Genomic DNA, 72,089 nt, shown 5'->3' with positions numbered 1-72,089 from the left:
TCCCACCAACGGTGTGCACGTGTTCCCTTTCTCCACATCCTCACCAACACTTGTTTTCTTTTGTCTTTTTTTTTTTTTTCCTTTTTGTCTTTTTTCATGTCCGGCAATGGACCGCAACCCTCAGTGTCGCGCCCATACTGGACTGGGACCGGCAATGGGATCGCAACCCTCGGTGCTGCGCCCACCCCTCGCAGCCAGTGAGCGGGAACCAGTCTGTAGGTGGGATCCGAACCCTCGGCGGGAGCGCCGCCGCACTCCCAAGCGGCGCACTGTAGCAGTGCGCCACCGGGCCGGCCCTTCTTTTGTCTTTTTGATAATAGCTATTCTAACTGGAGTGAGGTGGTATCTCATTGTTGTTTTGATTTGCATTTCCCTGATGACTAGTGATGTTGAGCATTTTTTCATATGCCTGTTGGCCATCTATATGTCTTCTTTTGAAAAATGTCTATTACGATCCTTTGCCGATTTCTCCATTGGGTTATTTGCTTTTTTGCTGTTGAGTTTTTAAGTTCCTTATATATTCTTAATATCAACCTTTTGTCAGATGTATAGTTTGCAAATATTTTCTCCCATTCTGTAGGTTGTCTCTTCACTCTTTAAGTTTCCTTTGCTGTGCAAAAGATTTTTAGTTTGATATAATCCCACTTGTCTATTTTTGCTTTTATTGTTTGTGCTTTTGAAGTCTTATTTGGAAAATCCTTGCCTAGCCCCTTGTCATGGATTGTTTCCCCTACGTTTTCTTCTAGTAGTTTTATAGTTTCAGATTTTACACTTAAATCTTTAATCCATTTTGAGTCGGTTTTTGTATATGGTGAGACAGGGGTCTAGTCCCATTCTTCTGTATATGGATATCCAGTTTTTCCAGCACTATGTATTGAAGAGACTGTCTTTTCCCCAATATGTATTCTTGGCACATTCGTCAAAGATCAGTTGGCTGTAGGTATGTGAATTTATTTCTGGGCTCTCTATTCTGTGCCATTGATTTATGTGTCTGTTTTTATGCCAGTACCATGCAATTTTGGTTACTATAGCTTTGTAGTATACTTTGAAGTCAGGTAGTGTTATGCTTCCAGGTTTGTTCATTTTTCTCAGGATTGTTTTGTCTGTTTGGGGTCTTTTTTGTTGCCACAGAAGTTTAGAAGTTTTTTCTGTATCTAAGAATGTCGTTGATGTTTTGATAGGAATTGCATTAAATCTGTAGATCGCTTTGGGTAGAATAGCCATTTTAACAATTCTAGTTCTTCCAATCCATAAACATGGGATATCTTTCCATTTATTTGCATCCTCTTCAACTTCTTCCTTCAAAGTTTTATAGTCTTTAGGGCTATCTATATATAAGCTTACATCATCGGCAAACAGAATCCCTCCTTTCCAATTTGGATGCCTTTTCTTTCTTTCTCTTGTCTAATTGCTCTGGCTAGGACTTCCAGTACTATGTTGAGTAGAAGTGGTGAAAGTGGGGTTTGTCATAGGTTTGTCATTTATGGCTTTAGCTGTCAAATTTCCCACAGAAAATTATGCTCTCCTGGGTGGAGAACCCTTTAAAGGATACTCTAGGGCTAAGGAATAGTATCCAAGGAAGGAACAAACTTGGGAGGGGACCCCCCTCCCCAAGTCTGGGATTTAGATCTTGCCAGAGCCCACTGGATGGCAGAGAAGTTTGCTGGATTGGCCCGGGTGAGAGCTGGGCCATAGTCACCAGGGAAGCAGGAAACATCCCTTTGGGCTGCAGTTAGACTGAAGCTGGCAAGCAAGGAACCATGGCCAGGACTGGCAAGAAGGAAACACATCATTGGGATACAGATAGGCAAGGCTGGCACACCTCTACATAGTACAAGTGGGCAGGAAACTGGCAAGCACTGGCAAGCAGGAGATGCCACTCCAGGGTATGTGTGAGCAGAGATTGAAGCGCAGGCCCAGAGTCAGGACTTTGGGGGCTACCTGCCAGCCTGCTGGCTGCAAGCTCCTGGAGGGACTGTGTACTCTGGGTCACAGCCAGGGCTGAGCCCCACCGGATGTTCCCCACCACATCACTGACAACTGGATGGTAATAATGAGATACAGCCAACTGAAGCATGCCAGAGCTAAAAAAAAAAAAAAGAAAAGTTTCTCCCTGGACTGACAAAGCTCACCTGTACGAAGCTTGTGCTGGCAATGCTTGCTGCAAAGGAGAAATACTTAGAGGGTCCTGCTTCATTATCAGACTGGGCAATTGTATTAATTTGCTAGGGCTGCTATAAGTACCACAGACTGGGTGGCTTAAAAAAACAGAAAGTTGTCTTACAGTCTTGGAGACTAGAAGTCCAAAATCAAGACACTGGTGGGATGGATTCCTTCTGAGGGCTGTGAGGGAAGGATCTGTTCCAGCCCTCTCTCCTTAGCTTATAGATAACTGTCTTTTTCTCCCTGTGTCTCTTCACATTATCTTCCTTCCATATATGTCTCTGTGTCCAAATTTCCTTATAGAAGGACACGGTCATATTGGATTAGGGCCCACCCTGATGAGTACACTTTAACTTGATTACCTCTGTATAGACCCTATCTGCAAATAAGGTCACATTCTGAGGTATTGGGCATTAGGACTTCAATGTATGAACTGGGGTGAGGGAGACACAGTTCAATCCATAACAGCAATAAAGAGTGGATTCGGAGATGAGACGCAATAAATCAATAACTAGAGCACCCCTTGTTTTCAGTATTGCACCCTCACCGTCAACTGTTCCTGGTGTTTCCCAGTCTAGAGACTTTCCAGAGAATAGACATATAGGCTTACGCTGAGATGCTGGAGAGGCAGCTGCCAAGCTGTGTAGCAAATGGGGGTCAAACTGACTCCTAAATAGACTTGCAGCTATCTGGTTGCTTCTTGGCATTCCTCACTGTTGGCTTAGGATTCCAGTTTCTGGAGTCTGCTAAGTTAGCACTTATCCATTGCTTTCCAGTTTCCACAACGTTATCAGCACCATGCTCTAACCAACTGAGCTAATCAGCCAGCTTCCAGTTTCCAAATGTTAGTGCTGCTGTCTCCTGCTTCCATGGCTTTATGCTTTTATTATTAAACCTTTTATTTTGGAATACCTCTAGATTTACAGAAAAGTTGCAAAGGTAATACAGAGAATTCCATGTACCAGGTACAAAATTCACTTTGGCACATTACTATTAATAGACTTCACCATTTTTTCCACTTTTATTAGTCCAGGATCCAATCCAGTATTCCACATTGCATTGAGCCATGTCTCCTTAGTCTCCTCTGATTTTTGACATTTCTCAGTCTTTCTTTGTTTTTCATGACCTTGACACTTTCAGAGTACTGCTCAGGTATTTTGTAGAATCCCTCAATTTATTTTATCTGATGTTTTCTCATGATTAGACCAGGGTTATGGGTTTGAGGGAAGAATAACAGTGGTGAAGTCCCCTCATCCCATCATATCAGGAGTATCTACACGTATCACTGGTGATGTTAACCTTCATCACTTGGTTAAGGTAAAAAGGTCAGTGGTGGCTCTCTCTGTAAGGCAGGGCTGACGGTAGTTGAGACTGTTAGAGATCTGGATTTGCTGACAGCAATAGGGATGAAAGAAATCCCCCTACCCCGACCATAAAGACCAGGTGGTGATGCCTAACTACCAGAAGACAGGTGTGCACAATTATCATCATGTGCAGCAGGGCTGGAATGGCAGCTACAGGGGACCTAATTCACAGAGTTCTGGTTATGGCTAACAACACAGCATGTCTAGGGACAAACTAGATGGGTGGTTGGCAAGAGTACTTCTCAGCCTTTACCATCAGAATGTCAAGAATGGAAGACAAGGAAGCTGAGGATAGTTGCTCTGATAAAGAGTTGCAACCTCTTGACCAGTTACCTGATCACTTTTCCAACCCAGATCATACTGAATGAAGAGGTTGGGTCCTCAGGAGGAAGAGCCTTGCAAGACAGCATATGCAGACTGTAGAATTCCCCCAGTTCTGCCCCCAGAAGAATGATGGCTATTTACTGAGGTAATGGACATGAGAAAAAGGGGAATACCCACATATATTGAGGGTTGTTGAATACAGGATCTAAGTTGACATTGATACTTAGAGACGTGAAGTATTGTCATAGGGGAGCGTGTGTAAACAATGAGTGCTGGCCAAGTTATAAAAATATGTGTAATATATAAGTGCCCACATTAAAACTGTACATGCTCTGTGCACCCATTTGGTGGTCACTCCCCCGTCTCTGAATGTAACCACGTACAGAGTTGACATACTTAGTGATTTGCATGACCTCCTACATTACATCTTTGGCCTGTGGGATACAGGCTATCCATTAGAGTGACAAAGGCCAAAGAGAAAGAAGCCTCTGAAACGGTTGTGTAACTTCCACCAGCCAAAAGAGCAAATGTGTTTTCAGATAAGAAGAGGACCACTAAAAGTTCATAATCATGTGTAGCAGATAACAACATACACATACAATTTTGCCGCAGGGGTACATCAACTCTCCTGCCCTCTGTCATAATATAGTCTGAAAAGATCCGGGCCTCCCACAGAATGTCACATTGATAACTGTTAAACTTTTTGAGCTGGATGAGCCAGAAGTGACTAGCATGCTGGAGGTCCTGGTAAGACACACATGCTCCAGAGTGTGGGGAATAACCTCATGGAGACTCAGGGGACTACCATATCAATTACATTTTTAGAAACCCAATAGTCAGCATGTGCCAATATATTCTCTCCAAAGTAAAAGACAAATTGTTATATCTTGTTGCTCCTGCCATGAAGCACAATGCCTTCATGGCTTTTCTGGTGACAGCATATTCCATACCTGGCAATACTACTTGGCTTCGATACCAGATGTCAAAAGCTGCCGATTTTAAGTGGGGTCCAGATAGGAAAGAGCTCTGCAGCAAATGCAGGCTGAGGTGCAAGCAGCCCTATCACTTGAGCCAGATGACCAGAAGATACTAAGGTATTAGTGGTGAGAAAAGATGCCAAGTGTGTCTTATGGCAATCCCCAGTGGCAAAATCTTGTGAGCCCCTGAGGATCTGAAGCAAGGACTTGACACTTGCAGTGAATTACATGCCTTTGGAAAAAACAACCTGGTATGATCCTGGGCCCTTGCAGAGATGGGCCACCTGACCACAGAACACAAAGTGACTTGGAACTGCCAAGAGCTGCCACAAGTTCAACCCACCAAGTCACAAGTTCAGGGGTATATCCAGGATCGTCCACACACGCTCCCGTATGACAATACTTCAGGTCTCTAGGTATCAATGTCGACTTAGACCTGTATTCAACAACCCTCAAAGTATGTGGGTATTCTCTTTTCTCATGTCCATTATCTGAGTAAATGGCCATCGTTCTTCTGGGGGCAGAACTGGGGGAATTCTAGTCTGCATGTGCTGTGTTGCAAGGCCTTTCTTCCTGAGCAGCAGCAGAGGGCACAGCAAGCTGCAAGGGCAGGTCACCTATGTCACTCACCACTATTGCAATGGCACCTCTCCCTCATCTCACACCTACGGCCATGTGAGGGATCCCTTGTGATAAGCTAATGGAGGAAAATGCCCAACTTTGTTTTATGGATGGGTTGGCTCAGTATATAGATTCAAGCCAAATATGGACTGTAGCTGCACTGCAGCCTCACTCCAGTGTAGCTTCAAGTAACGGTGGCAAAGGGAGACTTCTGGCTTCCAATCTAAAACATAAGGAGTTTGGAAGTTGTTATTTCCATCCTCACAAGAAAAAAGCCAAATGGTTCAAAATTCATCAGAGAATCGAGGTCAAGGGTAAACCACTGTCCCCTAATTGGAGAAATAGGTTGAATACAGAGAATCACAGCTTACTGGAGCAGAAGCACAGATGCTTTTAAAGCCTATCTGGCCTGCTGCTAGAGACAAGACTGAGTTCCCTTTACCCAATTAATCATGTCCAGCTTTCAACAAAAAAATTACAAGACATATTTGTTTAAAGAGACAGAGCAAGCATCAGAACCAGACTCAGACAGTGGTAGAAGTTTTGGAATTATCAGACCAGGAATTTAAAATAATATGCTGAGGGTTCTAATGGGAAAAGTGGACAACATACAAGAACAGATGGGTAATATAAGCAGAAAAATAGAAATTCAAGAAAGAATCAAAGGAAATGCTAGAAATGAAAAACATGAACAGAACTGAGGAATGCCTTGGATCGGCTCATCAACAGACTGGACAAGACTAAGGAAAGAATCAGTGAATTTGAAGATATGGCAACAGAAAATTCCACAACTGAAATGCAATGAGAAAAAAAGGAATGAAAAAGATAAAACAGAGTATCTAAAAACTGTGAGACTATTACAAAAAGTGTAACCTAAGTGTGATGAGAATACCAGAAGAAAAAAGAAAGGAACAAAAGAAATATTTGAAGCAATAATGACTTAGCATTTCCCAAAATTAATTAAAGATATCAAACCACAGATCCAGGAAGCTCAGATAATACCAAAAATCTATACTTAGGCATATCATATTCAAACTGCAGAAAATTAAAAACAAAAAATCTTGAAAGAAATCAGAGAGCAATAATCACAGTATCTATACAGAAGCAAAAATAAGAATTACATCAGACTTGTCAGAAATCATGCAACTAAGAGTGAAGTGAAATATGTGAAGCATTGAAAGGAAAAAATCCCAACTTAGAATTATCCTTCAAAAGTAAAGGAGAAAAAGGGCCAGCCCCGTGGCGCACTCGGGAGAGCGCGGCGCTGGGAGCGCAGCGACGCTCCCGCCGCGGGTTCGGATCCTATATAGGAATGACCGGTGCGCTCACTGGCTGAGCACGGTGCGGGTGACACCACACCAAGGGTTGCGATCCCCTTACCGGTCATGAAAAAGACAAAAAAAAAAAAAAGTAAAGGAGGAAAAAAAAACTTTCTCAAATACAAATTGAAGGAATTTATTGCCAGTAGACCTGCCTTGCAAAAAATGTTAAAAATAAGTTCTTCAGAGAGAAGGAAATGATATAGGTCAGAAACTTGGATCTACATAAAGGAACAGCATTAAGAGAAGGAATACACTTAAAAAGAAGAAAAAAAAAAAAAAAACAGTGGCAAGGGAAAATGATTCTTGTACAGACTTCAGGTAATGCACCTGGCCATCCACTAACCTTGCCTGTAAGGTTAAGAAAAATATACATAAACAAATATTTTATACACACGCACGTGTATTATGTACATATCTGTGTGTATCCACAGGGAGTGGCAAATGGCCTGGCTGGTCAGTAGCACGGAAGGAAAATGAATACTAGGGACAAGAACGTCTGGGGTGAAAGCATGTGGATGTGCGCACAGGATGTGAAGAACTGTGTACCACACGTTAATACCTACCAGACAGTTATCCACTACGGGAAAGGAATTTAACCAAATAGAATTTAACCGGTGGCTGACATCAGCCAGCCAGTCATCCACCCCTGCCATGATGGTACAATGGACACATGAATGGAGGGGCCACAGTGGGGGAGATAAAATCCATGCATGGTCCAGCAACAATGGTTTCCACTTACCAAGGCTGATCCTATTCCTACTGCTGCTGCCAAATGTCCTTCCTGCCATCAGTGTTAAGCTCAATCTCCCCTCGAAAAAATCAACTAGTAAATTGGTAGTAAGCTGACTACATTGGGCCTTCTATCTTGGAAGGGCCAAAGATTTATTCTAACAGAAGAGTGTGAGTTTGCCTTTCCTGCCTGTGGGACCTCAAGCAGCACTACTGAGAGTTTATGGAGTGTTTAATCTACCAACATGGGATCCCAAATAACATTGTCAGACCAGGAGACTCACTTTATAGAAAGGAGATATGGAAGTGGGCCCATTATTAAGGAATTCATTGATCAAATCACATACCTCACCATCCAGAAGCTACTGGCCTCATAGTGTTAGAATAGTTTCTTAATGGTATAACTGAAGGGCCATTTTAGAGTCAGAAACCTACAAGGATGAGGTGCTATCCTCCAGGACACAGTATGTATCTAACCAAAGTACATTTTTCGGTTCTTAGTCCCTAGTAAGAATATATGGGTCTAGAACCAAGGGGTGGGAGCACAAATGACCCAATTTATCATCCTTTCCAGTGACCACTGAGGGACTCTGTGCTTCCCTGCCTTACAACTTGGAGTCTAGGGGGTTAGAGATCCTGGTCCCAAAGGGATACCTTTATTGCCAGGACACCCAGCTAGAGTCAAATTCAATCCTACCAGTGACCATTTCTTTATATAAATTTCTTACTAACCAATTATATTTGAATAAAAAAGTATAATTATCTCCTTAACCAATGTAAAGAAACTTACTGCCTGGTCCTTGCCCAAAAAATGACGTAAAATTCTCTTGGCTGCAGTTGTAGAATTCTACAGCTAGATAGAGAACTAGACAGTACACGATTCTGATGAATCTAATGACTTGGATTTTTCATTATTTGTGATCATTGCCTCAAAAGTGGTTGAACCCCTAGAAGAATCCTCAATTGCACAGTCACCTGGTTAACAAAAAATGATCAAATTCTCTGGCCATAACAGTTACGATAATGTATTAATATTCATCACCATCCTACTTTGCTTGCCTGTGAGTATATAAATTCTCACTAGTTTCTTCACTTGATAAACTCCATTATTTCCCTTTTCTTCCCATTCTTTAGGTTAGCTGTGATTTTTTCCCCCTTTCTAGTTTGGGAAAAACCCTCTTTCTGTTTCCATTTCAAACCCTCAAGGAAAGGAAAAAATGAACTGAAGGCTCATAGAGCACACTTAAGAGATAGTAATCAAATAATTTAAAAAACAAAGGGAAAATGCACAACAAACTGGTCACCACTGGAAGATGGTAGTGCAACAACTCATTATTTTGAAACTTGCAATAAAGGGTATGAGTCAAGCATTCATCCTGTCTTTCCTATATAAACTACACCACCAGATAACTAAAGATTCTTCTATTGAAGGAATGACAGAATATTGCCATTCTGTAACCCCTGTTAAGTCGATGGACCTAGGCATTGATTATCAATGGTGATAAACCAATAAGACCCAACTAGGCATTGTGTACCATCTAATGGAGGAATACCATCACCTATGAGGTAATACTGTCCCCAGCAAAACAAAATAAATATCTGAATCTGATTAAGTCTGTAGATCCAAAACAAATTTACAGGAAATACAAAGAACAGAAGAATATGTTAAATGATATCAAAGGGATGCAATCAGTAAACTCTGGGAAACTCGACAGGGCAAGTAAGCTATTTTTGTCATAAATTAATTGCAAGAGAAAAAATGAGAAAGAAATAGAAGGGAACTCTGCAATATATGGACTTTAAGTGGATCTTGATCCAAATTGTTTACAAAAACTACAAACTTTTATATATTTGGAGATTACTAATTTTTTGAGTGATAATGGTATTTATTGTGTGTTTTAAGGAGTCCTTATCTTTTAAAAATACATACTGAAATATTTATGAAGAAAGCACATATCATCTGAGATTGCTTCAAAATAATATGGAGTGGAGGCACGAGTGGGGTTATGGATGAAGTAAGAATAGCCATGAGTTGATAATTGTTGAAACTGAGTACTGGTACATGGGGCTTCATTATTTATTCTGTCTGCCTTTATATATAAGTAAAAATTTCCACAATAATTAAAAAAGATATAAACAAAAAAAACCCCAAAACCCTAAAAGAAAACCAATCACCACTTGAATTGAGGAGCAGTCTTTTTTTTCATCTAGACCTGAATGACCATTGAGGAAGTATTTGAAAAACAAATACTACCACTAGTCTTCTACTGGTTAATAAAACAATCAGACTCAGATGAACAATGTAAACTATACTAAAGTAAAATAACATAGATGAGACTCATAATTCACTTCTAGCTCTTAATTATTTGGCCTGCTGGCCAAAAGGTGGCAACACATTAGGAAACAAAACAAATAGGAATATAATGACATATCAGTAACAACTCTGAAAAGGCCACTCAGTCATAAAAAATCAACTTAACAGTCATCGAGTAAGATTTAAGAAAGTCATGACATTTCAAAAAATGTTTCCTCTTTATTTAAACATAAAACACATTTACAGCATGCAGGTTAACTTAAAATTATATGGCGTCTTCCCAAACCAATTATCTTTGAATGTATCTTCAAACACTGAAAACAAATGAACATATTCCACAGGTAGACTCAGACTCTCCTCTGTCACCTCATGTCAACCTCATGTCAAATTGAGAGTTATGTGCAAATTGAGTTATGCACAGTAGTTAGTTTTCTTAAGTTAGGCAAATAATTTAATTGATCATGATGAATAAATATTACTCTTTTATTTCATTGAGTTTCTCTTCTGAACCATTTATCAATATCATTCAGAGGAACATTAATATATCCAGTCAAAAAAGAAAAAAAAAAAAAAAACACGGCAAATTGAAATAAGTGTCCATATTCTAGATGATCAGAAATTTTCACTTATAGGAGTAAATGCTGTGTTTAGTGACCTACAAGAGCAGAAAGAGCAGTTTACTGAAAAAAATTTATGAAATTCTTAGTAAACTTTATGAAAGTTTGAAATTATAAATAGAAAAGAACCATTAAGATATTTTTTTAAAACCTAACATTGTGTATTCTGAACCACACACTAGTTACAATTCATTGTTCGTTACACAGCACCAATACCCATGATATATCTTACAAGAATTAAACTAACATATTCAGACAAAAGAGAAAAAAATCCTGCTTCATGTATGAATATTGCCAAAAAGCAAGTTTTCTTTTGAAAACAAAACATGTCTATGTGAATGCAGCCAAATGTTTCTCCATTTAGAAAACTATCATCATAAAGAGGCTGTAGTACTTTTTTTGTTAACTGTATTACTTATACCTTGCTGCACCAAGGTTTCATCTCAATTTTTGGAGTGTTCCTTTGATCAATCCTAAAAGCAACATAATAATTTTGTAAGGTTGCAGACTACAACAGCAAGGATTTTTGAGTGTTAAAAAAAAAAATAAATAAATTTATCTTTTAAAACAAAATTATTATAAAAGTGGAAATTACAAGAGTTAAGGAAATAGAAAAATAAGCCAATTATGATGAGTCTTCTGACTATGACTCCAAATTTAATAATACAAATATCTGCATATAAAACTTGTTCAAAATGTTAATTCTGCCAGCCAGATCCTAACAAAGAACTTTCCAAGTTTCTCTGACTGAATAACCTTAAATCCCCATTCTGTGAATTTCTGTTAACGCAGTTTTACAGTCACCCACCCAGCACTGATGAAGCAAATATTGAAATCTCTTTCCCTATTACTTTAATTTACTAAAATAAACTGTTAAGTTTAATCATTTGAGGAAGAAGTGGCAAAAAATAGGTACACATTTAGTACTAATTATAAAATTATGGGCTATGGCCAACAAAATAATTTATTTGACGATTATTAGTGACTTTCAAACAATTTACTATTTCTAGACTAAACAAGAAATAAATTATAGTGTATGATTTAGAGAAGCAGGTTAAAAACACCTCAGGAATTTCAGACCAAAATTTACCTACATATTTTAAAATTCACCTTATAGCTGTCCTGTTTCTTCACATTTTTCCTCAATTTCCATAGTCTATTAAATTTATTTTTTTGTTTTGATTTTTTCCTTTTTGTCTTTTTTCGTGTCTGGCAACGGATCGCAACCCTCAGTGTCGCGCCCGTACCGGACCGGGACCGGCAACGGTGATCGCAACCCTCGGTGTTGCGTTCGCACCTCGCTCAGCCAGTGAGCGGGAACCGGTCTGTATGTGGGATCCGAACCCTCAGCGGGAGCGCCACCATGCTCCCAAGCGGCGCACTGTAGCAGTGCGCCACCGGGCCGGCCCCATAGTCTATTAAATTTAGATAAGCCAATAAAATACTAGCAGTATAAAATTATGTTTGATCCTTTAGTATCTTTTCATTTTGCTCTAGAAAAATGAGAAATCATTATCTGTCCAATTCTTTTATTAGCTAGCAGGGTCATCAGAATGAAGCAGGGCATTTTCATTCCATCCAACTGTGTAGAATCAGGAAGAAAAGAATACAATTCTTTTTCCAAACTCTCTCTTACACTGAGATTTGCTTTTCATAGTGTAAAAATAGTTCTATTCAAAGTAACATGGCAACAGGCATTTCATGAGATAAGAATTAAGTAGAGTTGCTTAGTCTCAAATGCCTAGTTAGGCAGTTGTAAGGTTGCAGTGCTCAAATGGTAGTTTTCAGAAGCAAACTTCAGAAATGATAGAAATAATTTTAACCCTGATATCATTTCAAGGGATTTTTAAAATACAGTACTGACCTGATATATTTTGTGGGCATGTAGTGTTGTAAGTGGTAAATTTTAAGACATTTAACATAAATGTTCCATTTTCCCTAAAAAAAGGAAGACATTTTAATAGGAAAAGAAAAACAAGAAGTGGGAGAAGCTAGGAAATTTAAACTGAGATTAAAAAATAAACATACACAAAAAAACAAATACAAAAAGCACAGTCCTATAAGGTACAGTCAGCTTGGCACAGTGAAGACTAAATTTAAGACATGAAAGACAAACTGTGTAATAAATAGGGCCACAGTTGTAGTAAACTGTCACTTTTCCCTCCTATGATGCCAAAATTGCACTCTAGTTGTGTGGGAAGCAGCAGAGTTTACAAGAAGAGTGGGTAGGAAACAGCTGTACAGGCTGGGTATAATTTATACATAAAAAAAAAGTTATAATTCTACAGTCCCAAGGGGGTACAGGTTATAGTCACTGATTGACTGATACTATGTCCTCTTCATACTTCGATTACTTTTCAACACCTGAAAATAGGAGAAAGCATAAGGAGAAAATATTTTCAGTTTTATAAAAACACGTGTTTGAGATAGTAATAGAGATTAAAAAGAAGGAAATAAAATACACCAATAGTTTATAAGCATTCTAGTCAGTAGCTTTGACCACTTTTCCCAAAATTAAAAATATGGCAATATTAAATGATTTGATTTCTTCTTCTTTTATCTACCTTTTAAGTAGAATTGTTTATGAGCAGTAGCACAATGTTTAAAAGCTCAGCCCTTCATTTGTTTTTATTCTCCCCAGTAAAGCTATGGGTGAGCTGATATTTGAATTGTATTTGTTTTAAAAGAAAAAGATGAATCTTTTAACCAGGAGACAGTGGTTACTGACATTCTTAAACCAAGAACCATGAAATAGCAACTAGTAGTTATATACATGGTAGCTGTAAAAAAAAAAAAGAAGGGGGTGGTGGAGAGAAGTAGAAGGATAGGAATAAATAAGAAGTGTATATGGAAGGAAAAGTGAAAATGAAATAAACAATCCCAGTTGTTACCTAGAGCCATCCTTGTATTAGACTGCCTACTTACCTATGCACTTAAAAAATACTCAACCTGTTCAAAGTACTATGCAAGCCAGAAGACCAGTCATGTGAAACTGGGAACTAATGGTATCAGTATTAATACACTGTCACCCTCCCCAAAAACAAACCCAGTGTTTTGGAATGTTTTATTTTTTATGTTTTAACATTTCAGAAATAATTTTAAAAGTTCTCTGCAAAGTATTTAACTTTTCAACAATTTATCTTTTAAGTAGATCATATACTCCTCAATCATGGTTTAAGACTGATGCAAGAGTTTAAAAAATAAGAACTGCTGTCTTTTGGGCCATCAATGAAACAAACCTTTTATATTTTTATATTATATTACAAAGTATTTATAATACTTTTACATTATAATCTTCAATTCTTGAAAACCTAGTGTAGCTGGGTTAGCTATCTCCTGTGCTAAAAACTGCTGTCATTATACTGGGATCTGCTATATTTAATAAAGGTCATGGTCTATCCTCTCTGCAACTGAGATATGACTTCTAAGTTTACATATGAATTTTAACATGAGAACAATATCCAAACAGGATAAACTTTTATCTATATCCATGCTTTGAAAATCCCTTTGCCCAGCTCCCACTTCCAGAAAGGTAGGAAAAGGCAGCTTGCATCTACTGAATACTCCAGGCTAGGTAATGACATCTTAACTCACGTAATTCTCAAGAACTTGCATTTTACTAACAAAAGGGGCTCAAAAAAGTTATTAGTCCAAAGTGGAAAAATGCAGAGGCCATATCTCACTGGCAGGAAAACTAGCTCTTACATGTTTACTGATGTGAAACAATATCAGGCATGTATTACCTACAACACAGTCTTGTCAAAAAATGCTTATGCTGAATCTAATCAACAATGCTTTTGATCTACTTTTCAGTATAAAATAGAGAATAGAGGAGACAGAGAACAAAGCAACTACACATGTAACCAATCAGACACATCCAGAAAGTGGCATACATTCAAGATAACTGGCCTAGTCTCTTCAGTTAGTTAGTGCTTTTTAAAAAGGGGAGTTATACTAGATTAAAAGAGACTTAAGGGTAAAACCAAATGCAAACAGTAGTCCTAGACTGTATCCTGGTTTAGACAAATCAGCCGTACAGGACATTAAAAAAAAAAAAGAAGAAAGAAAGAAATCTGAATGTGCATTAGATTTAAAATAAAAAACATTATTAAAACATAATTATTTAATTTTTAATTACATGCTCTTTTCACACTATCACTCTTCAAATACAATATACTATGTGGACAAAACATTATACGATATTAAATTATTGGAAATATGAATCCTCCAGAATACTGCTTAAATTCTCTACTCAAATTTAGAACCAGAGTTAAGCAAAATGTCAAAGTAAAAACAAACAAGATTAAAATAAACTGGCTTTAGTATTTGTCAGAAATAAACAGTTAGCTATCTCATAATTACCTAATATTTTAAATTTCCAAAGCACTTACACATCTGGGACTTCCTAAAAAGTTAAAATCGGAGTTCCTGCCATATGATGAAACATTAGGCAGCTATTAACTAATCAATCAGGTTGTAAAAGAAAATGTTCACAATATATTGCTAAGTTAAAAAAAGAGATTAAGTAGCATATATAGTAGAACTGGTGTGGTATGTTATTAGAATAGTTAACAACAGTTTAAACTTTTAAGTTAAAAGTTATAATATGTAAAGAAAGCTCTAAAAGATATACACAATATACTGTGTAGTATCTCTGGATATTTATTTTCTAATTTGTGGTATTTTTTATCCCCCTACAAGGAATAGATAGCACTTGTAAAATTAAAAATAAATAAAAATCATTCACAATGAGTAAATGGAAAAAGGACATAGATAACTCATTTAAAAAGAAAATATGAGCCAATAAATATACAAAAAGAAAAAATCCAGCTTCACTAATAAATCAATGAGATGTTATTTTTGGGCTATTCAATTAGAAGCTTAAAAACTATTAATAATCAATGCTGGCAAGAATGCAACAAAATACACAGTATCCTTGGCTAATATGGAATTTGGTATGGTCTTTCTACAAAGCAGTATGTTAATACATATCAAGAGCCTTAAAAATGTTCACACCTTCTTGTAATTCCACTTCTGAGAATCTTCTGGAAATAATCTAAAAGTTGAAGGAGTATAAAAAGGTTTCACACTTCAAATTTCATATGTGGAAATTTCAACTTTGGAAAATTTCAAATACAAATATGAAAAAAATTAACATAATTAAATGTCCAGTAAAAAGTAATAGTTATACACCATGGTATCCATTAAACAGAATACCAAGAGTTATTACAAATGATCCAATGTTAGGCTTAAAAACAATAAGAACACAAATTTGAGTAGACAGTATCATGATAAGTTACTTTTTTTATTTTAAAAGGCTCAAGGGAGATTGTTCTCCTCTTCTGCCACATTAGGATGCAGCAGAAAGTGCTGTTCTATTAACCAGGAAGTAGGCCTTCGCTAAGTTACCTTAATAATCCCATACATTACAAAAAAGTGAGAATCAAAAAGACCCCAGAACATGTTTACCAGCTGGCAGCCAAAACAAAACAAAACAAAACATTTCCACAAATGACTCAAAAGCCAGATATAAACTACAAACCTGTGGGTATGTGTAAGTGTTTACACTTGTTTGCCTCCTCCACCTCGTAATGCTACTGGCTGGCTGTTCTGAACAAATGCACCTCCTCCACGAATTGCACTTGGATGAGTTGGAGAAGCTGCTGGATGTTGCCCGGGACGAATAGGTTTAGCTAATATAAAAAATAAAGACTAACTTTAGAATAAAACTTAGCACATGACTGCAATGACTGTTTAGGTCTCTTCTCTTTATTCACAACAAATTCCCAAATGTATCTTTTTCTTTTTGGTTATATCTTTTTCTCCAGGACCTCTACAATCGTTAGCCTCTTAAAATCTTATTCCTGAACATGATTATTCTGAAATATGTAATAATTGATGACCTATTATCTTGCAATTCTCTCTTTGCCTCAATAATACCATTCTATATAGTTTTTTTCTAACCCTGACCATTCTTGCTTGTTCCTGTATTTCATATTTAACTTCTTGACCTGTTAATATGGTTATTCCTCAATTTTTCTCTTCTTTCCCAATACTCTTTGTTAAATTATAAAACAGAGACAAATACCACCAGGATGACACATTACAAAATTCAGACTATGCTTTCAACTAAATAAAAGCGTTCAAAATGAGCAAGGTTTAAAGGTTTCAATGTGTTCTACTAACCAATCTGTGCAGAATGCCCTCTTCTGGCCATATTCTTTGACCTGACTGCTTCCTTTATGCGATCTACTTCTTGCTGATAGCGTTTGCGATCACGAGATGCATTTTCTTTGGCTTCTTTCAGGGCTGACTCCAAAGCTTTTACTCTCTCGGCTGTAGCTCGAAGTCGCTTTTCCAACTTAGGAAGTTCACAGCGAAGATCTGCATTATCACGTACCAACTAAAAGAAAGAAAACAAGGATTCTAGCTTTAACAAGATGATTTAAGAAAGTATGAGGATTTCACAACTGCTCTTTAGAAAAGAAGCAAAACTACATTTTATATTAAGGTTTTCCACTTAGCTAATTTAATTTAGTCAGCAACATGCAAGAAATACATATATCCATACATATTGTACACACATGTATTTCTCATAAAGATATAATTTCATTTAAATTGGGGGGAGGGGTTGTTCTTTCCTTCTACTAGGCAGGACAATAAATTACAGCACAGTGCTCAGTCTCTTCAGCAAGATAACTAATCTGGTGAAATGAATAACTAATCTGGTGAAAAACATATCTTTTTATGTTTATTTGTGCTCATATTAAGAGCACAAATAAACATAAACTTAGGAAGCCCTTTAAATAATGTCTTTAATCTAACTCTGACGCAAACATCTACTTACAGTAACAAGGATATACAACAATTGAGTACATTAAGAAACTTTTTCTGGGGCCGGCCCGGTGGCGCACTGGATAGTGTGCCGCTTGGGAAGCGCGGCGGCGCTCCCGCCCGAGGGTTCGGATCCCACATACAGACCGGTTCCCACTCACTGGCTGAGCGAGGCGCGGGAGCAACGCCGAGGGTTGCAATCCCGTTGCCGGTCCCCGGTCCGGTACGGGGGCAACACTGAGGGTTGCGATCCGTTGCCGGACACGGAAAAAGACAAAAGACAAAAAAAAAAGAAAGAAACTTTTTCTGTTAATAGCCTAAATCATTCATCAAGCCATAATTTTTAAAAATCAGCAAAAAAAAGTTATTACTTTTTTTTTTTTTTCATGTCCAGCAACGGATCGCAACCCTCAGTGTCGTGCCCGTACTGGACCAGGACCGGCAACGGGATTGCAACCCTCGGTGTTGCACCCGCACCTCGCTCAGCCAGTGAGCAGCCGGTCTGTATGTGGGATCCGAACCCTCGGCGGGAGCTCCACTGCGCTCCCAAGCGGCGCACCGTAGCATTGCACCACCGGGCCGGCCCAAAAGTTATTACTTTTTAAAAAAAATATAAACTGCCTCATTATAGTATATATTTTCACACACAGACATTACATGTACAGGGGGTCTTCCAAAGTTCACAGAAAGATTCATATTGTCTTTCAATTCTACTTTTCCATGAACTTTTTGAACTACCCTTGTGAAAAGACCAAATTTAACTGCAAAGACTTGTCTACCAGAGATTTAAAAATGATCATGAATAAATTAAGAAACCTAACAGAGGAAATAAGAATACATGTTTCTATTAGCCTCTTTTGATAAGAGTTGTTAAAAATATTAACTCCCCTAAAAGTCACTAGTGAATTCACTATATAATTGCTTGATAAAATAATTGAATAGCTCAAAGTATGAAAATTCCTTAGGACTTTGAAAGATTAAAATACTTGTCATTCCTCAACTTTTGATTCTTATGTTGCAGCTGCCACAAAATATACTCTTTATTACCTGTTTGTGTACTTTAGTGAGTTGTTCAAGATTATTTTCAAGAAAGGAGATTTTCTGCTTTTGAGCAGCACTGCCTCCCGTGTCATCAGAATCAATTTCGGCACTCTGAGAAAAGAAAGGGGATGAATACTTTGAAAAAATTTAAAGATCAAAAAATATCTACGCTTAACTTACACAAAAATGGACATGGCAATATAAAATTATTTCACTAGCACAAATACAAAGAATTACACACAGTAAACACCATTATACAAATACCCACCTCAGTATCATTATATTACCTTTTTAACTCTGGTAGCCAGGTCCTGAACAAAGAGCTTGCGCAGGTTGTGTAAAGTCTGAAGTTCTTTTGCCTTGAATTAAGAACAGCAATATTTTGGAATGCAGACTTCCAATTTATGATAATCAGGGAAGAAAAAACCCACAAAATACTCCCCAATCCTATTTATTTTCATGTTTTTCTTACCACAGTCTCTTCCAAACCCTTCAAGTCTTGTCTTGCTTGTTCTCGTCTGTCTTGCATAACTCTAACAGTGGAAGAATATACATATATGTTTTCAACTTTGATTCCATAAAATTCTAGTTTTACTTAGCACAAGAGTTGAATCAAATTTTTTATCTAAAAAGATCAATTTGTAAATTCAAATAAATAAAAAATGCTTATTTTTAAACAGGTTTACCCATGTTGTGTCTTTCATAAACAATTTTATATGCCTTATGATCTCCTAAATCTATAGTTTATTAGGAAAAAACCCTCCTCATGTAGCAATGAAAGAGATGAAATAAAATGTGGCAGAATTCAAAGAATAAAGAATGGGTCTTATTTGTATTTTAAAATATAGTATATACTGCTATTTATCCAAAATAATACTGATTAACTGGGAATCACAGAGATCATAAATTGTTAAAGACTAAAGTATTTTACATTAGAATTATTTTAAATAAAATTATGGCTGCAATTCAGAACCTTTAAAAATCAATTCTGAAGTGGTCCTGACACAGTGCAAACATCTTAATAACAATTCATTTGCAAATTTGTCTCTCATAAATTAAAGGTATATGAAAAATTATAATCATAAGTTTTCTACCTGCTCAGATTCTAGAAAACTGAGTATTGACTCAGTAAATTAGAAAAAGTAAACACTGAAAACCTCTGTTCAAAAAGGCAAGGCTAAAACATTACAGATGGTTCCTGACTTACAATGGTTAGACTTTACAATGGGTTTATTGGGACGTAATTCCATTGTTAGTTGAGGAGCATCTGGAATTACGATGGTTCAATTTATGATTTTTCAACTTTATGATATTTTTTACTTATGATGGATTTTTTTGGATGTAACCCCATCATAACTTGAAAAGCATCCATCTGTAATGTACTATTTTTACCCAAGATCAAATCTGAAAAAAATTCAGTTTTTGTGATAGATCCTGAAATCTTCTAAATTAATGTTATGTTATAGGTTCATTTTAATGTGGATCTTGAAGTAATATGTTAATAGAGAAACAGCAAGCAGGTTGAAAAACAGGAATCTAAATCTAGACCACCACTGAAATATAAGACCTTGCTTTCACTTAAGTACCAGCATATACTGCAAGTTTTAGATATAACTCAAACGAACTTTTAAGAACAATACTCTTTAGCCCATACAAAGTGAAAAATGTATCCACTGGAAATATCCAAAGATAAAATCTGTAATTCTTGAATTTAGTTTTTATTTTTTTGGCAGCTGGGTGGTATGGAGATCCAAACCCTTGACCATGGAATTATTATACCACACTTTAAAGAACTGAGCTAACCAGCTAACCCTCATTTTTATTTCTAAACATTATTAAAACAATTACTTACGTAAGCTCATGTAGTTTTCTGCTCTTTTCCTGATCTGTAGCTTTCAACTTCTCATGTTCTACTCTTAGACGTTCCTGCTCTAACATCATTTTCTGGTTTTGGCTGACAAAAGTACAAAACACGATATCAACATCATAGTTTTCTGAATGTAATCGTTAAAATTTTTCAAACTCTTAAATTCTATAATCTCATTTTTCAAATACCCAAGGCCAATACGAAATACTCTGTTATCCTACCCCTCTCCATAGGGGGAGAACGTGAGGGGACCAAGCTACTTTCAACCATACAATATTTTTCATATTTTGGTTTGAAATCATGATAATCTTTATCCCTAACTTCCATTAGATATTAATAATAAGATCCATGTTCCAAGTTTCATCATTTTATTTTGTTTGGTTACTTTCTTCTGATTCTTATTCAAAGCATGGAAGAGTTCCAATTTGTATAAATTCTATGTATGTGCACATGGTTATGGAAGTAGGAAAATGACTTCTAGATAAACTAAGATGATAACTTCTATTTACAAAAAACCAAAAAACACACTTTGACATTTTTTTTGGCAGCTGGCCAGTACAGGGATCCTAACCCTTGACTTTGATGTTAGAACACCACGCTCTAACCAACTGAGCTAACTGGCCAGCCTAAAAAACACACTTTAAAACCCCACAATTCCCAATAAAGCTTTTTGGTCAGTTAGGAATTTTTTCAAAAAAGGAAGCTAAATAAATGATTTGGAGGAGACTGTGATATCTATTTGCAATAATGAGTTTAATTTTTTTTTTTTTTTTTTTTTTCTTTTTACTCAATATTTAGGTCAAGAAACCTAAAAAAATTTCTCAAGAATTTGACCTTAAACTTAGGAGTTTTACTCATAAGGGAGAGAATTCTTTAAGTCAAAAATTATACTTCCAATGAAAACTGCAGGTTTCTAATAAGAACATAGTGTCTGCCAGTAACCTATTATTTCCTCCTGTCTAAACAGTCAATTTTTCTGAGTAAGTTTCTAATATCTAACAGAAAAGTATAATACTTACTCTTGAAGATCAGTAATAAGTTTTTCTTTTGCCTCAACTTCATCTCTCAAACTACTGATCTGTTTTTGATGAGTTTCTCTGTGGCTTTGGATCTGTTGTTCAACAGCTTGCTAAAAATTTTTTTGCGGGGAGGAGGGAGATGTTACAATCAGACTAATCAAAATTAATAATGATGGATTAAAGCCAGTAGAATCCAATGTAACATTAAACTTGCCTTAACTTCATTTGCAGTCTGAACCTTATTTAAGTGCTCCTTTTCCATTTCATGGACTTTCTCTGTTTGGGTAGAGAGAAAAGAAAACAGCAAAATAAGTCATAAGGTTCTTTATATAAACCAAGTAGCAAATGGGTTTTATGAGAAGAATGTTCCTTAGCAGTATTCGACTTTAAATTACAGAAATGACACAAAGTAAATGACATGTTGACTCGTACATTTAGTTATATCCAACCTTAATGACATGTTGACTAGTACACTTAAGTTATATCTGTGGTGCTGATATTATAGATTCTTTCATTTTCTTTGCCTAATCCCAGAAAAGATGGGTTAAGGGCATGGTTGGGAAATGAAATAGCTTCTAAGTCCCTTATGTTAAGATTTATACACACATGCATGCACACACACACACACATGCACACACACACGAAACTTCAGAACTTTGTGGGAAATTCCCAGATTGACCATTTCCACATTCAAACACAATTTTTAAAAATATCTCTCAAAGCCACATTAAAATGTATGATTTGTTTACAATTCCAAGTTATCCATATTCCTACTATTCTCTATCAGTGTGAATTTAGGTTTACTACAATTACACTAAAGTAAGAAAGAATTAATATAGATATAACTCATAAATAATTGGAAGCTAATACCTTGTGCTCGAAGCTGGACTAGTTCTTCACTGAGGGAATCAACAGATTCCTCCAGCTGTCTTTTCTTTTGCTCCACATTTTGAAGGTATTCAGTCAGTGACTTGATTTTAGCTTCATGCTTTTGGAAAAAATATAATGACTGAGGTGGAAGAAATATCTCACACGCACATTTTAAGAAAATTTAAAAGCAAGTAAGTTTCATCAATATCTAAATATATGATAAACTTGAAATATTTAAACTTCAAATGTTCAGGGACCAGATTTTAAATGTTTAAAAAGTAAATAGTCGTCTGTATAGTTTATATCACTCACAAACTAAGCCACTGAAGGCTGAAATATGAGAAAATATTTTTTTGAGATAATATTCTTATAGTAATCTCCATCTTCACCCCTCCTTCCCTCCTTGTATAATTCCTATGTTGGTGAAATATAACCCAGTTAAGTCATTCGTTTCTATACTGTAGCTAGATTAGGAAAAGCAATTGACTAAATGGACCTTTTTGTTACTCAAAATAACCTGTAGAGGCTCATGACTCTGGAAACTTTTATAAGAAATAAAATTTATATGTGGCTGTTCATAAACAAAGAAACTATTCTGTTGCACATACTTGAGAGATACGAAGCTGGCATGCTGCTAACTCCTTTTCATTTTCTTCCATTTTTTTGTTGCTCTCAGTTTGTGTGCTTTCTAACTGTTTGCAGCGTTTCACCATTGTTTTTACTTCTGACTTCATTTTGCTAATGTAGAGCCTTGCAACAGTGAACTCTTCATCTATCATGCCTGTTCCCTCAGGTTGCTGTGAGAAAAAAAGTAAAATAAAAAATGAAAGTCACAGATGTTTGGTTCAATTAGACCTTAAAATCTTATAACAAAATAAAACATATTTTAGTATCATTCTACAATTCATAGTCTGGAATTTATTTTTTCTTTTATTACTGTTTTCAATAAAGGGTATACAGAGCTTACTTTTTTCCTTCTCTACTTTTTAAAATTTAAAATATTGTTAATACATGCCTACAGGGGGAAAAAAATAGATGTAAACTGAAAAAAAAAACAAAAGCAAGCTGATGAATTCTGCCACTTTCAATTTTCAGATTTCCTCTCCACAGGATGTCTTCAGTAAATTCATAGTTAATCATGTGCAAATTCAATTTAAAACTTAACAAGAGGATGTTTGGGTGGCAGAGAAAGGATAACTTTTAAGCTCAACAAGGAGGAACTGTTGTCACTATACATTATTTAACTTTCATGGGTTTCATTAGAAAAATCCTGTATAATATTTAGTGTAAAAATTAGTGGAGCTTGAGGAAAAAAACCAAAACTTTGTGTTTGCAAATGATGTAATTGCTTAAAAAAAGAAAAAACTTCCTGGAAATAACAAGCCATTATAGTAAGGGTGTAGGATACAAGGTTAATAAACAAAAGTCAATCACTTCCTATATACCAACAATGAACAATTGTAATCTGAAATTAAAAACACAGTGTTACTTATATTAACACAAAAAGGAAGTTAGGGAGAGAAGGAGGAAGGAAAGAGACTCAGGTATAAATCTAACATGGGATGTACAAGATCTATAAGAGGAGACTCCAAAACACTGATGAAAGAATGTAAAATTACAGCAAGCTATTTTGCAAACATCAACAGACTGATTCTAAAGTTTATACGAAGAATCTAAAGACAATGAATAGCCAACACAATACTTAAGAACAACAAAGTTGGAGGACTGACCCTACACAACTTTAAGACTTACTATAAAACTACAATAATCAAGATAGTATAGCATTGGCAAAATAATAGACAAATAGGTCAATGGAATATTCTATTCTTGAGAACCCAGGAAGACACCACATAAATGGAGTCAATTGATCTCTGACAAAGGGGCAAAGGCAATTCTATGGAGAAAGGATAGTCTTTTCAACAAATAATGCTGTAACAACTGGACGTCCACATGCACAACAATGAATTTTAACATAGATCTTACACTTTTCAGAAATATTAATTCCAAATGGATCACAGACCTAATGTAAATGCAAACTAAAAACTTTTAGAAGATAACATAGGAAATCTAGTTGACCTTGGCTTTGGTGATTTTTTTTTTTTTTTTTTTTTTTTTTAAAGATGACCGGTAAGGGGATCTTAACCCTTGACTTGGTGTTGTCAGCACCACGCTCAGCCAGTGAGCAAACCGGCCATCCCTACATGGGATCCGAACCGGGGCCTTGGTGTTATCAGCACTGCACTCTACTGAGTGAGCCACGGGCCGGCCCCAAAATTCTCACCTTGGGTTCTATAGCTGGGTTATTGGGCAGGGCCACCTTTCTGTATCAGATTGTTATTTTTTTTTTTCCTTTTTGTCTTTTTTCATGACCAGTAACGGGATCGCAACCCTTGGTGTCGCGCCCGCACCGCGCTCAGCCAGTGAGCGGACCGGTCTCTATACGGGATCCGAACCCTCGGCGGGAGCGCCACCGCACTCCCAAGCGCCGCACTCTACCGGTGATGAATTTTTAAATACAATAACAAAACACAATCCATTAAAGAAAAAATTCATAAGTTGGACTTCGTTAAAATTAAAAGCTTCTGTTTTACAAAGGACACTGTTAAGGGCTGGCTGGTTAGCTCAGCTGGTTAGAGTACAGCCTTGTAACACCAAGGTCAAGTGTATGGATCTCCACACTGGCCAGCCTCCAAAACAAAACAAAAAAACAAACAAACAAAAGACACTGTTAAGAAAATGGAAAGAAATATTGCAAAAAACTATCTGATAAAGGAGCTGCATCCAAAATATACAAAGAACTCTTAAAACTCAACAATAAGAAAACAACCCAATTGCAAATTAAAACGTGAGATAACACTACACATTAGTAGAATGGCTAAAATCCAAAAGACTAACGATACCAAATGTGGATGAGGATGTGGAGCAACAGAACTCTAATTCACTGCTGGTAAGAATGCAAAACGGTACAGTCACTTTCAGAGATAGCTTGTGAGTTTCTCACAAAGCTAACACAGTCTTAACATAAAACCTAGCAATTACACTTCTAGGTATTTTTACCCAACTGAATTGAAAACTTATGTCCACAGAAAAATTTGCACGTTAGAGCAGCATTATTCATAATCGCCAAAACCCGGAAATAACAAAGTAGGTGAATGGTGAAAATGAGCTTTCAAGCCACGAAAAGACATTGCAGAACTTTAAATGCATATTGTTAATTAAGTGAAAGAAGCAGTGTGAAACGGCATATGATTCCAAATATATAACATTTTGGAAATGGCAAAACTTATAGAGATAGTAAAAACATCAGCAGTTTCCAGGGGTTCCGGGGGTAGAGATGAATAGGTAAAGTACAAAGGATTTGTTAGTATGGTAAGACTATTCTATACGATACTGTAATGGTGGGTTTATAATATTATGCATTTGTTAAAATCCAGACAACTGGAAAACACAAAGAGTGAACCCTAATGTTTAAAAAAAAAAAAAAGGGTGAAGCCAATAATGATAACAGAAAAAGAATTGTGTGTAAATGATGAAAATACTGAGGATTCTTCGTGTTTTTAAAGTGAAGCTCATAATAACAGGAAAAGAATTACGTATAAATGACAAACATACTCAGTTTTCAAGTACCTATTTGCAAGGCTCATTACTTTCAAAATGCTATAATAGTATAGTGAAAAAAACAGTCTAGGAGTCAGGGAACTTGTATTCTAAACATTAAGCCATTTCCACTCTATTTTGTATCTTTACCACCTTTCCACTTAAATAGATTATTTGAACTTGAAATGGAAGATTTTTCTAAAAAGAAGCTGTGACTCTACAAAGCAAAATCTGAACGCCACCTTTCTAGTGTTCAGTGATATGAAGTAAACCTACTTTTCTATCCCAGATGATTCCCTCTTAACTCTACAATTCACATTGCTTCACTGTAAACAGGATAGAGCAGAAATGTTCAGAATAATGGTGAAGACTGCAAGTCAAGTCTGATAATTTAGCAAGAACACTTTTCCTTTGCTTCAATGAGGTGAATCAACATAAAGGAATAACATGATAAGAAGAGAAAGGTCACAGAACCCTTGCCTCCATCAATAAATGGAAATTTAAACAATACAATGGATAGAAGGAATGTGTGCTCTCTATTGAAAACTTTTATTTCATTTCCAACTCTTGTTAAACTGGGCTCCTTAGAAGGCTCTAACTATAAATCCAAATATAAGTTTGTTCTCTCTGTTACTGTAATTAGGCTTTAATCAAAAAGGTAAAGTCCAGGGCTGACTGGTTAACTAAACTGGTTAAAGCATAGTATGAGTTCAGATCCAGTACCAGCCAGCCACCAAAACAACAGCAACAACAACAAAAATTGGTAAAGTCCAAACAAATAGCTACTGCAACTTACAAATCTTTCATGTTATATGCATGTTTTTGCAGTTAAGTTTGTTTTGGTCTAAGTTTTTAAATCTACCAGGTCACTAAAATTTTTTGCCATGTGCCTAATGCTGACACATCCTTAAAAAGATTATTAGAAAAAAGACATAGAAAAAATAAGTGTGGCAAAATTTTGATAACCGATAATTCTGTAGTTCACTGTAGTATTCTCCACAGTACTATATGTTTGAAATTTTTCATACTAAGATTAAAAAAAAAAAAGAAAGAAAGAAAATTAAGCAGTGCTCATCTTTTACCTTTATTTAAACATTTAAAGCAAGCACAGGCCAATTCATTTATGAATTTATTCCCTGAACTAATTTTCTAAGTGTAAAATCTTTACATTGTAGAAAAAAGAACTAAACATGGGGTCCAATAAATGCTACTTACTGAATATATCTATCTGGGTGTCCCTTATTCTCTCCCTTTCCTCATCTGTTTAAACGGAGTTAATACCAACTATCACACATGGCTGTTGTGAGGACAGGATAATGGGTATGAAAAGAACTTTGTAAAAAAATTGTAAACAAAAAGTACAAGTTGTAAACTGATAACTATACTTAATATTTAGTTACTGTATTTACCTTTACATCATTATTTCCCACAGCAATTCCTATTTCTGCAAGGTCTTTTAGTAAAGATGCCATCATCTCAGCTGCTCGTTTTTTCTGGTGGTTGGTCATCTCCTTCAGTTTCTGAAGCTCAGCATCTATACTTGCTAAAGTTGCCTAATAGAACCAAAAGCAGAAAGTACAGTTAAATCTATTAAAGGGAAACTCAACTCAATATTCACAGGTATTTCAAGTTTTCCACCCAGCTCTTACAAAAACATGTATTTTCTGCTTCCATTTTCTTGAACTATCTACTAAGTTCTGGGTTAGCTTCCAGCTCAAACTTCCATCAAAAAGCAGGTAGTTTGTATTATTTCATTAAGTTTTTGAGATTGGATAATGTTTTCTGCCTAGAAATGGGAAACTTCAAAATTAACTAGATTTGATTATCATTTATTACTATATTATAGCCTAACTTTGGAAATTGACTCTGAGCAAATTAATGTGAGAAAGGAACTAACAGTTTTCTAGATCCACTTGATGATAATTATTACTACTTTTAATATAAGCAATTATGAAAGAACTAGTGATTAATATTCTGAGTTTAATTATAATATTTATAAGTTTAAAATAATAGCTAGTTTACCAGCTACAAAGTCACCAAATTTTGAAAAGTCCAACCCAATCTGGCCCACTTATTACTTTACTTTTTATTTCTGCTGGCTGGTAGAGGGATCAGTCCCCCAGACCTTGGTGTTACCAGCACCACACTCTAACCAACTGAGCTAACCAGCCAGCTTTGGCCCACTTTAAAACTATTCATTAATCACAGATCAGATATTGCATTTCAGTGCTACTTATGATTTATAGTCAACATCTTTTACTAAAGATGCCATCATTTCAACTGCTTGTTTCTTCTGGTGACTGGTCATTTAATTAAGTTTCTAAATATCAGAAGAGTGTATGTTCATCCAGTTTAATCTTCAATATGATCTCGGTTATCTTGCAAGCCTCAATGTAGCATGCTTCTACCATAAATGTTTAAATTACCAGACATTTTCTCTAACTGAACAGCAATACTGTTTAAGTATATAAAAAGACACTAAGCACTAGGGGTTTCTAATTCTTATTACTAGTGCTGATAGATATAAGTTCCACAACTGGAACACAAATACAATCTTAAAGACTGAAATCAAAGACCAAGAAACAACTTATAGAGTTTTAAGAAACTCCTATTATTCTGAACAGCAATTAGGTTTGCTAATAATGCAACTCAGTAAGAAATATAATGGCACCTTGGAGATCCATGGTATATTAAATTTTAACTTTAAGCTAACTGTAACTTTGGAGATTAAAAAGGGAAAATGAACAATTAAAATCATCAGGGGCAAGAAACTTTTTTTTTTTTTGGCAGCTGGTTAGTACAGGGATAGAACCCTGGACCCTGGTGTTATCTGCACCACGCTCTACCCAACTGAGCTAATTGGCCAGCCCAGGAAACCATGTAAAAGTGTTGATTGCTTTCCTTTAGTCAAGTGAATACAGACAGGGAAATAAGTGGTGGGCACTGATCCTGAATGCAACTCTACATGCTGATTTCTAATAAGCTGGCATTAACAAATCCAGAAGAAGACAAGTCACCCATGGTGATGTTGAAACAATCACAGCTATAATATTATTGGCATCACTATTGGAGGTTGTCCTCTAACAATAATAACAAGTAAAAATCCCCATCTATTGGGGAACTACAAGGAAGATCCTACTACACTGTGCTAAGGCAGGCACTGTTCCAGGTGGTGGGAATGTAACAGTGAACAAAATATAAATTATATGAAGTTATATATCCATACAACTACAGTACTCCAAATAATTCGCTTACCTGATTAAAAAGCAATTTCTTTATTTTTATGTGCATACTTCTTAATTTGTAGTTTTAACAATCACCTAATAGCTTTACTGAGCAACCAGAAGTTAACTTTTAATTTTTTTTCCCCTTTAACATTAGGAATAGCCAACATATTTTAAAATACCATTTAAATTACATATAAATAGACCTTTAGGAACTAAAAAGATAACTCTCTTCCTCTACCTCTAAGACTTCATATATAGGAGGAATTGAAGTTGAGACCAGAGTCCCTTGAGAATTAATGCTATTAATCCTGATCTTACATAGAAATAAGTTAAAGTAATTTTCAATTAAGAATATCTGTACTAAAGAAGTAAGAAAGCAAAACTATATCTACCGATTTCTGATTTAGTTCATCACTAAGCAATTCATATTCCTTAGTTTTGTCTTCAACTTCCTGAGACTTCTGATCGTAATTGACAGCAAGTTCCTCTAAGGCCTGTAAAACTTCTTTTACTTCTTCTTTAGAGGCATCATTTTCTGCTTGAAGGCGATTCAGCTCAGCTTGCATATTGTCTTGATCTCTTCTGGTAGATGCAAGAAGCTATAGGAAAAGAAGATATGTATTTTCATCAAAAGTATACAGGTTTTTTAAAGAAATCTATTTACTTCATTTGGTAAACACAAAGGACATGAAATGTGGATACTACACTAAATGTGGCAACACTTATTTGTTCAACAGATTTGCTGAATGTCTACTATGTGCAGGCACTGTGCTAGATACTGAGGGAACCAGGAATGAAGCCAAAAGACTTTGCCTTTGAGGAACAAAGTAGAAGAGAAGACAGGTATGTAAATAAGTGAAATGTAGGAGCCAAAGGAGAGGGACAGGACAGATAAAATGCTTGGTGGTATAGGAAAGGAGGACATTTCTGGAGGCTATTCACGAAGAAGTTGGCTAGGATAGGTAAATTTTAGTCTTGTGTGAATTAATGAAATGGAAGAAAAAGGCATTCTAGGCCCATGAAGAGTGTGCATAGAAACAAAAAATTAGATGTTTAGAAGAGTTGCTTAAAAGTTTAGATTAGCTTTGGCAAAAAGGAATGGCACTGTGCTATGCCTCAGAAAAATTTGGTATTAGCATATAAAATTTGAATGGGAGGGAAGCCAAGAGACTAATTAGGGGAATACTGCAATCACCCAGGTCAGTGGCTTTTTGGGAGGGACATTTAGAAATGTGTGAGAGTATTAATAATGGGGCAGAATGCTAATGGCATTTAGGAATAGGGGCCAGGGATGTAAATGTCCTATAATACACAGGACAGAACAACATAAAGAATTATTCAACCCTAAATGTCAATAGTGCCCCTTTGAGAAACAATGCTATAGTTGAAATACTTAAAAAGATGATCTGACCAGGATTAACTTCACTGATGATGGATATCTCTTTCTTACTGAAGCTGTACAGTCTATGTCTTCTCTTCCTCCCTCCCCCAAACCAAGAAAACCTTAAACGAAGGACTGTTTTTCAAGATGAAATGAGGGTCCGAACTAGGTAACAGAAGGCAAGGGAAAAGTGAAAGAACTAAGATGAAAGTAAAGACGGCAGATACGAACAGACTGGATGTGGGTAGACATGGTGAAGGAATAAAAAATGATTTTATTCATGTCACATTTTCATTCCCACAAAACAAGTCATACTCAAAATTAGACAATTATTAAAAACAATTCAAAACCAGTATTTTTTTTTCTTTAGACCTGTATCTTATGTTTAGGTGAATAAATAAATATATATTTCTTCCCTCATGTTTGTGTGTACTTTTCACTGGCAGAGGTTACTCCAGCCCACTACTGTCTTCCCCACAGATCAATAAGAAATGTTTAGGAGAGAATAAGGTGATAAATGGCATTGTACTTCAAAGCAAGTAAAAAAGAAGATAGTTAAAAGCCATGTAGATGTATGCTAAGGAACAAATATTTTTTAAAAGTTTCCTCTCCCCTCCAGGTTAGAGAGAACTCAAACTTAAAAACAAAAACGCCATAAGAGGAAGTCAATTTTTGCTTCAATTTTTATGATGTATCAGTCTTGCAGGATATTCACAATGCAGCATGAATATATTAAAAAAAATTAAAAATATAAACTTTAGTATATTCTGAGCTCTGTAGATTCCTTCATTTTTACGTTTAAATGACATCGATAAACTATAAAGCTTTTCTGGAAGCAATATGAAAGGTATTCAACTCACCTCTTCCTGATCCAACATCTGTGTCTTCAGTTTCTCTACCAGTTGGCTCTGTTGGTTAATTTCTTCATCCTAGAATTTTTAAAGTACCTAGTTAACAAAGTAGCTCATAACCTGGTTCTGTCTCCCAATACAAATTGTAAGATTATTACTTCCCCCCAAATATTTCAAAACCATTTCTCCAAGTGCAACAAAGCTTAATCTCTTAAGAAAATTTTGAGATTTTAGAATCAAGATGGCAGAATAGATGGTCCCCAGCATCACTCTCTCCCACAATCAACCAACTTACAACTATTAAAAGCAATGAATGCCAAGCTGGAGCCACTAAAGCGCAAGGGAAGAGGAGGAGAGATCAATTGAGTTCATGAAGGCAGGAGAAGTCATGATGAGAGAAGGAAAGAACCACTCTGACCGTTTCAAGCCCTGACCACTTCAAGGCTGGCCCTGGTGAGCACACGGAGCAAGAGCTGGCAAATGCCACTGGTGTGCCTTTCGTATGAAGTTGCTTGGAGGCTACAGGGGAGAGAGGAGGGCCTTGATGGCTCCCCAGGCCAGTAAGACCACTAACAGGGTTCCTGTGGACCAACATAGGAACAAGGGGCCATAGACAACTGATATAAGGAGCCTCTCACAGGATGGTGAGTCATTGCAAGGGAATGGCACACAACATGTCCCACAGGAAGTGTTTGGAGTTTGGGGGTGGCTGGGGGAGACAGGCCCACCGAGGGAACACTGGGGCACAGCATGGACAGCTGATCTGTCCTCCAGTCAGCACAGGCCCACACAGTGGGGACTGGTCAGGAGCACAGAACTGCAAGGGGTGCAGTTTGCTGAAAAGACTCAGGCCTAGACAGTTTCCACAAAACCCAGGTATATTGGTCCTCGCAAGACCTGGAAGTGCTTACAAGGTCAACAATTAAAACCTGAGCTGCACAAAAAGCCTTCCCCAGGGAACAAGAAGCAAAGCAGCAATTTAGCTCAACCACAGGGCTCAAGTGCTGGTTCCCACAGGAAATTCCCCCATTTCAGAAGTAAGCAAAGGACAACAAATTAGTTCCAGTGCAGAGTTTAAGTGGTGGGGGCAGTTAATAATCCACCACAGAACTGAAAGAAAATACAAAACACCCATAGATCATAGATGGTAAAGGTCTAACACCACCAAAGAACACCTACAAAAGCTAGAAGGACTAGAAATCCCCCAGGCTCCCAAGCTGGGATGGAAGGAGGGCCAAGGGCCTCAGCCACACCCTGCACCCCCCACATCCACATCCAGCCCAGCAACAACCACCAAGCCACCATTAGAAGTACCCTGGGCTCCCGAGCCTGGGCAGTGGGGGGGCCAGGGACCTCAGCTACACCCCCCCGCCCCCACCAACATCCACATCGAGCCCAGTGTCGACACAGAGCTACTGCTGGAAGCATCAAGGGCTCCCCTGACAGAATGAAGGGAGTGCCATGGGCCTCGACCATGCCCCCGCTTCTTTCTCCTCCCACCCTATGCCCCTCCCCTTTCCCTTTCACCCCCAATTGTTCCACATCTTAGAATGTAAAAAATAATAAATTTAAAAAAATAAATAAAAAAGAAATATTGAAACAGGAATTTCTTTCAATTATCAATAATTATATTTATCATGCAACAAGAATAAAGGCTTATGTTTATGACAGCCATTCATCAATAATTTAAAGGCTAAAAAATAAGATATTTAAAGCTATTATTAAATCTGCTATCTCTGCTTAAAATACAAAAATACCAACTTAGAAAAATTTTCTTCTATTCTCCGCACCGCTCTTATACTTGTTCAGAATTTGTTATTTTTCACACTACTGACATTACTGACATAAGCAAAGCAGGAAGATACTATTTCCACTTTATTCTGTTCCCTTTAATTACTTGCATCATCTTTTTTATTAGGGTCCTGAGGTCCCCGTTCTAAAAGGTCATTTTATTAACGCTCTCCAATAACCCAATGCCAAATTTTCTTTAGAAAGTTCTTTTTGCTTAAAAAAAGGAGTTGGGGGCTGGAAGAGACATGTCCACATACATAGTTATCACACAAAAACTGAAACTGTGATTTTATAGTTTCTGCTAATACAATGATTTTTAAAAGGTAAACAGAAATCAAAGATGATGTATGTGGGGCCGGCCCGGTGGCGCACTGCTACAGTGCGCCGCTTGGGAAGTGCGGCGGCGCCCCCACCGAGGGTTTGGATCCCACATACTGACCGGCCGCTCACTGGCTGAGCGAGGAGCGGGGGCAACACGGAGGGTTGCGATCCCGTTGCCGGTCCCGGTCCGGTACGGGCGCGACACTGAGGGTTGCGATCCGTTGCCGGTCACGAAAAAAGACAAAAAGACAAAAAAAAAAAAAAAAAAAAGATGATGTATGTATATGGATCATAAGGACTCATAATACTGAAATTAGAAAAATTAGAAAATAAAAATATCTGCTAATAATATTCTAAAACAAAACAGATCTAAAACAAACAATACCTACCTTGTCATCAAGTTGTTTGTATAATTTAGCAATTTCTTCTTCACACTTTCTTCTTTCAGCATCAGTAAAATTTCCAGTAACTCCAATTGTGGCTGCTGGTTTATCATTGGTAATAGTAATATCCTTATCCACTGTGAAAGCTTCCAAGTTGGCTTTCTCTTTGTCAAACTGTTCATCAATAGGCACTGTCTCCCCTAAAATAAGACAATAGAATGGTTAATAAAAATCTACATGTTTAAAACTAATTTCAATTTTATTCAATTTCATGTTTTTCTCCTCTGTGTCTTTTCAAATAACCTGTCTTCAAGTTCAGATTCTTTATTCTGCTTGATCAATTCTGCTGCTGATGCTCTATACTTCATTTTTCATTTCATCCACTGAATTTTTCAGCTCCAGGATCTCTGCTTGATTTTTTTAAATTATGGAGTAATGGATAAAATTTTAAATCTGTTAAATTTATTGTTCTGATCACATTGTTTTCCTCATTTCATTGAACTGTTTCTCTGTTTTTTCTTCAAGTTCGCTGAGCTTCCTTAGATCCATTAGCTTGAATTCTTTATCAGTCTGTTTGTACACCTCCATTTCCTTCAGATCAGTCACTAGCACTTCCTCCTTTTGCTCATGTCATGTTGCCCTGATTTTAACTGATCCTTGTGGCTATGCCTTGATGTCTGCAAATCTGAAGAACTAAGAACTTATTCCAGTCTTTGCAAACTGGCTTTGTATGGGAAAGCCTTCAACAATGAGCCCATCCAGAGATTGTGGGCAGGCTGTCTGGCAGGGTTCCAAAGCTTGGGGCCACTGAAATCAGAGATCAAGTACACCTTGTAGGCCTGAAGCCTGGGGCTACAGGGTCCTACCTGGCACCAAGATGAGTGTGAAAACACTGCGGGTACAGGCCTTGGGTGGGGGCCTGCCCAGTACTGGTGTGTACTGTGGCAGGCCCAGTGTTGAGGTCCAAGGCAAAAGTTCTGTACTCATTTCCGCCCTTCCCCCAGTAGATGACCTCTCTCTCTATGAGCTTTGCTGCATGGGATTGAAGGAGGAGTGATGCGGAAAATGTAAAATTGTTCTTCCTACCCTCTTCTTTTCTTATCATTGTGCTACAGCCAGTCATTGTGATCTCTCACCTTGTTTCCTTAGCTCTTGTGAAGGTATTTTTGTGCATGAATAGTTGTTCAAATTGATGTTTCTGCAGGGGGCAATCACTGCAGAGTCCTTTCTGCCTTATTCAATTTTAGCAGCTCTTACCAACTTTCCTATCTGCTCAATCCCTGGGATTTGAATAGTTGGAATTACCTTTCACCATCCTCCATTCTTCTACATCTTGTCATTTTATTGCTTCCACCCTAGTCACCTTGCCACCTTGTGACTTCCTAACTGGTCTCTGTAACTTATTATTTCTGTAAGATCAATATTTAATATAAAAGATTGTATTCATTTTTATTTGATGATTCCTAAATACGCTTTGTTATTCTCACTTACCTTCATTTCAAAATCCCCAATTTATAAAATAGCTCTGAATCTATCTGTATTCAACAAACCTAAGATGACAAATTCGTAAGTTATTACCATTACGCCATCGGTTGAGTTCATTTTCAAGCCACTGAATGGTGTTCCGTAGGGTCTTATTTTTTTCTTTTTCTCTTTCATACTTCTTTTTCCACTGTTCTGCAGTTAACTCTACATTGACACAAACTGTATTCTTAATTGTTTTAGCCCTAAGAGACGTAATTGGAGGAAAAAGAATGTGAATAAAATTATTTTAATATCTCTATGTAATATATGTATATATGGCTAAGTAATTTAATATCTTGTCCAGTTATCTCTTAGACTAAATACTAAAAGCTATAATGTAGTGTTTATTTACAACCCAACTAAATTTGAGTCAGCCTCAAAATCTGTGAATAGTTTAAAAAAAAAAATCAACAACCCACTGAAGATAAAAAACAAGGGCTTATATTTTTCTAATTCATTTGCAAGGCTGAGTTTAAGAAATTACTGTTGAAAGTCAAAGATAAAGTCATCATTTTGATTTTCCTAGACTAACCACCTCATGTAGATTATTTGAACCTGTCATGTATGTCAACAGGATTATAATTTTCAGATTTTTACTTTATCTGATTCAAATGCTTATTTTCTTTAATGCTGAATTACAGCCTCTCACTTCACTTCATTTTATTTATTTTTTTTGGAGCTGGCCAGTATAGGGATCTAAACTCTTGACCTTGATGTTATCAACACCAAGTGGGCTAACTAGCCAGCCCTCATTTGACTTTAATATGTACCAAAACTCGACTCAAACCCATGCAGCCTAAAAAATGGACCTAGCTTGCATTATCTGTCTCAATTAAAAAGTGTCTAGCACACTAACAATATATACACTGATTTGAATAATAGCTACCTGACATTTTCCTAGATTTAATAAACAAAAGGCCCATCTACATTTAGGCTTTGTATTTTCTTAACAACAAACCTTTGGCCAAATAGGAGCGTAGATTTTGTTTCAGACTCATTGTATGATGATGGAGAGCAGCAAATTACAATAGTGGTTCTACAGTTACCACCTAATGAATCTTGAAGGATTCTTGTCATTTTACTATCTCGATATGGAACATACGTCTACATACAAAAACAAAGAACAGAAGACCAATGGTTTTCTATATAATAAAATTTGTTATATAAATACTTTAAATAAATTACAAAGTTGCTTCAATTATTGTAGTTGCTTGATATTCAGATGGGAACTAGGATATACACTAATACTATAAAATATGTTCCTAAAAGACAACTAATTTAGGCATACTGATTCAAACACAGTGAATCTTTCTCTAACTCCCTCTCACACAAAAACATACACACTCATGCATGCATATATCTATATTTAAATAAGTCCCCATAAGACAAGAGGGATGTATACTCACACTACCCTCAGCCAAAGCAGAAATGACATTTCCAAGAGCCGAAAGTGACTTGTTGATGTTCTTAGCTTCATCCAGCACAGCACCTTCTGCTCCAGTTTTACTAACCTATATATAAGATTTCAAAAGATTGAAACAAAATTACAAGTTTAAGATGATTTCCTTTGAATTTTCTAAAAAGTTGATAGGTCATCAATAACCAGCACTATTTCTTGAGTACTACACTCTCTGAGAACTTGGTCAAGCAAGCTACATGACAAAAATGTGATCAGAGATGTCAAATTTAATTTTTAGTTTGTGCTTTTGAAAATAACTGATTTATATTTATACTTCATTAATTTGTTAGTCCCCTTTGCTACATTAGAAAAGAGGTAAAATTTGCTAAGGCATATTGTTAATGTTGTAACTATTAGAAAACCAAAACTGAATTTAAACACATATAAGCAACCTTGCTCCTTTTAAAAATAATATAAAATGTCTGCATATCTATGTTAAAGATAGGCTTTCATACTAAGTTAGCAATGTTGGCTAAAGAAACGACTTCTCAGAATTTGTAAGTTAAGAGTCTTTGAGAGACGTGTATAAGCCTTTTCAGTAGAAGAGAATAGGTATGTCATTCTAAGTAGAAGAAACAAAATTAGCTGAACAGCAAAAACGGTCACAGAGGTCCACATCAAAACATTCGAACTTATTCGGATTGTGACATAAACTGGAATCAGATTGTCTAGGACTGTAATAATGAAATAATTATACAAAGGAAAGAAATAAGTGCAACCAAATCAGAAAGAATGGAGTTTTAATAGCGAGCCCACTGTCAACATGGATAAAAAAAGATATAAAAAATTAGAAAAGGGATACATAATAAAATGTATAATAACATATGCTGAACAAGTTCTCAATAAAAAGACACATCTTAAGTCAAAGGTAGCACCTATTGGTTGAACTGGACCAAACAACAGTAATTTGACACTGATTTTTCAGTTTATGTAATAATAAAGCATTAGCATCAACAGTTTAAAATTCTCAGATTACCAAATCCTGTTTGATAAGTTTTCAAGATGCAACAATGAATACTGCCTAACTCCCAATTCAAGTTAAAGGTTATAAAAATGCTTAAATAGCTATCAGAATATATAAAAACTTTACCTTTTCGCTACCAGCTAAATCAACCAGATAAAGTTTTCCACTCAGCTTTTGTTCTGTTTGTGTGTTCTCTTGTTTTACATTAATCAGAAATATACTGTGACTCCTAGAGCTATGTTCATTCATATCTGCAATGAAATTACACAATTATAAACAAACATGGCTTTCTTTTACTAATAATTTCTCTACAGCATTATTTTACATAAGAAAAATCTTCAAATTAATCTATTGGATAATGATTATTTTAAGGCCCTTTTATGCCCTAAACAAAGTTAATAAATACTCCACTTACTTGTAACTGCTACATGTCTGTTGGATTTTCCTTCATCTATGGTATCCATGACTTCATCTGGACTACATACAAAACGCTCTGTGCACCCCTGTGAAATAATTTTTTCAACTATGTCAATATCCTTTTAAAAATTTATTACAATCTGTTATTCAGTTTATGTATTTGTTATCTGAACAAATGTACGTATCCTTGTTATATATATATATTTTTTTTTCCTTTTTGTCTTTTTTTACTGACTGGTAACGGGATCGCAACCCTCGGTGTCGCGCCCGTACTGGGGACCGGCAATGGGATCGCAACCCTCAGTGTTGCACCCGCACCGCGCTCAGCCAGTGAGCGGGAACCGGTCTCCACATGGGATCTGAACCCTCGGCGGGAGCGCCGCCGCGCTCCCAAGCGGCGCACTCTCCAGTGCGCCACCAGGCCGGCCCTCCTTGTTATATTTTTAAAAAATAAAATTCATTTGGAAAAATTAAAAATACAATAAAAATAAAAAATAAAAATTTTTTACAGGGCTTTTCTAAATAATCATTCTGTATTAGTTTATTAAGTACCTTTACATAGGGAACTCGATTTTTGTCTTCATGAACTGAAAGGTTGGTCTTTGAAACTGAAAAAGAATAATAAATAACATTAGCAAAACTCTCCTAAACTCTAATACTGGCTGTAAAATAACTAATTCAATTGACAGGCTTCCCTGAGCAGCCTAGTAGCAACAGGTGATCTTTCAAAAGTATGAAAGCATCACTATTAAAGCAAGACCTGGTAAACATAGTAGGAGATTTAAACAGAAACCAATTCAGCAATAATAGAATTTTAGGTCCACTCCAACCTCTATCACCCACATACTGTAAATAAGAACATTAAGCCTGAGTGGTTCAATAATTTGTCTAAGCACAAGGTATATAACTGACTGCTGATAGAAGACTAGAACTCAGAGTACAGGTTCTCTACCTCCCATTCCAATGCTCTCAATACTACTTAAAAAGTTACAATATGTGCTTTAAACAAATAAATAACAAATAAATAAATTATTCTATGTGTAAAAAGGTATTCAACTAAAACTTTTTAAATGTCCATTTAAAGAAAAATTTTTAATTTTATTTTTAATTGACACATATCATACATATATATGGGGTACAATGTGATATCTGGATACATGTATACAATGTGGAGTGATCAAATCAAAGTAAGTAGCATATCCATCACCTTAAACATTTGTCATTTCGTTGTGTTGGAAACATTCAACTTCCTCTCTTCCAGCTATTTGAAATTATACAATAAATTGTTGTTAACTACAGTCACCCTATAGAGCTACAGAACACTAAAACATTCATCTTTTCCAGCTGTATTCCTGTATCTGTTGACCAACCTCTCCATAGCCCCCCAACCTACCCTTCCCACCCTTTACTAACTACTATTCTACTTTCCACTTCTATGAGATCAACTTTTTTTAGTTTCCACATACGAGTACATGGAGCATTTATCTTTCTGTGCCTGGCTCATTTTGTTTAACATAATGTCCTCCGGGCTCATCCACGGTGCTACAAATGACAGGATTTTATTCTTTTTATGGCTGTATAGTATTCTGTTGTGTATATATACCACATTTTCTTTATCCAATCATCAATTAATGGACACTTCGGTTGATTCCATATTTTGGCTAAAGAAAAATTACTAAATGTCCATTTCCTATAATTTAAGTGAATTTCATATAGGTTACTAAAAAATGGTTTCACATAGTATAGTGGTGAACTTATGGTTTTATGAAGATAAAAAAATATAAATAAAAGTAAAAAATAAATGAATGGTCTCACATCTACTAAAAAAAAAAAGAATATGTAATAGGTGCTGTTTACAAATGATCAAAAAGAAAGAATTTAACTTACCGTCTAATAAGTCCCTTATCTTATCCAAATATATTTCAAAATATGAAACCTAAAAGGAAAACAAATAAAAAAAGGGGGAAAAGAGATCAACAATTAAAATTATAAAACAGCTTACTCACTTATTAAATACTTATCAAGGTCTGAGTGCCAAGCACTCCCTAGACTAGGGGGACAGAGTTATCTACAAATCCCACAGCTCACATTCTAATGGGAAGACATAAATTACCTAAATTGCCTAAATAACCGAAATTAAAAGCAATTTCTGTGACATGCCTTCACTTAAAATGAATCAGACTAGTTAGATTAGTAGAAACCTTTGAGCTTTATAGTAAAATAAACTCCTTTATTTTACAGAGAAGGCACTAAGGACAAGAAAGACTGAGCTAATTTATTAAAGGTCACCTAACAGCGGATGAACAAGAGCCCAGGTTTACTAACCCTAATCATCTTTCAACTATGCCTGCCCATAAAAATAATTTCAAAAATTACTTTAAGAAACTAGCATTTACTATTTTTTTGGAACACAATTATTCTAGGTGTAAAATAAAATATAATCTTTCCTCAAGGAATTTACCTTAATATGAAATTCCAAATTTTCATCCATGGAGTAAATATAATTAAAAATATCTTGCACTATTCTTGGAATAATTCCCATGCCTTCTGGATCATGAAGTTTACCCTAAACCGAAAACAAAATTAGGCTTCTTAGACAAATACTAAAAGATTAGTTAAAAAGGAAAACATTTAATTTATAATTTACACTTGGTAGAGAACAGGAATTGTATCTGTTATTTTTCATAGAAATGGCTCTATAAATACCTAAAAAAAAAAAACAATTCGACTATTACACATAATACTGTATATTAACCACATGGGTTACCAACTGATCTTAATTCTTTATTTAATCACTAGATTTAGATTATCCATGCTTGTAAAATGAACATACATTCGAAAAGGTTTTAGTTTCCTTTAATATAAATCCGCACTGTTTCTTCTACTGCAAGTCAAATTCACACAAATGCTAGGAACGTCCTTGTTCTGTATGACTTTACGAAAATGAGTAATATTAATTACACTAAAATAAGCATTTACTTTATATAGTACCCAGATAAATGATAAAAGCTCCGTAGCAGTGGCAGAAGATCACAGGCTATTTTCTAGAAGCAAAACTAGAGCATGTCAACATCTATTATTAATAGCAGCACCGATAACTGAGGCAACATTCTTATCAGAGAAGAGTGGCAGGTATTTTAAGGGGAGAGGGACCAAGGCGAGAAGGCAAAAAATTAATCACTCTGAACAGTATCAACAACACATAAAGCATTCAAAATTTCCCATGTAACAGGGTGACAGAAAATTCCTGTTAAATTCTAAAATGTTCATTATTTCTGTGGTCATGCTATCTGCTAAAACAAAGCTATACTTGTACATTTTTATATCTCAAATATAGGTTATCTCTTACTATTCAAACTCTGCTGATTCCAACAATGATGTTACTTGTATATTATTCATATGAAAAAAACCAACAAAGAGAGCAAATAAAGATGTTTAAGCATGGTAAACTAATTTCGCAAATAATGAATGCATGTACTGTCTGTACTGCAAACTATATCCAAGTTCGGATTACAAAATGTTACCTCCATTGTGTGTGTCTTCCCGGAGGATGTTTGTCCATATGCAAATATTGTTCCATTATATCCCTCAAGAACATCTATGAGAAAATAAGAGATTTTATACTTCAAGGGATTTTTTTGCTTAAGATTCATAAGAAATTACCTAAGAATGTTACAGAAAAATGTCACACATTTATCCTTAGTGATGTATAAAGCACCCTAAAAAAATTCAGACGCACAACCTGTTCCTAACCCATGCATCCTCAATTCTGCATAATAAAATGTGTGGAAAAAATGGTTAGATCCAGATTTTCTTTACACTAATATGAAAGAGTCCATCAGAATCAAAGTTTAGTACATAAAGGACTTATAAAGACATTAAAGGAAATAATATAACTAATAGTTATTTTCTTAGTGATTATCCAGCTAAGCAATTACTTTTCTCTTTGACCCAATTACTTTTTGTGGTCAATTAAGAATCAAATTTTAAACTCCATTCCTTATAATCAATCATTTCATATCAGTGTACATTTCAAATGTCATTACATCTGTATTCCAAAGCTTTATGTGACCTAAAAGAAAAAAAACCTCTGCCAATTTACATACAGATATGAATCAGTTTTTAATGAATCAGTGGTCAAATCTCACAAACCCATACCTTCCTCCTTATCCCACTAACAAAGTACACATAACACGCTCAGTTCCACCTCAAAATCAATTACCAGAAAGTTCATATGGGGCTGGCTAGTAAGATCCCTTGGGAGAGCATGGTGCTGATCAGACCAAGGTCAAGGGTTCAGATCGCCAAACCAGGTGGAGGGGGGGTGGGGGGGTCCTATGAAAAAAATTTTTAACATATCTTCTAGCCCTTGGTGTACCCCAAGATCTGCCATTAACATTTAAGTATCTTCCTTTATTAAGTTGAAGGGGAAAAAAGGAAATGTGAGTGAGCAAGAAGGTGACTTTATTTTATTTTGGGGGATTTTGTTTGTGGTTTGTTCTAGGTGACAAGAAAGGCACTATGAAATTACATTCTATTCTAGAACACGTCAAAGTAAAAAGAGAAGCCTCTGTTGGAAACAGCAGATGATAGTAGTGGAAACTAAAGCGGTAAACAAGCCAATCCTTGTTTTTATTGAGTACGTGTTTGAAGAAGGAAAAGAAAAAAGTCCCAACATTGGGCACAACTAATTAGATAATAGATTTCCTACAGAAACACTTATTAAAGAGAAAAAGAAGGCATCACTACTTACTTCGCTGGGAAGGTTTTAAGATTTTAAGAAACTCCAGGGCCGAGCCCGTGGTGCAGGGAGCGCAGCAGCACCCCCCCCCCGCCCCCCCGCGGGTTCGGATTCTATATAGGGATGACCGGTGCGCTCACAGCGCTTTTACTGTTTGTTTTAATTATGTATCTACCTTTCCCTGAGTAGGTGATTTTTGGATATGCTATGTAACACTACGGTGATAACATTTTTATCAGTTAGGAACATAATCTTTACTGTTTGTTTTAATTATGTATCTACCTTTCCACAACTAATTAGATAATAGATTTCCTACAGAAACACTTATTAAAGAGAAAAAGAAGGCATCACTAGTTACTTCGCTGGGAAGGTTTTAAGATTTTAAGAAACTCCAGGGCCGAGCCCGTGGTGCAGGGAGCGCAGCAGCACCCCCCCCCCGCCCCCCCGCGGGTTCGGATTCTATATAGGGATGACCGGTGCGCTCACAGCGCTCACTGGCTGAGCGCGGTGCGGCAGGGCTCAAAAAGGACAAAAAAAAAAAAAAAAAAAGAAACTCCAAACATTTAAAACTTTCCTTCAAGGGCTGGCCGGTTAGCTCAGTTGGTTAGAGCACAGCGTTATAACACCAAGGTCAAGGGTTCAGATCCCTGTACCGGCCAGCCACGAAACAAACCAAACAAACAAAAAACACACCAAGGTTAAAACTTTCTTTCAAAATCTTTTCATTTTTATGAAGGGAAGCAAATGCATTTCATGAATCACACTTCAATAGATAGGACTGAAGAAGAAATCATCTGGGAAAAAAGCACTAGACCCACTGCAATCACTTCCTTTATATATATAATCATTCTTAACATGACTGTCATACCCCTACAGCTTAAGATCTTTTAATCAATCATACAAAACACAGGCACAAAATTCAAATTTTTGTTAGCTCTTTAAAAAGTACATTCATGACCTACTACCACAAGAGGTACTCAGTAAATATTTTAACTAAATGTCTATAGGATATAGTACATTTGTGCTATGTGAAACTATACAGTATACGAGGGCTCCTAGGATAACCGATGCATGGATAATAAACACATTTGGGACTTCAAGTAAACTGTGAAAGTTTTAGATGATGACACTGAAATATTAACTGAACATCCACTGTGATCTAGGCACTGCTCTGTGTATAGGGGACTGAGTAGGTGATTTTTGGATATGCTATGTAACACTACGGTGATAACATTTTTATCAGTTAGGAACATAATCACTTTTCCCCTATCTTGAAATCTATTCCTGACCTTGCTTTCTATAGAGATTTCATCCCCAACATGTTATCACAAAAAAATTTAAATGTACAGAAAAGTTAAATGAATTTTACAGTGACCACTCCGATAACCACCAAGATTCTACCACGAACATTTTATCATTTACTGTTTGTTTTAATTATGTATCTACCTTTCCCTATATTCATTTATCCATCCTTTTTAAAATGCATTTCAAAGTTCAATGCACATATCAGTACACTTCAACCTAATTACTTCACCATGCACATATTATTAACTAGAATTTAATATTTTATATTTTTCCTCTGAGGTAAAACTTATACACAATGAAATGCAGATATCTTAAGTGTCTATCTTTAAAAAAATTTGAATAATACAGATCTCCTTGAAAATCCTAGAGAGAACACATTTATCTGATTACAATCAGATAAAATTAGTCACTTTTTGACCTGGTTCCTGTTTACTTTTTCAGCTCCATCTCCACCATCCTTCTCCTCACACTCCCGCTTTTGTTGGTGAAAATAGTCAAATCTAACAATATTATATGGTTCAACCTCACAGTCATACCGTAATGTATGCTGACCCCCACATATGCAATACACTCTTCACATATGAGCATGCCTTAGCCGAGGTGGCATCTCTCTGCTTGGAAAGCACCCCCTCTTCTTTCTACTCTTTGTGCATCCTTTAAGACTAGCTCAGGCTTTACTCCTTCCTCTAACCCAGCTCCACAACCCATCCCAAATAAATCTGGGTAAAAGTCTCATTCTGCGTGTTCTTATAGTATCTGTATCTACTCATAATTTTTATCACTGAGTATTATAATTTTCAATACTTGTTTGCTTCCTCACGAGCCTATAAACTCCTTGAAGTGAGGGCTATGTTTAACTTCTAGCACAGTGCCTGGCACTCAGTTGAATAATTATTACCATCACTAATAACACAACATCTTTCTAAAGCCTCCTTCCCCTTTTTAAATATACTTTTGTCAGTCTTGCAAGAAACAGAGGTGGACAACTATGGACAAGTATTTCTTCTTTCATACTTTATAAAATAGGAAAAATATATTTAGCTAGTGAGACAATAGCACCTCACCTTCTAAAAGTCACTTAGTATCTTTGATCCTCAGCTTCCACATCAGCAAAATGTCTGCTTAGAAGACTGAGAATTACAAATCGTCAATATAAAGCCATCATTACTAACATTTGAGAGTTTACAATGTGCCAGGTACTAACCACTTTTCATATACTAATATATTTAATTATCACAAAAGCCTATGGAAGGTACTATTATTATCAGTCCCATTTTACAGATGAGAAAACTGAGGCACAGAGAGGTTACATAATTTGCCTGTATTTCTACAGCTAGTAAGATGGAGCTGGGATGCAAACCCACTCTTGGCTCCAGAGATATGCTTTTAACCACTGTACTATATTCTCTCTTTTATTTGGCGGGGGTTGGGGGAACACGACAGGGGAGTTGGTCAGGGCTGGCTGGTACAGGGATCGAACTCTGGACCTTGGTATTATCAGAACCACGCTCTGACCAACTGAGCTAACCAGCCAGCCCTGTACCATATTCTCAAGGAGCACAGGAGCTAAAATAAATATAGAACAAGCTACATCAGGAAAAATCAAAGATGGATACAGTGGCAGTGGCACACAGATTCTGGTCAGGAAGCCATGGTAGGAAATCAGGAAATCTATGAAGGCTTGGTACGATGCCTGGCATATAGTAGGCATTGAATAAATGACAACCACTTAATACAGGACAAATAAACTTACAGAAACCACTCATATTCAGAATTCAAAAGAGCATACAAATGGGTAAACCTTGTTCAAAAGAAACAATTCTATCTAATGAATTTATGAAAAGGGAAATGTAATAGCACTATACATAATCAGGTTATTATATACCTGCACAGAAATTTATGAATCAATGCAACTTCAATGGACTGTCAGGGACTCAGAAAGTACTATCTGCTTTCAGGTCTTTCCTGGCAGTTTGCTCATCAAATCCACATCTCAGAAGAAATTCCAGCTGGCCCATCAATTTGCTGATCCTTGGATATGAACAATTTCTAACCATGGCCTCCCACCTAATTTGTTTACTAATGATTGCCCAAGTCCAACCTGCCATGTATTTCATTACTTTCCTGTCCTTACACTCAACAGGCACCCACCATCTACCCCTGAATCATCTCTCTCCCTAAACCCATGTGTTTACTGGCAACTCTGTCACATTCACATCCACGTCCAGGACACGCCTCACTAGCTACTACATACAGGCTCCTCCAAAATGATAGAGAGCATCTGGGTGAAGATAAAAGGAAAAAGTTATAGCTGGGTAATACTGTCCTAATATAAATTACAAAGGTAGCACAGAAGAGGAAAGAGATAGTGAAAGAAACCTACTCTTACACTTGCTGGTAGTCTTATTTTGTAGAGTGAAAATGTCCTAAACTTTGAGTTTATCCCAAGTACAACACTGGTTGATTAAATTAAGAAAATAATTTCTTCTCTCAGAAGACAGAGGAAACAATTAGTATATCTGTTGTGTGCTTAATCCTCACAGTACCATCTATTTTGCAGAAGAGGCAATGGTGACTTACAAAAGTTAGGTAATTTGCTGAAAGTCACACAGCTAGAAAGTGGCAGAGCCTAGACCTTCAATCTCAGGCTAATTCCAAAGTTAACTCCCTTAACCATATTGCAAAGAAGGGAATTATTATCATGAACTCAGTTCCAAACAGTAAAGCAGGAACATGCCGGTTAAGGAGAAGGCACTAAAATTTTGAGAAAAGGAGAGAAATTTCAGGGAATTAATTATTTCACCTTAGAATTGCAAACAGTAATAAAACAGAAAGAAAGTAGTAAGATACATGTACCATAGACATCAAAGCAATAGATTTCCAAGAGTTCTGAGAAAGGTAAGTATGAGCCTATTAGTAAGACTATATAACCAAGGATATACAAAAGATATAAAAAAAAAAATCACTAGAATACTATGAGGAAGGTAAAAGCCAGGATAAGTAAGTCTAACAAAAACAAAACAGCTTTTAAAGCCATACTCAGAAAAAGAAAACTGAATGAACCTGCACTGCCAAGGAAAGATGATAAAATATCCACTGATGAAATTAAGACAGAGGTATTCTTATTTTATTACCTCTCCCACAAACATGACCCCCAAAACAGAACTGAATAAACACTGTTGAGAGAGACTTTAAGGCTGATGTGCGTAGGATGACAGCAAAAGAACGGTTTAAAAGATCTCAAGTATCCAGTTAAAAAGAGAATTACATTCCAGGGATAAAATCTTACAGCTACTGTAGGTAAGTTTTTTTTGGTAGCTGTTGGATTCAGATTGACAAGGATGTAAGTTTTAAAAGCCAAAGAGAACATAGGTAACAGAATGAGTAACTTGCAAATGATACATGCATTTTCAAAAAGGAAATGATAAGGTTACGAGAACTACAGACAAGTATACCAAAATTTCACTAAAGAAAAACTATGGCTGAAGTAGTCTCATTTCCTATAGGGATAGGGTCATTCAACTGGTAGAGTGGGATGGGCTGGCCAGGTAGCTCAGTTAGAGTGCAGCCTTGTAACACCATGGTCACAAGATCCAATCCCCATACCAGCCAGCCACCAAAAAAACCCAAACAACAACAACAACAAAAAAAAACTAGTAAAATGGGGAAATACCAGAGTAATGCACCATGATTTCTTAAGAAGATCCAAGTTTTTCATCATATTCTTGTGGGTATGCTGACAAACTAAGAATCAGACAGCTGTACAAGTAAGAGGCTCCGAAGTTAGTTGAATACCCAAACAGTGTGATTTAATTAACTGCCAACAACCCTACTTTTAGAAGAATAGGCTAAGGACCACGGCCCATTAAGCATTTTAAAGAACACTATATTTCTCAAATTTTGACGTCCTTGACACCATAATAGACTTATCAAATATGCTGATGGCTAACTGAATAGATCTCTAGTAAGACAAGTATAAAAACAAAACACAAAATATAATCAAGAGCTAAAATGAACACAACAGAATCTGCACTTTAAAGGCTTGCACTCCAGAATGTGCAAGTATGGAATGCAGCTTGAAGCTGGCTGCAACAGATGTGAAAAAGATTTGTACACTTAACTGGCTCATGAGTTCATGAACCAGTAAATGTTTATTTAAAAAGCTAATGCAATCTTCTGATGAAAGATGTCACAACCAAAGAATGTAATATAATTGTGTTCTATGATGTATGGATTTTCATTTGGAAATCTACTGATGCTTACCAAATATGACACTGCCTGTTCCTCTCTGCTGCTATCATTTACAGAATCACAAGTTTCTAAAAAAAAATATTTATTTATTTTAAATTTTATTTTGTCAATATACAATGTGGGTGATTATTGTGGCCCATTACCGAAACCTCCCTCCCTCCTCCCTCTCCCCCCTCCCACCCAACAATGTCCTTTCTGTTTGCTTGTCGTATCAACTTCAAGGAACTGTAGTTGTTATGTGTTCTTCCCCCCCCCCCAGTTTTTTTTTGTGTGCGTGTGTGTGAATTTATTTATTTATTTTTAGCTCCCACCAATAAGTGAGAACATGTGGTATTTCTCTTTCTGTGCCTGACTTGTTTCACTTAATATAATTCTCTCAAGGTCCATCCATGTTGTTGCAAATGGCAGTATTTCATTCGTTTTTATAGCTGAGTAGTATTCCATTGTGTAGATATACCACATTTCTCATATCCACTCATCTAATGATGGACATTTGGGCTGGTTCCAACTCTTGGCTATTGTAAAGAGTGCTGCGATGAACATTGGGGAACAGGTATACCTTCGACTTGATGATTTCCATTCCTCTGGGTATATTCCCAGCAGTGGGATAGCTGGGTCATATGGTAGATCTATCTGCAATTGTTTGAGGAACCTTCATACCATTTTCCATAGAGGCTGCACCATTTTGCAGTCCCACCAACAATGTATCAGAGTTCCTTTTTCTCCGCAACCTAGCCAGCATTTATCGTTCAGAGTCTTTTGGATTTTAGCCATCCTAACTGGGGTGAGATGGTATCTTAGTGTAGTTTTGATTTGCATTTCCTGGATGCTGAGTGATGTTGAGCATTTTTTCATAGAATCACAAGTTAATACCCCCCTCCCCATTTTTATGAAGATTTCAGAATCTCGTTCACTGTCTCTCACCAATACCATTCCTGCTGTAATCCTCGGTGGTTTCAATGTCCATATAGTTAGATGATCCCACTAAAACACTCTGGCCTCTCAGATCCTTGACCTAATTTTCTCCATGATTTTGTCCTTTACCATTTTAGATGCCAACTCCATGGTCACACCCTGACCTTTTCATTGCTAACTACCTACCTCCATAATCTCAATTTTAAGTACAGATGCTCCTTGACTTACGACAGGGTTACATCCCAATAAACTCATTGTAAGTTGAAAATATCTTAAGTCAGAAATGCATTTAATACACCTAACCTACCAAACATCGCAGCTTAGCCTAGCCTAACTTAAATATGCTCAGAACACTTACATTAGCCTACTATGCAATCATTTAATATAAAGCCTCCTTTATAAAAAAGTGTTGAATATCTCATGTAACTTACAGAACACTGTACTGAAAGTGAGAAACAGAACGGTTGTGTGGGTACTTTAAGTACAGTTTCTACTGAATGTGTATCGCTTTCACACCACCATAAAGTTGAGAAATCTTAAGTTGAACCATCATGAGTTGTGGGCTGTGTATGTCCATCTTCCATTACTCCTTCTAGTACTCTGATTCCAACAAACCTTTGACCCCACTGAAATCAATAACCCACTCATCTTACCACCTTTTTCCACTGTCCTTTACCTTCCCTCATGTCCTCCTTCCTGTAACTGACCCATCTTGCCAACATTACAATCACTCCCTTGACTATATCAATTTTCTTGCCATTTTCTCCCTCTTTTGTACTTGCGAGGCAAAACTCCAAATGGGTAAATTCAACTCTTTCAGCAGTTAAGCTCAAGTGGTCCCTTAATATAGCCCACCAATACTGCCACATTTCCCTAATCCATCCATTTCATGCCTTTTCCTAGAACCTACTCCCCCTTCCTCACTCTGTGATGATTTTGCTCCCTATATCACAGACAATATGGAATATAAAGAGAACATCTACATTTCTCCCCCTCACATCTATAAACTTGCTTCTATCCATAAACTTGACTTTTTCTCGTGTTACTAGAATGAACTATCTGTGCTCTACTTAATCCTAACCTATTCACTTTTATAGTGAATCCCAACTCCTCTAATCTGGTGAATGACACAAGGCAGATTTTGCCTCAATTTAAAGACTTTTTAACAACTACAACTGTCAAAAAGTGGAATAAATTATTTCACAAAGTAATTGCCATTTAACTGTAAGATCCCTTTGATAGAAGGAATTTCTGTAACAACTAAAACTAACTCCAAATCATTTAGCATCCTCTCAGCTATAGAGATCTATCTATGGTTTTAGATAGTATAAGTTAATAGTATTCACTGGAATGTACACACTTTTCTCACCCTTGGCAACCCTGTTAAATTCCTCAAGAGTTTCTCTGCTAACTACAGGGTAAGTCTGGGGAAAGAATAACAATGGAATGAAAGAATGATTTTTTAAAAACTTGTATAGCCATTTTGTTTTCATTCTCATGCTATTCTATTTCTAGAATTGCTACTTAAGAAACTCTCCTACGATTATCTAATAGAAATGTATCTTTCAAGAATAAGTGTGTAACATAATTTTTATAACATCCTTCTCTATGTACTGTATATAATTAGATCATAGAATTTGAGCAATAGTACATTTACTAATTGTATTTGACCTTTTAATTATTTAAACAATTTTCTTTTGCAATTAACTTAGAAAGGGCATTAAAATGAAAAAAAAAAGAACGAGTAAGAAACAACAAAATTTTACTTATTGCTGGAACAACTCGGCAAGTTAAATATATTTACCTTTAACAATCTTCTTTGCACAGTCATTATACACTTGCTCTTGAGATGTGCTTGACTGGAACACCCGATCAAAGGCATAAGGCTTAGACTGAAAAACAAAAACAAAAGTATTTCAACTACACAAATTAAGGGTGAATGGATATTTCTAAGTTCATTTAAAGATACCACTATATATTTAACCTTCAAAATAGTATACCTAGTATGCATCATTTCATGTCATTGAATCTTTTGAGTGCAAGGGACCTTAGAGGTCACCATGTACAAATCCACTAGAATAAACTCCATGAAAACAAAAATGTCTGTTTTAGTTTTTCTTGTATTCCCAGGGCCTAGCACAGTAATTATAATTAGTACTACTACAGTAGCCACTCAAATATTGCTGAATTCATTTTTTTCAATGTCTACTCTGGCAGGTTTTGAGACTATTTTCAATACTAATATCATTTTGCAGAAAAGGAAACTAGAAACTTGAAAGGTACTAAAGTTGTTAATTACAAAATTAAATTGAAATTCAAACCCAGATCTTCAGTTCAGGCCTCTTCCTGCTATTCCATTCAACTTTTCAGTTTACTGCTACAGCTTACATTTAACAAATATTTACAGCAATCATTCTCTCACTTAACAAATATCTTACAGGGCCGGCCTGGTGGCGCACTGCTACAGTGCGCCGCTTGGGAGCGCGGTGGCACTCCCGCCGAGGGTTCGGATCCCACATACAGACTGGTTCCCGCTCACTGGCTGAGCGAGGTGTGGGAGCAACACCAAAGGTTGCTATCCCGTTGCCGGTCCCGGTCCGGTACGGGCGCGACACTGAGGGTTGCGATCCGTTGCCGGACACGAAAAAAGACAAAAAGAAAAAAAAAAAAATATCTTACAAAATATGAGATGCTATGCTAAAAGGATGACCAAAGCAGAAATTATACAATTAATTGACTAGAATTCTGAGTCATGTAACTTAGTGCTATGAAAGTGCTATAAGAGCACATAAGAGGAGAACCTGAGTTAAGGAGAGAACAGAAGAATGTCAGCGAAACACTCTTAGAGAAGAGATATTCAGGGGCCGGCCCGTGGCTCACATGGGAGAGCATGGTGCTGACAACACCAAGTCAAGTGTTAAGATTCCCATACCAGTCATCTTTTAACAAAAAGAGATGTTTAAGTCTATGGGATGTTTAAGAACTAAAGAACAAGTAGAGCTTAGCCACTGTCACTCTCTTTGATACTAGTCATGAAGAGGAATGGGAGTTTAGTGTGGGAAGGTAATCTAGGCATTGGGAATAGGATGCTTTAACATCCTAAGGCAGAAAGGAACTTGCAGCATTCAAGAAACCAAAGGAAGTTGATGAGTTTGAAGTAAGAGGAGTTTGCACTGTACAAATGTTTGCATTGTACAAATGCAAACAGTGAAAAAGACAAATAACGTCTTCCTTTGAAAAGAGTTTTGACCTTGTGGACCTCCCTGAAAGGATCTTGGAGACTCCAAGGTCCGCTCTTGGAGAACCACTGATATAGTCTGAGGAGGAGTCAGAAACATAGAATGAAAAATCCGAAGATAGTGTCCACAAAAGTCAAGGAAAGAATTTTCAAGGAGGAAGTGATTATGTCAAATATAGGTGTGAGGTCAAGACAAAACTGAAAAGCATTCAATGACAAAAGTCAGATTGGAATGGGTTGAAAAAAGGATGGGTTGTAACCAAGTAGAGCAGAAAATCTAGCTGTGGGTCTAAGAAAGATTTTTTTTTTATTTTAATTTTTCTTTTGGACGGACAGCCAGTGAGGGGATCTGAACCATTGTTTTGGTGTTAGCGGGATCTTTTTTTTAAAGATAGGCAAGACCTGAACAAGGTTAAATGCTGGCAGGAACAATCCAATAATCCAGGAGAGTGAGCAAGCATGTGAAGATGAGAGAGAGAGAGACAAGGGGGTTCTGGGTATTTGCAAGTATTTTCCTGCTTTCTACTTTCTTCTAAAGGAAAGGAAGGGAGCTAGGCCCTAAAACACAAAACAGAAAACAATCACAATCCCAAAAGAAACCCTTGATATTATAGAATACTTCCTAGGTCTTAGGTGAAAAAGACCTACTTTTTTAGAAACTATACGCCACAATCCCCCTCCCCAATGCTTGGAATAATAGTAACAACGAAGCAGATACTCCTAAAGGGCCATCTAAAGCCGTTCTCAATTCCCCTTGCCCTTACTACATCTCACCAGTTAGGCTGGAGAGCCAAATGCCTGCTAGCCTAGTCTCCTGGCAACTAGCGGTGACATGACCCAGTTCTGGATAATATGAAGTGGTGGTTTCCTGGGTGGTCTCTGAGGAGAGTGTTCTTTTCCTGATAAAGGGGAACAGTCAGCTTAAATTGCCCTTTCTCATTCATGCAATGAATGCCTGGAGTTGCAGCATCCATCTTGCAAACATAAAGACCCATGATGATGAAAAGTCAACAGCGAAAGATGATAGAATGTAACAGAATCAGGGTCCTTGAACTAATAGCAGTAAGGGCCTATCTGCAGGCGTTTTGTTATATGAGAAAAAGAATCTCTGCAGGCTTTTTGTTATGTGAGAAAAATAACCTCTTATTTAATTAAGCTACTATTAGCTGTTTGTTTTCCCTCTGCAACTGAAAGCATTCCTGTTGGATATACTAAGATGACCTCACTTTGCTGTCAATTTAAAATGAGCATCAGTGTCTATACATGAAAGTTATTATTTGGCTAAGATGCCATCAAGACATTAACATCCAATTCTACAGGTGTGGCTAAAAAAAAAATCTATTATTTTACTGATTATACAAGATATATTCAAGGTGAACAATTCTGAAAACAAGTACAAGTACAATCAAAATAATAATCACCACCCAGAGACAAACCATGCTAATAGTTTTCTATGCAAAAAGAAAGTAATTTTCTGGCTGGCCAATTGATTAGTTCACTTGGTTAGCATGGTGCTAATAACACCAAGGTCACAGGTTCACACCCCCATACAGGCCAGCCGCCAAAAAAAAAAGTAATATTCTGTCTTCATTTATCCAGCAAACATTTAGTTAGTGACTACAAAATATCAGATATTGTAGATGAATAATACAATTTTAGAAATGATATTTAATTAGTACAGACAGTAGGGTTCAAATAGAGGATAAGGTTGGGGAGAGTCCCCACTAAGCTAAGAAGCTATAGGAAGGGTCATTTAAAAGTTAATGGAAAGATTTGTATTATCTTTAAATTCTACTCTTCCATAGACTTTTTAAAGTACCCTTGTACAGTAGGATCTAATATAGGTGACCAAATAATGGTAACTGAATTGAAATGGAGACAGTCTCTAGCCTTAAAGAACTCATAACCTGGTAAAGAAGTCAAGAAGAGATTGCACTTAGCCCAAATACACATTTAATAACAGGTGTGTAAAAAAATGACATGAAAGGAAAAATTAACAATGATTAATCCTAATTTTGTTTCCAAGAAACAAGTTAATAGAAAACAGGTAAAAGTATAAGGACAAATGCATCCCTCCAAAATATGTCAAATAATAAAAAGTTATTAAAGAATAGAAAGAACAAATAACACTACTGAGCGTTACGTCATATCTCAATTTTTATATCAATAAAAAAATTGTGCTCCTAAACCGTTTACAAAGAGATATGCCAAAAATTGTAGGTAATAGTAAAGCATGCCTCATAAGTACTTTATGAAACTCTTCACTTCATATGAAATATGCAAACTACCACCACCACCTTACTAAGATAATAAGAAGGGCAATGATTAAGAGGTAACACACAAACATAAAAATAATTAAGTTGAGATTGAGCAATTTCTTTTCAGAAGTTATACCACTGTTAATAAAAAAATTAACTTTTGTGCTCAGCATTAAGTTTGACAAAACAGTTTTGATTGTAAGACTAAATTATAATTTTATTAAGAAAGGCATATATTTTGATTAAAGATTTAGCCATAAAGCCACTAACTGCCCCTGGTTCTCTGGGATGACATAAAAATTATTTCTAATGGTCTCTAATTAAGGCATATCTCTACCTTTCAAATAAACAGAGAAAAACTCAATATCTGGACATTGGTAATTTAAAAACCTGATTCTTAGCCTTGGAGTGAACGTTATGTAGCCTTTAATTCTATGTACTTTCAAAGATACTCAAAGTTTCAGGTTTCAATTTTACAAACTCCAAGCCACAAGATGCATTCTGATCTGACTTAGGCTTCAAGGGAACAAACCAAATAGCAGTTTATTTAACTGCAATCATACCTTCTTAAGGGATTCCTGTTTGAGTCTGCACAGAACAGGCTGAACACCAAATTTGGTTATGAAAGACACCCTTCTGGCAGGGATATGCCTTTCTCTGGAATTCTGAATAGTGATCTCTTCAGATCTGATGGGACTGTATCATATTAGATTTACTTAGACACTGATTGTGGGCTAACATTCCACAATTGTAAAGGGTGTGATGATGACTCCCTCTCCTCTTTCAATTTTCACTCTTAAGGTAATCGAGAAGGTTCAAACACCAAATCATTCACTTGAAAAGAGGAACCGTGTCTTCCTTTAGGAAAGAAACTGGGCAAGATGATCAAATTAGTTTTATTCTCTTCTAATTTTAATGAACTACAACAGCCTGTTTTAGGTTCTGGCAGCCTCTACAATACACTATATAAGGAATAATTATTAGCAAAGACATTTAATGATACAAATGAGGACGTTCTACTTTTATGATACATATACAGATATATAAATAATTTCTATTGATTTCCTTTTCTGGTGTTTTCAGCAAGCTCATTTAAAAGACATAAGTTGTTTCCCTTGTCCTCCCTGTTTAGATAACAAGTTCCCTAATTTAAATAGATTATATTTGTATCATTTAAAGGTTTTCCTAAAAATAATTTGTTTATTTTATTCAATATGTGATATCTATAGCACTTCAGAAAGCACTTAATTACAAATAATTCTGTACTAAAGGCTGCACAGCAAAAAAGAGAAACACTATAAAATTAAAAGACTTGCCTGCCATAGGGCCATATTACATTAAAATCAGATTACATGAGCAACAGGAAAAAAGTATGGACAAAGTATTGAAGACAGAACTTAGAAGAAAATCAGAATCCTTAAAAATTACTTTCTGTCGGGCCGGCCTGTGGCTCACTCGGTAGAGTGCAGTGCTGATAGCACCAAGGCCGCGGGTTCGGATCCCATATAGGGATGGCCGGTTTGCTCACTGGCTGGGCGTGGTGCTGACAGCACCAAGCCAAGGGTTGAGATCCCCTTACCGGTCATCTTTTAAAAAAAAAAAAAAATTACTTTCTGCATAAGCATTGATTATGCTTTTAATTCAGTAACATCATAAACTAACATACTTATTCTTTAAATTTTGATTTAACTAGAAGACCATGTAAAAAATGTTCTTAAATCATGTTTATAATAATTTTATTTTAAATGCTGCATTGCAGTAATTTCCTCCTAAACTATTTATTTTGAATCAGGTTCAGGACCCAGTAAAATGAATAAACCAAACTGAGCTAACTTTACCTAGAGATTTTCTTATTCCACTTCTCCTAGCCGCCCTTATAAATTTCCAAACAACCTTTTAAAAAACAAAATTTATTTAAGACATTCAACAAAAATGAGACAGAGTAATTAGTTACTAAATACAAGAAATAAGTTTCTGAAAATAATGATATAAACATGTTGCCTTACATTTTTTAAAGCTATGTCACTCAGTTATAACATATTTTTGCTTACACTTTAAAAAAAATATCCAGACTAACATGCTTGCCAGTCTAACTAAAAGTTAACTGTTCATTACTGATTCACAAACCAATCACCTATCCATTACTTCCAATATTACCATTTACATTTACTTATATTACTAAAGAAATTTTGAAACAGAACTTATAAATAACTTCTTCCAAAGGAAACAACCTAGAATAAACGTATGCTTACTGTGGTAATTATGTGTTTTCTTTTAGCTCTTTCTTCAGATTTTATGTTGTATTTGGGCTGCATCAGAAGATTACTTTCTAACTAATCTTAATACATTTTGTGAATCCTAAATTTTAGCATTCCAACAAAAATATCTTAGTGATACTTGTAGATTTGTATAAACACAAGAAGATCTGGAGAAATGAGACATTCTTAATACAACTGTAAAATGAAAAACACAGTTGATGTGTCAACCAGTACTGAAGCTAAATAATCACAAAAACTCTTAACTAGTGGCCTCAAGTTTGACAACTAATCCAGGCCTTGCAAACTTCTTCTGATTCCATGTAAAATATACCATCCTAAAGAAAAAGGATTACTGAGCTTAATTTTGCCTTGCTATGAAGTCATGTACAGCAAGAGCTTTTCTTATAGACTTAGCAAAGAATCAGTATGGCAATCCTCACACACAAATAGTTGGAGGTTGCCAGTGACCTAATGATTTGTTTGCCAAAAGCCTACCAAGAGTGATACGGAACTATACATTCATTTTCTAGAAGTGAACTTTGGAAACCTTCACATTAAAACACTAAAGAACTTGGGCCAAGCCCATTACTGAGCTTAATTTTGCCTTGCTATGAAGTCATGTACAGCAAGAGCTTTTCTTATAGACTTAGCAAAGAATCAGTATGGCAATCCTCACACACAAATAGTTGGAGGTTGCCAGTGACCTAATGATTTGTTTGCCAAAAGCCTACCAAGAGTGATACGGAACTATACATTCATTTTCTAGAAGTGAACTTTGGAAACCTTCACATTAAAACACTAAAGAACTTGGGCCAAGCCCATGGCGCACTCGGGAGAGTGCGGAGCTGGGAGCGCAGCAGCGCTCCCGCCGCGGGTTCGGATCCTATATAGGGATGACCGGTGGTGCGCTCACAGCGCTCACTGGCTGAGCGCGGTGCGGGCCGGTCTCAAAAAGGACAAAAAACAAACAAACAAAAAACACCACTAAAGAACTTTAGTCCTGGCTTAGATGTCAATGCTTTCCATCATCAATGTCCCATATCCTGTGATTTCTCTGCCCTATTTCCAAATTAAGTAGTCTAAATAAATATAGAATGCCATTAGAGGAAAAATTAGCATAATAAAATTTTGTAACCATGATAACAATGTAGGAAAAAAGTTCTAACACATGGCATTACCAAGAAATGTGAATTTAATTTGTAGTCACAGTTCACTGTTCTGTATACAGTATCTTACTATCCATTTTTAATCTCCGTGAACTGGGAATGCTATTTTCAGAAACCTTTCAATACCGGAGAGACCACAACTCAAAATATCCTCACATTCTGGTCTCCCTGACAATGATCAGCTAACTCTGGTTATATTTTTCAAAGACACAATATCTCACTATCCTTGGGATTACGAAAATCAATTTTCTTCAAGGAAGATCTGAAAAGTATAAGCATGAATTTAATACTGGCCAATTTTTACTTCTTTTATAAGCTTGCTTTTATATTTTCTGTCTTACATACACAGAAAAAGTTACCTTTTCCTACAATGTTACCCCCATAAAACCCAGTAGGAGTGAGATTCTGGATCTTTCTGAACAATTATTTGACCCAATCTGAATCGGCCAGATCAGCCAGAAAATTAAAACACTCCAATTCCAAAAGAAAAATCACTACAATATTTCTTTTTACAGTTCTCAACTGGCCATTTCTAATTGTTTTCATCACTCAAAAGGCGTGTAGGTAAACATCTGACGTATAGATATATTCGTAGTCCGGTAGTTTTTCCTTCTCCCGAGGAGAAACAATATGGTTCAACACCTAGTTAACTGTTTCCATAAAACTGAGTATCCTTACTATTTATAGTACAGTAGGGCTGATCTCATAACTGAACGTTCCTAAGTGAACTTTACGTTGTTACATATTTTATGAATGGTACATGTGGGAGTAGTCCAAAACACCAACAGCATCGGCAACAGTGAATGCACGCACATAAACACAGGCAAATATGCACTAAACTTCATCCCCGGACGGTTCCTCCAGCGCCCCAGGTGGGGGAGTGTCCCAGGCTGAGACCGGGCGCCTCCCGTCTCCCGGCGCCGAAGACCAGGGTGGAGGCGATGCAAGAACGCCCGTGGAGCTGCGTCCTCTCCCTCCCTTGGGTTATCTGAACCAGCAAACCCTGCCGGAAAGGGCTGGGGACACCACCGGTCCCTCTCAATCCTGCACCCAGCCACTTCCCTAAACTCCCGGCCCAGCCAGGCCTGGAGGAGCAGGGCAGGGGGCGGGGGCGGGGGTCACTCACCGCGATCATGACCGTGTCTTCTCCCTGAAACTTGGCGATGTACTTATCGCCGCGGTTCACCTCAGACTCGTTGAGAGGTCTGAAGCGACACATCACTTTGATGTTGCACTCGGCCGGGTCCGCCATCTTCCTCGAAGCCGGGGCGGAGGCCGGGAGCCACTCCCCGCCGCTCAGTCTTGGAGGAAGCGGGCCGGGGCTGAGGGTCTGGGGTCTCGAGAGCCGCGAGAGTCAGCAGTCCCCCGCGCCGCGCTTCCGAGCGGGGACTCGAGCGCCGACGCCGGCAGCCGTCGCCTGAGGCTCACTTCCGATCCATCATGGCAGCCATGGCGGCGGCGGCACCGGGTGGAGGGTCCGCGGCTCCTCGGCCTCTCCCTCGCCGGCCTGGGCAGGCTGCGGGGGCTGCAGAGCTTCTGGGAGCCGGGAAAGTGGCCCCCTTCTTCCTCCTTGTAAACAGCAAGCCAGGCCGGCCCGTCTGCACGCTCTGCTGTCCACCCGCCGGTTGCCGGCTGCCGCCCGATCACTCCCGAGGCCGCAAACCGGCGACTGGGTGGCGCGGGAGGAAGACTGCGCAGGCGCTCTGGGCCCGGGAAGGCCCGGCGACCAATCCGCGCCCGCGCCCGGCTTCCACCGGCCGCGCCGCCGGCTCCGCCTCCACTCCTCGCCGGGGGTCGCGCGTTCAACTTTTACTGGACGTTCAGTCGCCGAAGTGCCTTTGGATACAGGGCGGTGGCTCCCCGCCACCATCCGGAGCCGCCGCAGGATTCCCCGGAGCTAGGCAGACGCACTTAGCTTTCTTTGGAGGAGAAGGGGTTTGTTATAACCATTTAATGTTGTAGTTTGTTTAAATAAAATACTATGTTTCTATAAGGAAATGTTTGCTTTCATTTTGTTCTGGGGAAAAAATGATTCCCGGCCCACCTTTTTAGAGCGCGTTGGCAGCAAAAGGGAGATATGAATGAAGGGTGGGACATGGCTCTGGTTGGCGGCGCCGGAAAAACGAAGTTCGAGGGTTCGGATCCCCGCGCCGGCCGGCCGCCAGAAAGAAAAAGGAAAATTCCCCCGAGGAATGGAATAGTTGTCGAAGAAAGGTGGAGCAGTATGCTGCGGTGGGAAATGAGCCCCTCCGCCCCCCGCACACCGCAGTCGCTGTCATTCTGCCCAGTGCCTCGCATGCCAGCCCTGCTCACCCGATGCCCCTCACGCATTCAGTGAGTCGGAGGTCCCACGTCCCGGATAATAAACAGATGGAACTCGTCAGTTTCAATACGGGGGGAAACGACAAACCCAGACCTGGTCTTAAACGGCCTAGATACGTTCATGGAAAACGTGTCTAGCCGCCTATTTTTAGAAGATGGATATCATAAAGGTTCTTCAGGTGGAAGTGGTTCTGAAGTGCTGCGGTAGAACTGCAAAGACAATTAGGGACCCTTCCTCTTGGCCCCAGTTTTTGTGTGTAAAATGAAGGACTGAACTATGAAAATCTCCAATGCCTCCTGTGCTCACTCAACCATCCTAATACCTCCAGAAACAAATGCATTAGTTCAACAGATTCAGGTTTACTGATCCACTGCAATGAAGAAGTTCACACCGCAGGAATCGTGGAGCATTTCACCAAACAAAAGAAAAGATGGAGTTATCACAGGGCTTTGGGGGAAATGTGGAGTTTTGGTAAAATTTAAATGAAACAGTGTTTTGAGAGGCTATGTACAAAACAGAGTTGTGGGTAAAGGCATCAACATCAGGCCTGGACTACAGTGGTCCCAGGTCCTGTTTCCTTGAATACTACCAAGTTCAGAGAGATGTGGAATGTCGTCTTCAGAGACCCCTTTTTCCAGAGCTCTTCACCTAGCTTGGAAATCAAGGCTCCTTCTCTAAGTCTTTTGATCTTCCAGGCAAGAGTGGGATGTTTTATTCCTACTTTTATAATTTCAAACAGCAGCTTCTGATAGTCAATGATTTTAGAGCACAAAGTTTCTCAGGGAGCAACAAATTAGTAGTCACTAAAGGGGAAGGTTTTTGTGACATTTTATGGCTGTAACATGTCCTTGAAAGAGATACCTTTTCTGGGCCGGCGGGTGGCACACTGCTACAGTGCGCTGCTTGGGAGTGCGGCGGTGCTCCCGCCGAGGGTTCGGATCCCGCATACAGACTGGCTGCTCACTGGCTGAGCGAGGTGCGGGTGCAACACCGAGGGTTGCGATCCCGTTGCCAGAAAGACAAAAAAAAAAAAAAAAAGAAAGAAAGAAATACTTTTTCCTGTTCACTTTGCAGCTGGCTTTAGCTGTGTCTGTTAGTTCAGTCTAATGAAAGAAGGGTAGGTTTTTACTTTCCCACCCCTTATGTCCTATTATTCTTTATCTGATTTCTTCATCATATCTATATCCTCTCATTCTTATCTCTAATTTCAGAAGAAGACAGCTCTCTCCTTCTCAACAACTAACTTTTCATTTACACTCTGATTTCTTCCCAACTTCATCCAGTACCTGGATCTAACCAATGGTCACCATCTTCTTACATCTTTGATTTCTCCCTTTTCTCAGCTTTCTTGAAGGAAAAAAAGGTCTCCTCATCTTTAAAACAAACAAAAAAAGAACCCTAACACTTTCATTGGTGTCTGTTTAATTAGCCTTCTGTCAAAGATAAAACTGGACACTAAAGTGGTAAGGACAGATTTTAATTGGTAATACACTATTGCCATAGGGAAAAGAGTCCAGAGTGAATTGAACTCAACTTTGATTTGTGCAGAGGTAATTGGACATTTTAAAGGAAGAATGAGGGAATACAGAGGAAGATGAGCTGGGGCTCAGTAGAGCCAGGGAAGTAAAAAAATTACAAAAAGCGGGAAATGGGGATTTTTCTACATGAAACCCATCTGGGTTTGTTAACTGGCACTTACCCATAAAGGTTGAGAGACAGGGGCCCTATCTTCAGGTCTTGGCTGAAACAAACAGTATTTTTTTTGGTAGTCTTCAGTTTTCTCAGGAAGGCACTTTAAAGAAGACTAGGGTTATCCTAAGGGGTTGGCATTAAGCTCTTAGAAACTATGTTAGTGTTTTTGTTCAAGTCTTTTTAGGCCAAAATTGTGGCCTAGTCAAGAAAGTGTTGGAGTTAGCAAGACTGAATCCATGTTGGGACCTAAAACCGCATAAGCTCTAAAAGATTTTAAAAGAACAGTTTTTTTTCTTGGCATGCATTTCTCTGAGTTCCCTCTTTTCCCATAGTTATTTGATATTTTGAACCTTGGTTATGGGGCAAGATGACATTATTTACATAAAAGTAAAGTTGTTTTTCAGCCAGCCAGGAGCTGCAGACTTGCACATAATACCCACATCCTGAGATAAGGACGGGAGCAGAAACCAGAAGGAGTCTTGATGAGACCTTGCACCTGAGACCTTGCATGAAGCCTTTGCTGCTCATGCCCCCTCCCTCCTGCTTTTCATTTCCCCCCTTCCATTCCCTCATCTCCCTCTTTAAAACCCCTCAGTCAACCTGAGTCTTTGAGGTGGCTTTAGCCTGGCCATTCTCCCTCAGGTTTACTGGAGAGATGGGTCAGCCTAACGTCTCTCCTCAGGTCACTGGTATTCCTGAATAAAAGCTCACTTCCATTTTCACCAACATTTGACTTTTGTTTGTTTAATTTTTTTTTTACAGTCTGGGGACAGGCAGCCGGACTTGTGAGTTTGGTATCAATTTGGGGGAGCCTCGGCCAGAAGCTGAGTGTGCCCTGTAACAAAAGGGCTCAGAGGAACCTGGCTAGCTAGATTTGATCAAAGAGACAATTTTTGTCACTTCTTGCTGCCATTAAGTGGATGAAGTTGACTAGAAAGGGCTGTGTCTGACTGCTCAGAGGCAGTCCCATCTGAAGATGGCTGTGGCTACTCAGTTCCCACCATGGGAGAATATGGGCCCAACACTGTCAAGTCTTCCTCTTTTCCAGAAAAGGCATAATCCAGATTTCATTAAAACTCCCAAATTTCAAATTAAATTGGCCATTACATTAAAAATTATTTTTAAAATGCTGATAACACCAAGGTCCAGGGTTCAATCCCTGTATCAGTCAGCTGCAAAACAACAACAAGAAAAGTGAGCTAAGTAAAGCATGCCTGTGGGCTAATTTTAGGAGGTAAGCCACTGGTTTTCAACCTTTGTGGCAGGACATCATGAAGGCTCTGTTCTTAGCCCTCTGTTCTTTTATCTCTGAGCTCACTTCTTCAACAATTGCTGGAATCTCTTATCTATAACCCTGACCTTTATATCTGTGTGACATTCCCATATCTTCATGCTTATGGGCCACCTTGCTTAGGATGCTGTGCTATAACCTCAAATTTACCATTTCAGAAATGAAACTAATCATGCTCCATTCCCTGCCAATACTTAATTCAACTACTCAGCTCTCAAGTTTTGATGAGCAGTATAAGTATTCTTCCATACTTCCAGGCTACCGTCGCCTGTAACCCTATTATTTCCTTCATCCCTGCTGTGGATTGAATGTCCCCCCAAACCCATTGAAACTTAATCCCCACTGTCACTGTTGAGGGTGGGAAATACTATTATGACAATTGAAAGATGGGGCTTTGAAGAGGTGATTAGCTTGTGAGGACCTAGCCATAGTAAATGTGTTCATCTGTTTGATGGTTTAATAGTGGTCATGGCATGGTTCTGAGGGTTTTAAAAGAAGAGCCAGTGAGGAGGTTAGTCTCTCTCTTGCTTCTGCCTTTCTTGCAATGTGATATTCTGTGTTGCTGAAGTCACCACCAAAGAAGGTCCTCCCTATAAGTGTTGCCTGGACTTTGGGCTTCCCAGCCTCTGACCTGTAAGCAATAAATATTGCTTCTTTAGAAATTACCCACTTTCGGGTATTAATTTTATAAGTGACAGAAATGGATTAATACGATCCCCTATGCATGCAAAAGGGGAACATGGTACTCTGTATCCGAAGTTCCTCAACCTCTGCTCCACCATTCCCCTCTGCTCCCCAACTCAGAAGATCTGAGGAATGATTGATCTAGAGCAGTGATTTTCAAATTCTACTCCATGGAAACAGAGGTTCCAAAGAGGTGAGTCAGGAGACTTCATGGGTGTGGGGAGGGAGAAGAGGTGGATAGAAGGGCCACAGAGTGAAGCTCTGGGAATCTCTGCTGCTCATGGTACTGGCCAACTTTTGTTGCCTTTCAACTCTTGCCTCTTCCCTCCTCCTGTACAACAGATTCTGGAAGCTCAGACTTCATGGGAACAAAAGACAGAAAGGAAAGCGTCTGCAAAAGCCTTCTGCTTTCAGACCTGACATACGTACTTGTCCTGGCCAAGAGAGCACAAAGACTGTCATCCAGAACCAGGGATAAGAAAAATGCTATATGAAAACCAAAATATTTCTAAAAATTGTTTTGTCACATTAGTAAGGAATAGTGGCATCCAGCAGTAAGGGTTTAAGAAATATTTTCATGGGGAAACAAAAGATTGATTTAGAAAAAACTGGTTTATCCCAGTTTCTCTTCCAAGTATTAAAAAAGACTCTCGTTATTCAACAGTAGGTTTTCTTGAGAGTACAGTTTGAGACTTATTAGCATATCTTTTATTCTCATGAAAATGTGCTTTCACCTACACGGATTAAGAACATTAAATCTCGGGCCAGCCCGTGGCTCACTCGGCAGAGTGCGGTGCTGATAACACCAAGGCCCCGGGTTTGGATCCCATATAGGGATGGCTGGTTCGCTCACTGGCTGAGCGTGGTGCTGACAACACCAAGTCAAGGGTTAAGATCCCCTTACCGGTCATCTTTAAAAAAAAAAAAAAAAAAAAAAAGAACATTAAATCTCTCCTGTGGATGTGTGTCTCCAGTGATGATGCTTCAATGAACCATGCCTTCCTGGATTTACACTTCTGTGCAGCCCTTCTCCTTAAACCTTGGCTGGCCCTATGACTCACCTGTAACCAGTATAATATGGCAGAAGAGTAATACTGCATGCTATCTGACACTAGATGAGAAGCCTTGCAGCTTCCACCTTGGTCTCTTGGAACACTCTAGGAGCTCTGAATTTCCATATAAAGAGACGAACCACCCAGAGAGCACCATGCTGGAGAGGCCATACGTACGCACTCCAAGCAATAGCCCCAGCTGATCCCAGCCTTCCAGGCCATCCCACTCAGGGACCAGACCCGTGAGAGAAGCCATCTGGGACCATCCAGACCAGCACACCCACCAAATGAATACCAGTGAGTCATCTCAACGGACCCTCTTGGAGCAGAGGAATCACCCAGCTGAGGCCTGCCCCCAATTCTTGACCCATATGATCATGAGATATAATAAAATAGTTATTATTTTAAGCTGCTTAGTTTTGAATTTTTTTTAATGTAGCAAGAGATAACTAGAATAATAACCTACAATTTGGAATTTAAAATTTATCTCCTGGAAATAATCCTGTAAAATGTTACTCATGTATAATAAATGTACTTTGATTGGATTATATTTTAGATTAATTATAAATTAAATAGTTGGGGGGTCTAAGAATATAACCATGTTTATAACATTATTACTGTAAGAAAATTTGTTTTATACTTTAGGTGAAATGAGTTTTAAAAAATGGACTTTTAGAATAGGAAATTACAGCATTTCTCTTTTTCAAATGGGTAAAAGATACACCATTCCTTTCCATTTCCACTTCCCCTTCCTGTCCAAAGCTTCACTACTTCATGTCTAGATTACTACAACAGCTCTCAGCCTCTTTCCCATTTGATCGTTCAGTAAATATGGGTTGAGTTCCCAGTTATGGGCCAGATACTAAGATAAGTGCTAGGAATACAAAGATGAAAAAAATTAAACAATTCCTCCCTTATCCCACATCCACTATTTTGCATGCAATTTTCAGTTTAACTGTCCTAAACCATTGCTTTTTTTTTTTTTTTTTCCTTTTTGTCTTTTTTTTACTGACCGGTAACGGGATCGCAACCCTCGGTGTTGCGCCCGCTCCGCACTCAGCCAGTGAGCAGGAACCGGTCTCCACGTGGGATCCGAACCCTTGGTGGGAGCGCCGCGGCTTACTCTCCAGTGCACCACCCCGGCCGGCCCTAAACCATTGCTTTTGTTACATCATTTCATTGTTCAAGATCCCTACAACAACTCCCTTTTTTTTCCTAATCAAACCAGTTCAAATTCTTCTGCCCGGATTGCAAGGCCTTCTAGCTCATGACTTTCCCTTATATAAGCAGGGTTTTCCCATTGCTCCCCAACTTACTTCCTTAACTCCTGAAAACTGCCCTTTCACTGTCCCGCCATTGTAATTTGCTAATTTCAAAGTTGTGCTGATCCCATCATGTAGATCTCTTTCCCTTATGCCTATTCCAATCCTGTCCATCTTTCCTCAAGTCCCACCTTCTACAAGTGGTCTTTCAGCATAGATCTATTTCACAGGTCAGACAGAAAACCCCTACACTCTATTTAATACCGTAATTTAATTCTTTAGAACATATTTAAAAAAATATTTTATCAAAGTTCATAGTTCATAGTTTAAGAAGTAAAATTAACTATAAGAACGAAAAATAAAAGTTCTTGCTCCATCTTCTCCAATTGCCATTTCCATTCTCCAGGGCAACCACTTTAACTCTTATAGCAATTTCTTCTCCCTATTTCTAAATAACATTCTTTTCTTGCTGCTTCTTGATTTTTACACTATTACCCACCTGAATCAACACATTTTTTTGTCTTTATCTTCCCAGTATATTTCTATTACTATTTTTAGTTAAATCAATATACAGTGTATACATTTTAAGTAATTGTTATTCCCAGCTTAATGGTAATTATTAGCGCCAGCTTAGCCATATAGTGTACTACATTCCCAATCGTGTACAACTTTTTGTTTTTTCTAGAGCTAAAAATTGCCTCACTTTTTTCCAGGTATTCACTCCTAACACATTCCAAATATCCACCAGAAGTATGAAGCTACTTGTGATATTTTGAAGGTATTCCTCCACTGTGTCCTAGCTCCTTTCGTTGTTGTGGAGAAGTCTGAGTCCTAACCATTTGTATGTGATCTGCATTTTTCTTCCAGACAGATTTTAGTATCTTTTTATCTAAACTTCTCTTTTCTTTCCTATTTTCCAACTTTTTGGTTTTTTGTTCTCCTTTTTTGGGAACTCTCTCAATTTTATTTTCACCTCTTCTCTTGGAGATATATATGTATATCTTATATATATATATATATCTTCACAGAATAAAATTTCTTAGATATGCTGATCTCACCCTGGTGTGTGTGTGTGTGCGTGCGTGTAAAATTCTCTGAGTTTTTATTCTCCAAATGGATGTTTTTAATGAAATGTTTTTGTTGCATAGAGCAATATCTTCTCTTATTATTCCAGGGATATGTTTTGATTTGTTTTTAGTTTTCTTTTCTTTTCCAAGCTTTCTCTGTGGTTTCTTTTGAAATCTGTCATTCATGTTAGATTTCCCCAAATGAGTGGTGTGCCTTGATGTTCCAACATATTTGAGTGAGAAATTCTGCATGTTAATAGGGTTTAGCAATTGATGGGATTCATTGCTGTGTGATTGGGCAGGACCTAGCCATTTCATCACTTAAAGTTAAACTTAAATTTTTAAAAATTGAGACATAAAACTATACATATTTATCATGTACAATATGATGTTTTGAAGTATATATACTTGTGGCATACTCAATCTAGCTAATTAACATATGCATTACCTCACATAGTTGTCATTTTGTGGTGAGTACGTTTTATACCCACTCTCTTAGCATTTTTCAAGAATACAATGTATTGTTAACTATAGTCACTATGTTGTACAATAGATCTCTTGAACTTACTCTCCCTATCTAACTGAAATTTAGTATCCTTTGACTGACATCTCCCCAACGCACCCCTCCAAACACCCTAACCCCTGGTAACCACCCTTCTGCATTCTACTTCTATGAGACCTATGTTTTTAGATTAATGCAGTATTTGTCTTTCGGTGCCTAGCTTATTTCACTTAGCATAATGTCTTCCAGGTTTATCCATGTTGTTGCAAATGACAGTATTTTCTTCTTTTTTAAGGCTAGTATTCCATCATGTATATATACCACATTTTCTTTATCCATTCATTCATTGATGAGCACTTAGGTTGATTTTACATCTCAGCTATTGTGAATGATGCTGCAATAAACATGGGAATGCAGATATCCTTTGGATATATACCTAGTAGTGGGATTGCTGGATCATATGGTAATTCAATTTTTAATTTTTTGAGGAACCTCTATATTATTTTCCATAGTGACTATCCTAATTTACATTCCCACCAACAGGGAGAGAGGGTCTCTTTTGCTCCACATTCTCACCAATACTTGTTATCTTTTGTCTTTTGATAATAGCCATTCTAACAGTGGGCAGTAATATCTTACTGTGATTTTAATTTGCATTTTCCTGATGATTAGTGATGTTGAACAGTTTTTAATATACCCGTTGGCCATTTATATGTCTTCTTTTGAGAAATGTTTATGCAGATTCTTTGCCCATTTTTTAATTGGGTTATTTGTTTTCTTGTTATTAAGTTGTTTGAGTTTCTTATATAGTTTAGTTATTAACCCCTTATCAAAATGTATAGTTTGCAAATATTTTCTCCCATTCTGTAGGCTGTCTCTTCACTCTGTTGATTGTTTTTTTTTTGCTGTGCAGAAGCTTTTTAGTTTGATGCAATCCCATTTGTCTGCTTTTGCTTCTCTGCTTTTGGGGTCATATTAAAAAAAATCATTGCCCAGACCAATGTCATGGATCTTTTCCCCTGTGTTTTTTTGCCAATAGTTTCATAAGTTTGGGGTCTTACATTTAAATCTTTAACCCATTTTGAGTTGATTTTTGCATATAGTGTGAGATAAGGGTCTAATTTCATTCTTCTGCATGTAGATATCCAGTTTTCCTAGCACCATGTATGGAAGAGACTGTTCTTTCCCCACTGTGAGCTCTCAGCACCTTTGTCAAAAATTAGTTAGCTGGAAATGCATGGATTTATTTCTGGACTATCTATTCCATTACTTTGGTGTACATGTCTGTTTTTATGCCAGTACCACACTGTTTTGGTTACTATCACTGTGCAGTATATTTTGAAGACAGGTAGTATGATGCCTCCAGCTTTGTTCTTTTTGCTTTGGTTGCTTTGGTTATTTGGGTCTTTTGTGGTTCCAAACAAACTTTTGGATTTTTTTTCTTTTTTTCTTTTCTTTTTTTTTTCTTAAAAGATGACCGGTAAGGGGATCTTAACCCTTGACTTGGTGTTGTCAGCACCACGCTCACCCAGTGAGCAAGCCGGCCATCCTTATATGGGATCCGAACCCATGGCCTTGGTGTTATCAGCACCACACTCTGCCGAGTGAGCCACAGGCCGGCCCCTGGATTTTTTTTTTTCTATTTCTGTGAAAAATGTCATTGGTATTTTGATAGAGATTTGCTTTGAATCTATAGATCACTTTGGGTAGTACGAACCTAAATGTCATTTTATGACATTTCTTTTGGACTGGTTAGTTTTCCCAGAAAGGAATTCCCTAATTTTTTGCTAGGTAAACATAAGTCTGGCTGCCCCTTTTCTTTGAAGTGATGAGTGTGGCTGGGAGATCTCAACATTCAGTTTGTAGAATTTTTTCCCTTGTTTTTAGTAAGGCAATCCACCCCTCTCTTCAACTGTGTCTAGTGTCCCTAAGTTCACAATCTCTCTGGTTTAACTTCTCTGGATAGTGAACTTTCTTTCTTTTGTTGGGCTGGGGTAGGGACAATCTTCTGCCACTTCTGGTGGGAGGAATTGGATTTTAACAGCTCTCTATAGAAACTTTTAACTAAACCTTCTCGTTTTCAGCTCTACCCTTTACCACTTTCTTCTGGTGCCTACAATTCCTGAGGCTTTCTGGTGTTCTGTACAGAGAACTGACTTACTTCTTGACTTTCTGCCCTGCAATCTTAGGTTTTAGCATTCTCCAGTCTCTTTAGGTAGTTACACATTTCCAACATTTTGCTGAAATCCAATTTGCTGATAAATCTTCATTCAAGTTTTCTTTACACTTGTGGCTTTAGGACTCTGGTATGTCTTGATGATTATTATTTTGGTAGATTTTCAAGGTGGTTCACAGATATATGTGAATATTCAACCTGCCATATTTAATTGGCCACAGTTTACATCTTGTCTCTAGTTGCTTTAATATGTTATCACCCCAAGAATATAATAGGTTCCTTGAGGGCAGTGACTGTGACTCATTTCGTTCAACATTTTTAGCTCAGTGCTCAGGATCTTAAAAGTGCTAATAAGTCCTCTGTGCTGATTGGAATTGGAATTCATTGAGTGCCTATTAATTACCATGCTCTGCTCAAGAAGTAGTGAGATACAAATGTGAACAGCTTTCCACTGAGGAAGTCCTAGTCTAGTGGGGAGAGTTAGAATAAGTATAAATCATAGGGATAGGTTCTATAAAAGCAGTGCCATGAGGGCACAATGAATGGATATTTTGGGGACACTTCCTGACAGTTTGAAGTTAATATCAGGGATGACAGTCAAGATCTTCCACAAACCCTGCCTCTCATATACAGAATATCGAGCTGGATGTATCATGGTTTGACCAGGCCTAGCAGCTTTCCTCATGTCTTCAATGACCTTAAAATACTCAAAACCTTCAAGATTTTGTTCTTATTCAGCAAATCACCCAATATTAACAATTAATTATATTATAAGAAAAATGGACATAATTGAGAAAGTAGAAGCTGAAGAGTCTGTCTTATTTAGTCATATATTTACTGTGATTTGGCAAGCTTATTAATTCCATATTTTAAGAATCAGACTTTTATACCTTCCACATTTTTTTCAGATTCTTTTTTATTAACACATATACAGCCAAAGTTATACACTTAGGATTAAGCAGACTGATCTGCGGGAAAACTGGCAGGAATTTTATTCAACCAATCTATTCACTGAAACCAATTTAAAAGAGCAGTAATCTACAATGATGTAAAAATGGTCATCTTTCATTGTACCAAAGAATTTTACCATGTGTCTTAGGTTGGGTTTGAAGGGGAAATGTCTCTAAGGCAGAAATTTGCTTGCAGGAGGTTAACTAGGGAGGTTAACTAGGCCTGAGGGGATCAGGATTATACAGAGAAGTTGGATTTTGATGCAGCTGGAATGGAGGACTTGGCTGATCTTATGAGGAGGCTAGGGCACAGGATGGCCCATCTGAGTTGTTCTAATTGAGACAAGGGACTAGTCATTGGATGTTGGCTGTCCCTGGGGAAGGGCATAATTTTAGGTGAAGCAGCTCCCTTCTGTGGAAGGCAATTCCCAGGGAGGCTATGAGTCACCACCAGCCTCAGTCATAAATGGGGGATTTGGGAGCTTTGGTGGCACATCACAGCATCCAGCACACCAGTGTTGCAAGGCACTTAGGAAGTCTTTATATTGTCAATTTCTACAAAGACTTGGTTTTCAACATGGTAGGAACAGTCAGTCTGTGCCCTTCTTTTTTTTTTTTTTTTTTTTTTAAAGATGACCGGTAAGGGGATCTTAACCCTTGACTTGGTGTTGTCAGCACCACACTCACCCAGTGACCTAACCGGCCATCCCTATATGGGATCCGAACCCGTGGCCTTGGTGTTATCAGCACCGCACTCTCCCGAGTGAGCCACAGGCCGGCCAGAGTCTGTGCCCTTCTATCAGCTGCTCTTTTCTTTATCAAAAACTAAACAAAACAAAAACCAAGTGGCTGAATAGCTTAACTGAAAGGCAGACAACTTGAAATTTATTTTCAGTTTACACCTTCCCAGAGTTCAGGTACTTCCAGCTTTGCTAACTTGTAGGCATAATAAACTCCTCCTAAGTATGTTTCTTAATATTG

At 37.4% G+C, this 72,089-nt stretch overlaps 1 protein-coding gene and 1 non-coding gene across 2 annotated transcripts; both read right to left on the bottom strand.

Annotated features, from left to right (window-relative positions):
* Positions 1–11,943: 11,943 nt before the first annotated feature.
* Positions 11,944–59,754, bottom strand: KIF5B (kinesin family member 5B). The gene is made up of 26 exons (XM_008568042.1): positions 59,236–59,754; positions 50,994–51,081; positions 41,502–41,575; positions 40,439–40,543; positions 39,865–39,913; positions 38,530–38,585; positions 37,976–38,063; positions 37,687–37,811; positions 36,544–36,648; positions 36,096–36,241; positions 35,192–35,340; positions 33,620–33,813; positions 31,128–31,196; positions 29,279–29,485; positions 27,069–27,212; positions 22,671–22,859; positions 22,063–22,180; positions 21,407–21,468; positions 21,193–21,302; positions 20,159–20,260; positions 18,779–18,839; positions 18,594–18,665; positions 18,313–18,417; positions 16,618–16,834; positions 15,974–16,124; positions 11,944–12,795 (listed from the first exon to the last, which is right to left on the bottom strand). The coding sequence occupies exons 1-25, from the start codon at positions 59,359–59,361 to the stop codon at positions 15,994–15,996; spliced, it is 2,892 nt and encodes a 963-aa protein (XP_008566264.1). The 5' UTR covers positions 59,362–59,754; the 3' UTR covers positions 11,944–12,795; positions 15,974–15,993.
* TRNAI-GAU lies at positions 45,483–45,556 on the bottom strand. The gene has a single exon. It is a non-coding gene; the product is annotated as a tRNA-Ile (tRNA).
* Positions 59,755–72,089: the final 12,335 nt, after the last annotated feature.

Source organism: Galeopterus variegatus, unplaced genomic scaffold (genome assembly GCF_000696425.1).
Source record: "Galeopterus variegatus unplaced genomic scaffold, G_variegatus-3.0.2 Scaffold369, whole genome shotgun sequence".
NCBI classification, from domain to species: Eukaryota; Metazoa; Chordata; class Mammalia; order Dermoptera; family Cynocephalidae; genus Galeopterus; species Galeopterus variegatus.
This window is presented reverse-complemented; position numbering and strand designations above follow the sequence as displayed.

Bases quoted from the DNA above. Each gene is read 5' to 3' on its own strand.
- KIF5B (XM_008568042.1), bottom strand. From the start codon at position 59,361: ATGGCGGACCCGGCCGAGTGCAACATCAAAGTGATGTGTCGCTTCAGA. The intron at 31,197-33,619 runs GTAGGTATTGTT...TAAAAATTCTAG, and splicing joins ACAAACAACTTGATGACAAG to GATGAAGAAATTAACCAACA. The intron at 21,469-22,062 runs GTATTAGCTTCC...CTACCCAAACAG, and splicing joins AGTCCAGCTTCGAGCACAAG to AGAAAGTCCATGAAATGGAA.